Source organism: Cricetulus griseus, chromosome 6 (assembly GCF_003668045.3).
Source record: "Cricetulus griseus strain 17A/GY chromosome 6, alternate assembly CriGri-PICRH-1.0, whole genome shotgun sequence".
Taxonomy (NCBI): Eukaryota; Metazoa; Chordata; class Mammalia; order Rodentia; family Cricetidae; genus Cricetulus; species Cricetulus griseus.
This window is the reverse complement of record NC_048599.1, coordinates 142,452,745-142,513,692: the sequence shown is the minus strand read 5'-3', so window position 1 is coordinate 142,513,692 and position 60,948 is coordinate 142,452,745. Positions and strand designations below refer to the sequence as shown.

The 60,948-nt window shown below is 52.3% G+C and overlaps 3 protein-coding genes across 29 annotated transcripts; 2 read left to right on the top strand and 1 right to left on the bottom strand.

Moving 5' to 3' along the window:
* Positions 1–3,779: 3,779 nt before the first annotated feature.
* On the top strand, positions 3,780–8,536 carry LOC100771739 (ankyrin repeat and SOCS box protein 6). The gene is made up of 6 exons (XM_027423196.2): positions 3,780–4,005; positions 4,990–5,165; positions 6,248–6,354; positions 6,453–6,561; positions 6,908–6,994; positions 7,107–8,536. Exons 1-6 carry the CDS (start codon positions 3,893–3,895, stop codon positions 7,769–7,771), a joined length of 1,257 nt encoding a protein of 418 aa, XP_027278997.1. The 5' UTR covers positions 3,780–3,892; the 3' UTR covers positions 7,772–8,536.
* An 81-nt stretch (positions 8,537–8,617) lies between these two features.
* Ntmt1 (N-terminal Xaa-Pro-Lys N-methyltransferase 1) lies at positions 8,618–23,857 on the bottom strand. Of its 18 annotated transcripts, none has more exons than XM_027423212.2 (5): positions 18,742–18,896; positions 16,591–16,714; positions 12,009–12,148; positions 11,034–11,282; positions 8,619–9,277 (listed from the first exon to the last, which is right to left on the bottom strand). In XM_027423212.2, exons 3-5 carry the CDS (start codon positions 12,082–12,084, stop codon positions 9,021–9,023), a joined length of 582 nt encoding a protein of 193 aa, XP_027279013.1. In that variant the 5' UTR covers positions 12,085–12,148; positions 16,591–16,714; positions 18,742–18,896; the 3' UTR covers positions 8,619–9,020. The 18 variants fall into 18 exon arrangements, with proteins under 18 accessions (XP_027279012.1, XP_027279013.1, XP_027279007.1 ...); XM_027423206.2 differs by having other exon boundaries at positions 11,034–11,286; positions 11,945–12,148; positions 18,742–18,890; XM_027423211.2 differs by lacking the exons at positions 16,591–16,714; positions 18,742–18,896 and adding an exon at positions 23,662–23,792 and having other exon boundaries at positions 8,618–9,277.
* CUNH9orf50 (chromosome unknown C9orf50 homolog) lies at positions 23,032–33,029 on the top strand. 10 transcript variants are annotated; one of them, XR_003486727.2, is made up of 9 exons: positions 23,032–23,567; positions 23,717–23,837; positions 23,912–24,004; positions 27,831–27,943; positions 29,560–29,725; positions 29,832–29,970; positions 30,742–30,903; positions 31,166–31,256; positions 32,862–33,029. XR_003486727.2 is itself a non-coding variant. In XM_027423198.2 (8 exons), exons 1-7 carry the CDS (start codon positions 23,180–23,182, stop codon positions 30,898–30,900), a joined length of 1,179 nt encoding a protein of 392 aa, XP_027278999.1. In that variant the 5' UTR covers positions 23,032–23,179; the 3' UTR covers positions 30,901–30,903; positions 32,862–33,029. The 10 variants fall into 10 exon arrangements, 6 of the variants coding, with proteins under 6 accessions (XP_027278999.1, XP_035302527.1, XP_027278998.1 ...); XR_003486726.2 differs by having other exon boundaries at positions 30,742–31,256; XR_004770524.1 differs by having other exon boundaries at positions 30,742–32,328.
* The last annotated feature ends 27,919 nt before the right edge of the window (positions 33,030–60,948 follow it).

The window sequence follows — 60,948 nt, the reverse complement described above, 5'->3', positions numbered from 1 at the left end:
CCTGGGTGCACCCACACCTGTTCTGAGGGTATTGTTTTACATGCCTAGGGACTGTTTAGGTGTGCCTCTAGGGTTAAAAGAATTTTTTGATATCAGCTTTATACATGATAGTAGATGTCTTCTGCAGTCACCCCCACTGTTGGATAGCTATTTAAGAGGATGCTTGAATAAACCAGGGATGCCAGACTCCAGCATGGACTGTGAGCCCTTCTAAAATGACAAGATGTCTGTGTGTTGTCTTTATCGCTGTTGGGTAGCTAGGAGTTTCCCAGTCCAGCACTCCCTGACTCAGAGATGGACCAGGGCCATTTGGTTGCTCTGATCGCAGCCCCAAAGACAGCAGTCTGGAATAGTTAGCCTCTGTAGCGTGGGACTGATACAAGCCGGGCCCTGGCAAAGGGGGTAACAAAACAAGGAGTTCAGGGGCACTGGGGAAGTAACCTTCGTGGTGGAGGATGGGGTCTGGAAAAGGAGCAAAATCTAGATGCTGCTGGATAGGTCTTCAGCTGTTCCTTAGCTTCCGCTTATGTCCAACTGCAAGTCTCTAGGACGACTGTGGTGGTTTGAATAAGTATGGTCCCCATAGACTCATGTGTTTGAATGCTTGGTCACTAGGGAGTGGCACTATTAGGAGGTGTGGCCTTATTGGAGGAAGTGTGTCATTGGGGGTGGCCTTTGAGGTCTCAGAAGCTCAAGCCAGGTCCAGTGTGGCTCAATTCCATTACTGCTGTCTGAGGATCCAGAATTCCAGCACCATGTCTGCCTACATGCCACCATGCTTCCCAACATGATAATAAACTAAACCTCTGAACTGCAAGACAGCACCGATGAAATGTTTTCTTTTTAAAGGGTTGCCGTGGTCCTGGTGTCTCTCTACAGCAATAGAACACTAACTAAGACAAGGGCATACTGCAAAAAAAGGAGAAAATCCATAGAAGTACAAAGACAGATGGGCCAGTGAGATGGCTCAGTAGATAAAGGAACTTGCTCAGACTGAAGACCCAGGTTCAATCTCCAGGACCCACATGGTTGAAGGAACCAACTTTCAAAAGCTGTCCTCTGATGTCTGTGAGTTTAAATATGCAGGCATAAAAGAGTGCGTGAACACACACACACACACACACACACACATACTGATTTTTAGATATTAAAAAATTGGTTTTTAGACAGTCTTGTTTGTTTGTTCTGGCTGGCCTGGAACTTGATATGTAGACCAGGATGGCCTTGAAGTCATAGAGAAGGTCCACTTGTCTCTGCCTCCTGAATGTTGAGATTAAAGGTGTGGTGGTCGCTGTTGTCACTATTGATGGACAGACAGAGAGGCTGGCCATCTCTTCCTGTGCTTGCCATTCACAAATGGGTGTCCTGTGTCTATACCCTGTGAGCAATTTTTACTCTTTTATTGATTTTGAAAGTTCTTTATATGTTAAGGTTACCTCTGAACATTATTCAGAGTAACCCATAGATCCCATGAGGGAGTAGGCACAGACTTTTCCAGGGTCTGAGCATTGTGTGTTTGTCCCTCATTGGGTTGAGTAGTTCTGGAGTTCGGTGGCAGGATGGGGCTTGTCTGCTCAGGCAGAGAGGGAGGGCAGTGGTGAGGAAAAGACAGAAGGGTCAGAGCTGAAAGTAGGAGCTATGAGTGACAGCCTTAATGGAAGGCAGATGGAGGAAACAGGATTGCCCTCGCTGAAAGGAAGGGTCAAGGGGCACAGGGCTTTCTAAAGACAGGAGCCTGGGGGACTGGCTGGTGGTGGAGCCTGGCTCCACTGTGTGATGCCTATGGGCTGTGAAAGGGCAAAGGTCAGTTTTCCTCCATCCTGCAAGTCTAGACCCTCTTAGGGCTCAGTGATAGAGAAGCTGAAGGGACTCTGAGCCACTGAAGGACAGTGTGTAGAGAGGCCCCACAGACACGGGAGAGTCTCTACCCAGCTGTGTTTCACTGAGCAATCTCTGGAGCCTCTCTGAGCCGGATTCCTTGCTCGTGAAAAGAATAGTGTTATTTATCTAATAGGATTTAGCAGAATCAGTTTGTAGAGTGTTTAGCCCAGCGCTAGGACCCAGGGACGCTTTCATAAAAGCAGGGCGTGCATTTGCATTTACACACGCATGTGTCCACACATTCCACAGTGTGTGCAGAGGTCAAGGACAACCTGTAGGAGTCTGTTCTCTCCTTCTGCCATGAGGGTCCCAGAGATTGAATTCAGGTCATGCGGCTTGGTGGCAAGCCTCCACTCTCTGAGTCATTTCACTGGCCCTGCTCTTGTTGTTACTCTGCCCCTCTGTCTGCCACTGGTGACATCAAGATGCCTTTCATTGGATCTAGGACTTTGAGAGCCCGGTGAATGATCAAGTTGTAGGTGAAGACACTGAGGCTAGGACCAGAAGGAACACATCTGGGCTCACCCGTTACAGAGGGTTTATAAAATGTTCTCTGAGTTCCACTGGTGCTCCTGGGGACCTTCAAAGTGACCTTATTTAGAAGAAGGGTCTTGAAGATCTCATAAGGGTAAACTGAAGCCACTCTGCATCAGGGAAGTCCCTATATCTAAGGGCTGGAGACACTGGGGAAGGAAGGGGTGCTTGGAACAAAGGCATAGTCCTGAAGCAGGAAGCCACGATGTCCAGTCTACATGGGCTGGGTGCCCCAGGCTCCATGCATGTCACCCAAGCAGCCTATGAACTGAGCTACATCCCCAGCCCCCAGACACACTTTGTTTTTTGTTTTCCATGTGTATGAATGTTTTGCCTGCGTGTATGTCTGCGCACCACTTTTGTGCCTGGTGGCCACAGAGTCCAGAAGATGGCATCAGATCCTCTGGGACTAGAGCAACAGATAGATGGCTCTAAGCCACCACACGCATCCATAACTGCTGAGTCATCTCTCCAACCCCTGGTACAGGTTTTTTGTTTGTTTGTTTTGGCCGTTATTCCTAGAAAAACCCAGTAAACAATTACTGACCTGGCATTTACACTGTTGGGTGCAGTTCGAGAGTTCAAGGGCAGCCTGGGCTACATGAGCTCCTGTTTTAAAACAAATAAGAAACTTTGTTTCCAGCCAGTCAACTCTTCCCCAGTGTCAGATGGCAGGTGCCAAGCAGAGAGACCACAAACCCTGAATACAAGGTTGGAGCACTGATACCGCCCCATAACTAGCCATCTAGAATCATCAGGGCCTTGATGCAGGAGTCAAAGTTGCAGTCTCTGAAATTCCTATAGGGTAGAAGCTGTCCGGTCCTGCTACAGTCCCTTCCTACTTTGTCTCTGCTCTTGCTTCCCAGCTCAGGGTCTAGGATTCAGGCAGGTGAGATTATACCCGTTTTACAGACCAGGACATGAAGGTTCCTTGACTCCTTCCAGCGAGAAGTGGGGAAAGTGGGCAGCCTGTTTGGCCAGGAGTCAAGGGACAGAGAATAAAGAATTGTCCCAGTGTCTGTGGGGAAGAGTTGGGTGCAGTGTCCTCATTGTGCCACGCAGCCTGCATGCAGCATGGAGACTGAGGTGGTTGCAGCTCTTCCTTAGGGAGTGGCTGCAGGGAGCAGTGTTCAGGCCCAGAACAGGGTCTGCATCACCTCTGGAGGGAGGCCGGCATTAGCCGGGCCGTGAGCCCAAGCGGAGCTGGGACGCCCTCTAGCAGCTAGCTCCGCGGGGGATGGTAGGGAGAGGAGGAGCCGGGGCAGTGAGGAGTGCCGTGAGGTCCTCCTGGGCCGCAGGGGGCACTGTGGCCGAACTTGAGCCCTCACACCGGCCAGCGAGAACCGGAAGTGGGTGTGGTAGAGTCACTTCCTGTGCGGAACCGCGGCCTGGGCGGAGGACTGGTCACTGGCGCTGGGTCTGAACCGGTAGATCGGGAGGAGGCGGCGTGTGGGCGTCGGGACGCACGGCCGTCGCCATGCCGTTTCTGCACGGCTTTCGCAGGATCATCTTCGAGTACCAGCCCCTGGTGGACGCTATCCTGGGCGCCTTGGGCATCCAGGACCTGGAGCGGCAGGAGCCCCTGGACGAGTGAGTGGCTGTGGTCCCTGTGGTTGTCGCAGCGGGAGCTGTGTGGCTCCGAGCGCGAGCTCCAGCCCGAGGCGAGCTCGCAGCGTCTTGCAGGGCAGAGGACCTGGGCTTCGGCGCCGCTCCCTGTGCATGGATGCCGGGAGGAGACGAGCTGGCTGTGGCCGAGCGCACTTTCTGCAGACAGCAGGCCTCTCTCTCTCTCTGAGATTCTCTGAGGAAGGAAGCGGGTGTGGTTCTTGTGCCCTCTGCAGAGCTCCCCGGGTATTTGGAGCGCTGCGACAGGCGAGCACCCAGACCTGCTGCGCGGTGTGGAATGCATGGGGTGGAGTGGGCAGAGGTGGGGCGTTGGGACAGTCATGAGAGGAATTGCAGACACTGTCAGTCTCACCGGGGAAGTCTTTTCTAAACCACATCAGCTCTTTCCTCTGAGGCCTACTCTGTAAGGGCATTGCTAGGCTTTTCCAGAACTCCGGGGCCGGGCTAAAGGGCTGCACATCAAGGCACTGCCGTCCTCCGTAGGCGGAGCCTAACATTCCGGAGGGCTGCCCCAGATAAGCTTTTTGTGTCCGGGCGTTGGTCGAATCTTGGGGCCAACCTATTACAAGAAGTCTGGTGGATGAGATTAGGGAGAAGAGCGAGTGATGAACTTCGTGGAGAGGTGGATCTGGAGGTGTTTGGGCAGTTGTCAGAGCTGGGCAAGGTGTGGAGCAGCCCCAAGCCCAAGAAGCTCTTAGTAGGTAGTGTTGACTAGGAAGGGTGAGAGCTTTGGGGCCTCCTTCTGGGTGGTGTGAGAGCCAGCTGGACAGAGCCAGCCATTGGTAGCAAGCTGAAGGATGGCTTTGAAACCACTTCAGATATGACCAAAAAAGGCTTCTGCCCCACCGAGTATGAGCAGTTTTTGTGGTTGATTGTGGAACAACACACAGGGTAGGGCAGCTGGTCCCCAAGTGTTACCACTGCGTCTGCTTTGCCTCTGATGTGCAGTTATGCCGCCGGCGAGGAGAGCCGCATCCTGGTCCTCACTGAGCTGCTGGAGCAGAAGGCCCACTCTCCATTCTACCAGGAAGGTGTGAGCAATGCTTTGCTGAAGATGGCTGAGCTGGGGCTGACTCGGGCAGCTGCTGTCCTTCTGCAGAGTGGGGCCAACCTCAATTTTGAAGGTCAGCAGGATCCCAGAGGGTCCAGGGCTAGGCAGCTAGGCCTGGCCTCTGCTTTTCCTCTTATCTGTGGGTGACTTTCCTTATTCTTTTCCTTCGGGTGGCTTCCTCACTCCTGTGGGCTTTCCAGGTGGCTCATAGCACCTCGGCTCAGAGTGGTGTTGCTTCTAGCATGTGATTAAGTTGCCAAACTTCCCCAGCTTCCAGATTAATCCCACTTCTATTATGGTGAAACTGCACCGGCAGTGCCCAGAGCTAAGGGAAGGTAATTTCCTGTGACTCTGAGCTGTCCTGCGGGTTTTGCTTAGATCCTAGAGGTGGGAAGATAAGCCATACTAGGCATCAGTTACAGCAAGCCTCATAGGTTTCTTAAGCATCCAGGATGATGAAGGGCCAACTTTCAGTCCTGCCATTCATTGGCTGTTACCCCAGGAGATAGAAACAGGTTGGACTGCCTCTGAACTAGTATGGGGCCAGTGCTGACCCACAACAGCCTTAGTGTCTTTCATTGGAAACCAGCTCAAAACAAGCTCAGACACTGCAGGCACCTGGGAACCCTGCAAGCAGAAGGGGGCATCTATTCCAAAGCCCTTCCATGTGGTCACCTGGCCTGGAAGCAGAAGGCTCTCTCTCTTGTGTGTGTGTGGTTTTTTCGAGACAGGATTTCTCTGTGTAGTTTTGTAGACCAGGCTGGCCTCAAACTCACAGAGTTTGCCTCTGCGGAGTGCTGGGACTAAAGGTGTGCAGCATCACCGCCCAGTGGCAGAAGATCTTTAGTGATTCAGGGATAGCTGGCAAGGTCAGGGCCTGCCAGGGCATTGTAATGAGAGCCTGGCTCAAGAACAAAAAGTGGCTGCACTGCCAGGCTTGAGCACAGCAGTCTCTCTGCTTGCTCTTGGGAACAGTCCTGAGAGGAAGTGACAGAGAGGAGACTGAGGCCAACACAGATAAGTTGCATACCCATTGGAACTCACCAGGACTTTAGGCCTAGCATCTGCACACTTGAGGTAGCAGTGCTGGGGAGAGGCTCAAGGCCAGGTCCTGAACCTTTGAGAATGGACTGACCTGTACTGCTTTCTGTCCAGACCCTGTTACCTATTACACAGCCCTGCATATCGCTGTCCTGAGAAACCAGCCTGACATGGTGGAGTTGCTGGTGCGCCATGGGGCTGACATCAACCGGAGGGACCGGGTAAGAGTCAGGTTCAGTCAGCTTGGGTGTATGTGGTAGATTTACCAGCCAGCCTTTCAGGCCCCAGGCCAACATGGCTGCTATCCCTTTTGGCTCAGATCCATGAGAGCAGCCCCTTAGATCTGGCCAGCGAGGAACCTGAACGTCTGCCCTGCCTGCAGCGCCTCTTGGATCTTGGAGCAGATGTCAATGCAGCTGACAAAAATGGTAAGTGCCTCCGTGGGAGGCTGACTATGCTAGGGATATAGCCAGGTGAGCATCTGGGGGCTGGCCCCAGAGGATGACATAGCCACAGCTGGCATACAGGAGGAGGGTACCAGCCTGCCTGAATCCAGCACCCTGGAGAGTACAGTCACTGTCTCCATGCTGCCTCAGAAGGCATCAAGGAGTGAGCATACTCTGTCTATGTGTGGATGCAGACAGGTCCTGACCTTGCTGACCCTCTTGTTCCTATTGTGTGAATGAAAATCCAGTAGCTCTTCCCTCAGTCTTGAGAATCTTGCTTCCACCCATCTGTGGGCACACTGGCCTCATCCTTCCTTCTCCTTCCTAGGGAAGACAGCACTGCTGCATGCTCTGGCTAGCAGTGATGGAGTGCAGATCCACAACACAGACAACATCCGGCTCCTCCTGGAGGGAGGTGAGGGTCTACATTGTCCACAGCAGCTGCCATGCCTTCTGCTCCATCCCCCTCACCCTTGTTTGGTAAGGATTGCTGGCCGCCTCTCATTTTTGTTCCATGGCTCTTCCAGGGGCAGATGTCAAGGCCACCACCAAAGATGGGGACACTGTGTTCACATGTATTATCTTCCTCCTTGGTGAGACTGTCTGTGGGGACAAGGAGGAGGCCCCGATGATCAACCGCTTCTGCTTCCAAGTTACACAGCTTTTGCTGGCCCATGGGGCTGATCCCAGTGAGTGCCCAGCCCATGAGTCGCTCACACACATCTGCCTCAAGAGCTTCAAGCTGCACTTTCCCCTCCTGCGCTTCCTGCTGGAGTCTGGGGCCGCCTACAACTGCTCCCTGCATGGTGCATCCTGTTGGTCTGGCTTCAGCCTCATTTTTGAGAGGCTGTGCTCCCACCCAGGCTGTGCTGAAGATGATAGCCACATTGAGCTTCTGCATAAGGCTGAGACTGTGCTGGACCTCATGGTGACTAGCTCCCAGAGGCTCCAGCTACCTGAGAACTTCAACATCCACCCAGTGGGTAGCTTGGCAGGGAAGATCCAAGCCCTGCATGCCTCCCTGAGGCAGCTAGAGAGCTACCCACCACCTCTCAAACATCTGTGCCGTGTGTCCATCCGGCTATGCCTGCGGCCATGGCCTGTGGACACCAAGGTCAAAGCCCTGCCCCTGCCTGACCGGCTCAAGTGGTACCTGCTCAGTGCACACAGTGGTACAGAAGACAACTGCTGATGGACCCTGGAACAGAGTGGTCAGGGTTGGCTGAAGCCAACCTGCAGGTAGACCTGGTACTTGTCACAGCCTCTGGAGGGTCTTTTATCTGGGCAAGCTTTTGCCCTTTACTGAAATGAAACAACTAGGGTAGTGCCCTGGGGGCCAAAGGCATGGCTGCCTCCCGGAGACTCCCACCTCCTTCCTCCCTCTGCATTCTCAAGTCAGCCACATTTTGGAGGGGCTGGTGTGGACAGGACACATCTGCCCTCTGAATTGGGAGCTGAGCAGGCAATTTGCAGAAGCAGGTGAGCAGAGACCAGGCCCCTTGGAGCTTTGGCAGCTGATTGACCCTGAGGGGAGGCACATTCCTGGGTCTTTCAGGGACCAGTGCCAAATTCCTGGACCATCCAGTTAGGCCCTGCTCTGTCACCTCAAGTCTCACAGTGTTTTAAGGCGCTAGAGATGGCACTGAGGCTACCAGAGTGGTGGTGATCTTCTGGATTAGAGGCTTGCCCCATCCTATAGCCTTTAGTGACCTGTGGTTGGTGGCAGCTCTGCTCATGCCACGTCCAGGTCTTGGGGACTGTGCCTTCTGCTTAAAGGTGTCATGAGCACAACAGGACAGTCTGTCTCAAGGGCCTGGCTTTGTGAGGGGCTCCCCAAACATGTCACTGAGGCCAGAAGCTGGCTCTCCTCTCTAATGCTAAGCTCTTGCAGGCCCTTCCCAGGCAGCTTGGCCTTTGGGAGTGAGCAGAGATGATTAAAAATATTTATAAAATTAAACTTGGTGTCCTTGTGTGACAGTTCGGCACTTTCAAGTGATCTGACACATGTCCCCACACAGCATCACTCCAGACTGCCTGGGGCATTTGAAAACAGGGCTCATCCTTTTATTGACTGCAGTGCCTATCAGGGAGGAACTCCCAAGGAGCTGCAGAGGTAAGGAAGCCTTCCTTTACTGCAGGCTGCTGTGACCTATCACCAAAGAGGATTTGGAACGTGACCATTCCTAAAAGTGGTACCATCTGGCAGGTACCATGTGTGACTCTCCTGGCTGTCCAGGAATAGCAGGCAGTTCATACACTTGAGGTCCTTGGCAGCTAGTCCTATAGGTGGCAACTTGTGGAGAGTTGCCAGGATGCTGTTCGAGTGGCAGGGCTGCACTGCCCTAATCCACAGCACACCTTCCCACTGGAGGCTTGTCCCTCCCCACTGGAGTCAAAGGTCATGGCAGGTGTGTTTAAGGCCCCCAGCTCTGGCCCCGGCCTCATCTCAGGGCAAAGCTGTAGACATGGTAGATCTCATCTGGCAGGTTCTCCTGGCGCTCCTCAGCCAGGAGGCTGAGGCCTGCACTGCGGATGATCCGGCGTACCACCTCGAGGTCACGGCACACACTGCTGTCCACATCATCCAGGATCACACCCTCCTGGGCCATGTTGTCTTTGATGACAATGATGCCATTGGGGCGCAGGCCCTGCTTGCAGCGGCGCAGAAACTCAGCCAGGTGCTGATCTGTCAGGTGGCCTGGGGAGAACAGAAGCTGTGTGCGCATGTGTGTGCATGCGTGTGTTTGTGTGTCTGTGCACCCTCAGCATGGAGCCAGCAAGCTAGTGTCGCTCAGTCTCAAATCCTATTCATGTCAGAGGAGGCCAGGGTTCTGAAGTCACCCACACAAAAGCATGCACAGAGTCAGAAGCTGGGCTTTAACCCAATTGGGTGCCCTACAGCTCTGACACCTGCACAGCATACCACCCACCCTTCCCAGGCCCGGATCGGAGGGTGAAGCTGAAAGCTCCCAAACAAAAGGGTCAGGCCCAGTGTCCACACTAGTGCTACAACCCCCCTCATGAGGAAGCATCTGCTACAGTGTCAGTAGTCCTGTGTATAGCAGTCTAGATGAGGCCATTTGGGCACCCTACCCCACCCCCACTGCTATAGCAAGAGTGCAGAGTTACACACTTCCAAATCGTTCAAACACCCCTGGCCTGGCCCGGCTGTACACCCTGTGACTCCACCACTTGACAGGAGGATTTGAGCTTGACGACAATCTAAGATACATAAGGGGGTGGGGGTGGGGATCACAATAAAAAGGTAATGATCTCGGGGCTGGAGAGATGACTTGGGTTAAGAGCCCCAACTGCTCTTCTAGAGGATCAGGATTCAGTTCCCAGCACCCACATGGTGGCTCACAGCTGTCTGTAACTCCAACTCCAGAGGAATCTGATACCCTCTTCTGGTTCCCATGGGTATTGCATGTACATTGTACACAGACATGCAGGCACTCATACATAAACATTTTAAATTATTTAAAAAATTCTTCCGGGGCTGGAGAGATGGCTCAGATGTTAAGAGCACTGCCTTCTCTTCCAGAGGTCCTGAGTTCAATTCCCAGCAACCACATGGTGGCTCACAACCATCCCTTATGAGATCTGGTGCCCTCCTCTGGTGTGCAGATATACATGGAAGCAGAATGTTGTATACATAATAAATAAATAAAATCTTAAAAAAAAATTCTTCCTAAGCAGACATGGTGGCACACGCCTTTAATCCCACCACTTGGGAGGCAGAGACAGGTAGATCTGAGAGTTCAAGGCCATTCTGGTCTACAAAGAGAATTCCAGGACAGCCAGGACTACACAGAGAAACCTGTCTCAAAAAACAAAACAAAACAACTCTTTCTAGTCAGGCAGTGGCGACACCTTTAGTCCCAGCATTTGGATGGCAGAGGCAGGCAGATCTCTGAGTTTGAGGCCAGCCTGGTCTACAGAACGAGTTCTAGAATGGCCAGGCTACACGGAAATCCTGAAAGAAAATATTCCTAACTGTTTTTTAGTTAATTTATTTTTACTTTTTATGTGTATGGCCTGCATGTATGCATTTGCACCATGTGTGTGTCTGGTGTGCAAGGCACATGCATTGGCTCCCCTACAACTATAGTTGACTATTACCACCCTTTCCGTACTGGGAACCAAACCCAGGTTCTTTGCAAGAACAGCTAGTGCTCTAACTGCTGAGCCATTTCTCTAGCCCCTGAGATAAGAATTGAAAAAGATTAAATCCTTATAGAACTCATTTTCACATCTCCAAATCGGTGTCACTGACCACTTAGGATTGTCCCCCTAAAGAGCAGGGTTCAGGATCTCAGGTGTCACATCACAGTCCTGAGAAATGGGAGAGAGCTGCATCTCAGCTGCCAGCTCACTGAGGGAGCCAAACTAGGATCCCAAGGCTGGTGGGGCACCTGAGTGGCGGAGGGCATGGTGAGCATGGGGACTCTTACCTATCACCCACTGGATCCAGATCACATCATAGGAGTTGGGCTCTGGGCTGAAGTCCTGCAACCCACAGCAGAAGTAGTTCCTCACCCTCTTGCCCTCTTCCCCCAGGTAGGTCTTAGCTTTGGCCAGAAAGTCCTCTGTCACGTCCACCATGTCCACCACCCTGAAGAGCGGCAGGAGCAGGCGCTTGGTGATCCTTCCAATGCCAGCGCCACAGTCCAGGGCACAGGAAGTCCCCGTCTTGTTAGGACCTTCCTGAAACACAGGGCAGCATGTGACCCACAAGGCACCACCACTGCAGGGCCCTTCTCGTGAGTCCAAGGAAGCAGAGTGAGGCTCCTGCACTGGCCTAGCATAAGGGGGCAAGTGGAATGCTTTCTAAGGCCGAAGGCAGCTCCCACTTTAAGGTGACAGCTAGAAAAACAGGTGCACAATCTCCTTCCACTCAGGAGTCCCCAGGGCAATAGTGCTAAGGATGCAAAAAATGCAAGCGGGGGCAACTGCTGAGCACCATGGGAAAATGGCCTGTGGGTAAAGGGCCTCCTGCAGGGCTCACCCCTGTGCTGCAACAAGCTGAGAAGGGAGGACATAGACATCTCTGCAGGACAAGAAGTCACAGGAGGACGGTCACTACCCACGCCCGGCAACCTTAGGCCCACAGGGGCTGTTCCCAGATTGCTCTGTTTTGACACAGCTGAGTCCCCAGTGCATGGCCAGCTCCTGACTCGTGGCCTGGAGACAAAACTCAGGCCACAAGTCCCACCCAATCACCACCTGAGCCAGCTCCTCAGGGCCTTGGTGGCAGCCACCTACAGATAACCAGAGAACCTGCAGTGTGGTATGTGGAAGTGGCTCCCCACACTGCCCCACCAGAGCCACAGCCTCTCCTGGAGAGGACATCACACCTGCCTACCCTTAAAAACCTCTGCAGAAACTTCCGGGAGCTGTTGAGGTCGATGTTGGAGATGTGGCCATACCCCCCAAGCATGCCGTCCACCGTGGGTGGGATCTGCTTCCAGTAGATCTTGGCTTTTGAATAGAACTGTTTCTCATCTTCAATCACCTCACTTGTCATGATGTCACTGGCTGTGCTGTCACGAACCACAGCTTTGCTTCTCTGAAGAAGGAAGAGGAAAAATGAGCAGGGGATCAGATGGCAGGAAGCCTCTAGGGTACAGGCCCCAAACTGTGTGAGGCACAAAACTCATCTAGAGAAAGCAATGTCCAGCCTCCTAAACAGTCACCTACTTCTTGGTTAACAACCCAGGACCCCAGACCACCAAAGCAAGGGACCCTGCAGTATGTCTGGTTTTTCAATCTATGTGACTCTTGACTTGATGACCTACAACCTCAGGACAGGCAAAGAGCCCAGAGCAGGGTCCCCTGCCTTCTGCTATGGACACCTCAGAAGACCACCCAGAAGGCCTGAGCAACCATCCTGTCTCTCTTGTCCCTCAGTGGCAAGTGAACAGCTCAGGGAGGACCAGCCCTTCATTCCAGAGCAGGATCTCTGCCAGGTGCCAAGCTGTGTCCCAGGAAGCAACAGGCAGGAGCTAGGCACACACAGAACCCCAACAGTAAGGAGGACATAGCCAGAGGCCACTGAGGATCAGAGGAGGCATCCCCAGGGAAGGAACACAGGTGCCGACAGTGATGGATGAGTGGGAGTTGGCTGAGAGAGGATAAAAAAAAAATCAGGTGGAAGGCTTAGCAAGAGTGTCATAAGGAACCCTGGGCTCCTGAACACTGGGTAGCTGAGGAAAAATGTGGGAACAAAGCCAAGGGAATCAAAAAGCCATAGTCCAGCCCTGGCCCAGCCTGCCCTTCAGCAAAGTGACACTGGATTGACGGCACCCACACAAGCTTGTCCAAGTGTTGTGGCGGACACGTGATCACAGCAGTCAGAAGCGGCTGGCGCTCCTTTGCCCCAGCTACTTCAAGGATCTGACATGCATAGTCCAGTAGGAGATTAGAAAACACAAAGCAGAGAAACACAGCAGAAGGCAAGGGCTCCTCTGTCCTGAAGTGGTTTCATAAAGGAGGTAAACATTCCATTCCGTCAAGGCGACCCCTTTCCAATGTTTCCAGCACTGGGGATGGAATGCGGGCCCTACACCACTAGGCAAGCTCTCCATGGCAAGAGCCTTGTGAAAGCTCTGGAGGGCTTCTTTCTGAATGGGGACAAGCAGTGGTACAGTGAAAAACATGGTGTGGGAAGACGGAACCAGAGTGGTTAGTGGGTGAGAAGCTGAGAAGGAAGAGGAGGACTTTTTCAGAGGACCAGCCCTGAGCTGTGGCCTGCCAGTGCGTGCTGGCTGAGTAGCTCCCAAAGCTGTCAGTCTCAAAACTAATCCTAAACTTCCAATGAGCAAGGAAGCACCCAGGACAAGCCTGAAGGTGTCAGACATGAGTGGCTACAGCAGCTGCTGTGCTAAAAGGAGCAGACAAGCAGCAGCAGCAGCAGCAGCAGCAGGGATGACCATGGTGGCTGCTGCTCAGGCACTGCCTCATACACATGCTTTCCCCTGGAGTAGACACCACCACTACCCACTATGCAGAAAAGGAAACCTGGGCACATGGAAACTGAACACCCTGTCCAAGGCCCAAGGGCCCATGCACTGCTCTCTTCCCACCCAGGCAGCTTGTTCCCACGATGCTACCCTGAACTTAAGGATCTCCACTAGAACACTGGCTTCGTGGGACAGGATCCTGCAGTTCACACTTCACCACCAGGGCCCTCAGAGCCATGTCTGATGGGCAATGACATAGGCTCTTTGAAGGTTGACAGTGTCTCACCCCAGGGCAAAGCCTGGAGAGTCAGAAAGAATGCTGGTATGCCCCAGGAACATGACCGCCTTGGAGCCTGCCTACCTGGCTACCACCATGACAGGCAGTGTTGCTGAGCATCTGAATCACAGCTCAACATGGACTGTCGACATGGGAATCTGGGAGCAGAAGAGCAAACCCAGTGAGTAAAGAAAAGGCCACACCAGAATGGGGCTCCATGGGCTGCTGTGAGGTCTCCACTAAGTACACAAGAAAATCAAAGTGGCCCACTTGTCACCAGCCCCGGAGCACCACAACTGCACTCATTACAAGGGTTTGGGGCCAAAGGAAGACACAGGGCATCTTGCACCCCCAAGGGGCCTTTGGTGTAACAGGCTGGAGACCCTGGTTCTAAATACCCACTCCTTTACCACAATGCACCACCAGCAGCAGCACTGGCCCAGGGAAGACAGTGGCAGCCTTCAGCTGTGAAGTCTGTGGCCCACAAAGGAATGTGAAGACCTGTCAGTCCCCAGGGTCACCACCTCTACAACTCAGTACTGTGGCTTGAAAGTCAGACTAGACAGGAAACACCAGCCTGAACGTCACTATATACGTGGCTAGGAACTGACAGGATGACCTAGGACAAGAGGGCTGTCAGGCCTCTTCAGGCACCATAGCAACTATATGTCCCAGAGTCCTAGCAACTACCAGCGAGGACAGCATTCAGTCCACTTCCATACCACACCAACTCAATGCTGGTCCAGCAACCGGCCATGCCCCTTGCTGCCCGTAAATCCTAAGACAATTTTCAGATTTCAAAGCTGTCTTCTTCAACACTGAAAACAATGATTTCAGAGCTTTGCTTGTGGCCCATGCGGCACACAGGCATCCAACACCACTTTCGGTTCTTACCAGAGGACAGGAAAATTGGATAAAGGAGGTGTTCTGCCACTCTGCCTCCTCTGAGGGTGCCAGATCCTGTGAGAAGGGCCATGGCCTGGCACACCCTTTGCACAGTGCTAGAGTCAAGGACACTTGCTAGCTGGGTTAGAGTGACTGAGTGAGCATGCACAGCTGTGACCATCTCTCATTCTTGGAGGAACCTACACCACCCATCCAAAACAGATGACACTTTTGGAGACTGTCCTGGAACTCCCTTCTGTAGTCCAGGCTGGTCTCGAACTCACAGAGATCTGCCTGCCTCTGCCTCCAAGTGCTGAGATTAAAGGCGTGTGCCACTACTGCCCAGTGACAATGTAGGCTGTTATCAACATTTTTTTTTCCTGCTTTACCCAAAGCCTACAACATAATTCCTTTAAATGCCAAAGTTGAAAATCTAATTTACAAGAACCCTACTTGCTTCTAGGAAGCAGCTGGAGGTTGGGGGTCAGGGTAGGCTCAAGGAACTGAGCCAGGAACACAGGAACTGAGCTCAAGGAACACAGCCAGGCAGGGATGCAAGTCCAAGGCTGATTTACTCTTACAGCTGATTCATGAAGATGTGTGCTTCCTGAGGCTCTGCCTGAACATGGGCCTTTATTGTCCACTGAGTGGCCTGAAGGCTCCTAGAAATTAGGGACATCAAGAAAAACATCACCCAACCCCAGTCAGGTGGTGATGGTGGCAGCTCATGCCTTTAATGCCAGTTTGAGGCCAAACTGGTTTACAAAGTGAGTTCCAGGACCACCAGGACTGTTAACACAGAGAAACCCTGTGAAACATCAAAAAAGAAGGAAAATATCCCCTTACTACACAAAACTGCATGGCCATGGGCAGGAACCATCAGGAAAGTGTGGCTATGTGTGCATGCTAGGCTCGCTCATGGGCAGATGGCCTCTTGCTCATGGCAGACTATCACCTGTACATCCTTGGAGTACTCTAGCCACCTGGGCAACTCCTTGTTAAGTCTCTTCTCCCAGGACCCAGAAAAGAAAATGATGTATGAATTGTCACCATCAGGCCTTTACAGTCACCACACCCTGTGACATTCCTATGAAAAAGTCTGAAAGCAAATGGAGGCAAAACAAACAAAACTCTGCCTAAAATTAGAGGCCCTCCAGCAGCCCAGTGGGCGGGGTCTGTTCTAGATCTGTGTGCACAGCAGCTGGACCTGTGAAAATAGAGTGCTCTGAAGAGGGAAGGAGAAGGGGAGGAGGAGAGGAAACATAGAAAAAAGAGAAGGTAGGGAGTCTGGCCATAGCAATACAAAGGCTGTTGTTTTTTGTTTTTGTTTTCCAAGATCCACCTCCCAAGTGCTGAGATTAAAGGCGTGAGATGCCACTGCCACCACCACTGGGCACCATATAGATTTTGTCTTTTCTACTAAAGATTTATTTATTATGTATGTATACAGTATTCTACCTAAATATATGCCTGCAGGCCAGAAAAGGGGACCATATCTTACTATAGATGGTTGTGAGCCACCATGTGGTGCTGGGAATTGAACTCAGGACCTCTAGAAGAGCAGCCAGTGCTTGCTCATAATCTCTGAGCCATCTCTCTAGCCCCCAGCCATACAAGGTTTAATACGAGATAAAAAGTGTGTCAGGCGTCAGGTATGACAGCACAGTCCTTTAATTCACAGTCCCTGAATTCAAGGCCAAACTGGTCTGTTCAGAGAAACCCTGTCTCCAAACACAAAATTATGCCGGGTATGGTGGGAGATACATTTGGAGGCAGAGGCAGAAGGATCTGAGTTCTAGCCCAGCCTGGTATCAAAACAAAACAAAACAAAACAACAAATGGCTCTGGGAGTAAGGTGAACTGGACCTGAATCTTGGCTCTACTCACCAGCTGTGTAAGCTTAGAACGACACTTAGCGGGGTGTGGTGTGTCCGCCTATATTCCTAGCATTCAGGATGCTGAGGCAGGAGAATCAGGAGTTCAAGACTAGCCTAAACGATACAGTGAGACCCTGTTTCAAGAAAACAAAAATAGTTCAGTTGGCCGAGTGCTTCCCTAATATGCATAAAGCCCTGGGTTCAAGCCTCAGTACCCTAAAAGCTCGACACAGTGGTGGGGTGCATGCCTGCCATTCCAGCACTCCAGAGGTAGAAGCAGGAAGGGCAGAAGTTCAAGTCATCCTAGGCTACAAAGTAACTTTGAGGCCAGCCTAGATTATATGAAACATTGTATCAAAAATAAAGGAAGAAACAACCCAAGTTACAGATGAACCTCTCCACCACACAGCCCTCAACTCAAGGTCATAACATAAATGAATAAATAAACCAAAAGTTTTCCCTCAATGTTCTTCCTCTTGTTTTTTTTTTTTTTTTTTTTTGTTCTTGTTGTTTGTTTGCTGTTTGTTTCTTCAAGACTCTCCCTATGTAGCCCTGGTTGGTCTGGAACTCACTCTGTAGACCACGCTGGCCTTGAGCTCAGAAATCTCTGCCTCTGGAGTGCTGAACTTAAAAGGTGTGCACCACATCTGTCCGGCTTTGTTTTTATTCAATGAGGACAGTGACACTGAACTTCATGGAAAGGTTGTAGTGATTACCCGTGCCTCTGGGAAGTCAGGTGATCCACAGTAGAAGGCGTATACTCTCTTGAGCTTTTAGTTCTGAAACCAGGCACTGGTGAGATGGTTCAGCTGCTAGAGCACTGGCTGCTCTTCTCAGCACCTCATTTTGGCTGGCTCACAACCACCAGCAACTCCATTTCCTATGATCTAATGCCCTCTTCTGGCCTCCAAGGGCCCTGTACTCACATGTATAGCCCCCAAATACACATAACCAAATATAAAAATATTTCTTAAAAATCTGAAACACAACTTTTTTGTTTTGTTTTGTTTTGTTTTTGTTTTTCGAGACAGGGTTTCTCTGTGTAGCTTTGGAGCCTATCCTGGCACTCGCTCTGGAGACCAGGCTGGCCTCAAACTCAGATCTGCCTGCCTCTGCCTCCCAAGTGCTGGGATTAAAGGTGTTCGCCACCAATGCCTGGCTTTAAGCACAAATCTTAAGAGCCAAGTGAGGAAAACATTAAAACCCCCAAACCCATAGACCCTAGGAAGGTTCTATGAGGTCATATGACCAGTGAAACTGATGGTCAATCTGGAATATACAAACACAAGCTCTCCCTTCCTGTACCACCCAGAACTACCTCACATTTGACAACTCTTGACTTCTTGATCCTATATGGCTTCTGGCCTCCAGCAGAGCATTCCACAAGTACCTCCAACACTCCCACAGCAGCACCCCCCCAAGTTTACAGACAGAAAAACAGCTGAGAAACGACATGATGTGACTTAAAACACCACATAGGGCATAGGGACCAAAACTAAGGACAGGATCCAGGGTCTCAGGTAGTTTTGGGCCCTCCTAGTGGCTAGGCCCATCTCACTGGAAGAGAATACCATGCATCACTCATCAGCTACATCACACCAGTCAGGGCCTCTGACACCAGCTATTTCAACCCCTTATCAAAGGGATAAAAGACAAAATGACCTCACGGTCGGTAGAGCAGCAAAGCCTAGGCTTTTCGAGATGGCAGTCTCCCTGCAAGGAGGCTGACCTTGGCCCCAAGGGCTCATGATTGTAGCCGCGTTGGTAAGAGCTGCAGCTAGTTAAACATGATAGCAATCTGTGCGACCAGGCACTTAACCACGAGGACGTGAGCCAAGCATGGCACCAGTTCCTCACACCAGCCTTGCAGGAGTTGCTTTCCTATCTCAGAGGTGAAACTGAGGACTGGAAAGGGCCTTTCAATGGCTCAGGGGCACGGGTGGGGAGGGTACATGTCTTGCCAGCCTCCGACAACGTGGCTTCCTCTAACCTGATCCGTAGTCAAAGTCCCTGCCCCGGTCTGGTCGGTGGACTTCCCCGGGACACGCACGTGGGACAGGCCTGGGTCACCTGACTACCGGGCCTCACCGCTTTGGACAGTTGGAGTGAGTACCTCCCTCCTCCCCAGCCGCGTCCCCTCGGTCCACCTCGCGCTACTCACCCGGGAGAGTGCTCTCGGGACCTGAGAGACAAGGGCGAGGCGAGAAGAAGGCTGGAAAGGACCAGAGCCCACGGCAGCCGCCACCACTCTACCGGACCAGACACCTCACCACCTCTGCCTTTGTCCGCACACGTCACTTCCCCGAGCCTGGAGGGGCGTGACTCAAGCTCACTCCGCCCCACGACCAGTTTACCCCTCCCCACAAGCTGATAGCCCTTCCCATGGCCAGCTCACCCCGTTCCACGTCCCGATTGCCCCCTCCCACAGCCAACCCCCCCTTCTCCACGCCCATCTCACCCCGACCCACGGCCAGCTTACCTGGCACATACAGCTCGCCCCTCCCCACGCCAAACTCTACCAGCCACATGTCCAGATAGTCCTGCCCCACCGCCAATTCGCCACTCCCCACGGCCAGCTCACTGTTCTCCCGGCCTGATCGCCCCATCCGGCGGACTCCTAACCCAGTTTTGCCTACTCGAAAGACCCTCCCGGACTTCAAGATGAAGGATCCGCAGCTGGTATCTCCCGGACTAAGTACTTGCGACAGTTCACTTAAGGATGTCTCCCTCTTTTGAGACAGAGTCCAACTACGTAACTGGGTGTTGGCCTTAAACTCTGTGATCCTTCTGCATCAGCATCGCTGTTGCTGGGGTTACAGGCACGTGCCACCACCATGCGCCATAAGGCTGGATTCTTAAAACCAGCGTTTGTGAGAGTTGTACACTTTAAAGGAGGAATAAAGGCCATTGTTGCTCAAATCCACCCATCTCTACTAGTATCTTAAAATAACCCAGAAAAGAGAAAGAAGAAACAACTTCGATAGAGGCAAAGAAGCAGAAATCCAGAATTTCCCCTCCAGAGGACTGCCCTTCCCTATCCGTTCATAGTTCTGCAGCAGTCTTGAACAGTGTGAAGGAAAGATGAGCTTGCTGCATATAAACCCTTTAACCTCGGAGTTCTAGTTGCCTTTTCTGACTAGTGGATGTAAGGATTCAGCTACAATGCATTTGTGGCATTAGCGGGTTCAGGCTGAAGCATTTGCTGTGGGCCCCCAGGCAATGAAAGCTCTTGCCCGGCCATCCCAGCACACGGGAGGCAGAGGCAGGCGGATCTCTGTGAGTTCGAGGCCAGCCTGGTCTCCAGAGAGAGTGCTAGGATAGGCTCCAAAGCTACACAGAGAAACCCTGTCTCGAAAAACCACCACCAACAACAAAAAAGCTCTCATAGCTGTTTTCACCTTAAGCTTTCCTCTGCCGGACAACATCCTGATGTTATACAATGCCTTCCCTAGGCTCTGAATACAGGAGGCACTTAAAGTAGTGTTTGCCTTTATTTTAAGTCAGGGACTTGCTAGGTAGCCCAGGATGGCCTGGAATTCATAGTGCTCCTCTTGCTTTTCGAGTGCTGGGATTAAAAGAATGCTCTACCATTAACGTACTCAATGTGTACATTAATGTAATGAAGGCTATAGAGATTTAAGAGGCAGAAAAACCCCACCCACGATGGAGTCCCACCCTAAATCTGTGTACATATCATTTGATATCTGCTCTGAAGTGTTGTAGGTCATATCTGGTCTCAATAGTTTAAAGAGCTTGTCATCAGCATGCAGTGATGAGTGCCTGTAATCCTAGCCTTTGGGAATCAGAGCCAGAATGCCGGGGTCAAAGGTCATCTCAGCAGTAAATTCAATACCAGCCTATACTGCCTGAGACCTCCTCTCAGAAACAAAAACAAAAGCCAGGGCATGGAGAGATGATGGCTTGTGGCTCAGAGTTAAGAGTACCTGCTGTAGGTAGGGTGGCAGCACAGCCTTTAATCCCAGCACTCCAAGGACTCAAACACAAATGCAATCTTGTGTGTGTATGCATTCATGGGGCAGAGGCAGGTACATCTCTGTGAGTTCAAGGCAAACCTGGTCTATATAGTGAGTTCCAGGACATCAACAGCTACATAGTGAAAGCATGTTTCAAAATTAATAATAATAATAATATGCAGGTTTGGGGGCTGCTCATAAAAGCAGATACAAGCACATACTGCTCTTGCAGAAGATCTGACTTCAGTCCTCAGAACAAACACTGTAACTCCAGCTCCAGAGGAGTCAGCGCTCACTTGTGGCTTCCAAGTGCACATGCCCACACACAGATACACACCTATACTCATAGTTTTAAGTAATTATACAATAATGACATAACTCAGTTGGTAAAGTGATCGCCTAGCATGCACCACATGAAACCAGTTGCAGCAGTGCATGCCTGCAATCCCAGTACTTAGGAGGGGGAGGTATCCTTCACTTGGTAGAAGGATCAGGAGTTCAAGGTCATCCTTGACTAGTGAGTTTGAGAGCTAAGGAAACCCCGTCTTAGAAAAAAAACAAAAAAGAAATTAGTTTATGTCTCCCACTCAATATTCTAACTTCCTGAGGAAATATGTGCCTCTATCCCTCTGAAGAAAGTCGCAGAAAATCTTTCATGACGCCTCCTGTGGGCATGTGAGTGATACTCACTTTTTTTAAACCATAAAATTGTACCATACCTGCATATACTTGTCTCCACTGTACCCTCAACCCCCAACCTGAGTTCTACACTCTCATGGGCTTCCTCCAGGTCTCTCCCAACTACAACTCACGGGCTCATCCATCTACCTATCCTATTGACTCATGGAACTCCCAGAATTAAAAACCCATTAGCATCATATAGCCAAGAGAAGCAGAAAATGAACTTAACCTTGCTTTGTGGGTTTCTAGGCCCACTGTGTTCTTCCTGTCCTATGAGGGTGAGACTGACAGGAAGAAGTCCTGTCCTTCCCACTCAGCCAAGTATAGCCACTCTGGGTCTGGAAAAGTAGCTGAAACTGGCCTATTCCTCTCTGGATTAAGCATGGCTGCCCTGGCCAGGAGTACCAAGGCCTCTGTGGGTATGGGTGTGGCTGTGGCTGTGGCTGTGGCATCCAGGGCACACAAGCTCCACCTCTGTCCCCAGGCCACATTGCCCATTGCTCTCCAGTAGCTATGGGTGAAAGTGGAGCCAGATCACAATCACTCCAAGAAGACTTGCAGGCACCTGGGAGGGGCCACCAGAGGCAGCAGGTGGAAAGATGGGCTCTCCCAGCAAATAGCCCACCTGTTGGGGGGCTCTAAACTCACAGGACCTTCCAGGGCCTCACCCAGCATACCCTACAAGGTGAGTGAGATGTCTCCCAGAAATCAGTTTAGAGCTGATGATGACAATCTGAGAATAGGGTATGCTTGGGGAAGAAGCAGTCCTGGAGACTGCAGCCCCCCACTGCCAACCACCAATATCAGAGATGAAGGGGGACTGAGGCTTTCCTCCCTAATTGGGAGTTTGATCAAAATGTGTCTTGACTTTGGATGTGGCTTGATGGTGGAGCACTTGTCTCTGTCTCATCCCCAACAGTGTGGGGGGGGGCAGTAAAACTGGTCTTGGCTTCTCCCGAGACCCCCTGTCAGAATCTAGGCTAGGAGGTGGGAGAAAGCCATGTGTATTTGCAGCTTGCTCTGATTCTGAGAGCAGGCTGCCCGATTCCCATTGAAGTCTACAGCCAGTAGGAGATCAGCCCTCCCATGCCTCCTTCCTCTGTGGCCTTCAGTCAGGTATGAGCAGCAGGTGGTAGTCCACATTTGTAATCCCAGAATTTGGAAAACAGAGGCAGAGGGTCAATGGAGTCTAGGCCAGCTTGTGCCATTTAGGGGGACCCTTCCTCAAAATGAACAGAGAGGCAGGGTTTCTCTGTAACAGTTCTGGCTGTCCTGGAACTCACTCTGTAGATTAGGTTGGCCTTGAACTCAGAGATACACCTGCTTCTGCTTCAAAGTGCTGGGATTAAAGGTGTGCACCACTACATCTGGCAATAGCCTTAAATTTAAGAAAAATTTAAATGTATGTATATGCGTGTTTTGCCTACATAGTTGTGCACCACATGTGTGCCTGGTGCCCTCAGAGACTAGAAGAGGGTGATAGATCCCCCCCCCCCCGGGACTAGAGGTTGAGAGCTGTACTCACTGCTGGGGCAGGATTTGGGAATCGAACCCGGGCCCTCTCACTGATCCATCTCTCCAGCCTCTACCTCCCAAATTCTGGGACCACAAGCATGGGCTGTCACGCTCAGTTTTTCAAGCATTCTAGTCAAGCCCTCTCCCAACTATGCTAAATAAGAAAGGCAGCAGGTGCCCACGCCCTGCACTGTGCCAGTTGCCCGGCATGTACTAGCTCACATCAACGTCACAGCCGCCCCCAAAGGGCTGGCCTCGCCTTCGCAGTCTTTGAGCGCAGACACAGCAGGGGAGGGTACTGCCGGAGCCGGGTCGCTGCCCCTACCAGGCGCTATGGCCTGCGGGCTGGTGCGCGACCTCCCCGCGGTCCCCCTTGCCCCCGCGCGTCCCCCAGGCGCGAAGATGTCCTGAGCTGAGCTCGGACTCACGATGTACCGGCGCCAGCCCGCAGCGGGGACCCCGGTCTACGTGCCCAAGGGGTGGACCGACCGGGCCGCCTCACGCCGCTCCACTCCGCTGCTTCCTCGGCTGTTCACGTCCGACTCCCGTACGCGAGGCTCAGCCGGCGCGTGGTGGCAGAACAGCGATCGCCTGCCCTACCTGTCCCCCGGGGTCCCGTATGGGCCGCGGAGCCGCGGGACCTTGAGAACGCTGGTGCTGCCGCCGCTACCGTACAGCACGGCCCGGGGGGCGGGGGCCCGGGGGACACGGCAGCCGGCTGTATCCGTGGGCACACTTCTGGGGCAATTTCTGCCCACCAAATTCCGCGACTTCCTGCACCATCTGCGCACCAAGTACACAGAGCCCCAGGCGCACCGTGAGGCCATGGGAACTGGGGTGGGGTGGCATAAGGTGTGGGGCTAGGGTCCCGGGCTAGGGTCCCTCCCCAGTGAGGACCATCCCCAGCTCACTGGGTTTCCTCCTCTTCTTCCTTCTCCCTTTCTTCCTTCTCTTCTCTCCTTCCAGCACCCTCAGCGCCACAGTACCCCAAGGGTGCGTCAGAGCACTACCCAGGTTTGCGCAATCCCAGTTGCTCATTCTACCCAGGTTTGCGCAATCCCAGTTGCTCATTCCTCCCAGACCTGTGGTAAGTGGAGACACATTCTTGGTGAAGGAGGGGTTGCCCTGGTTGCTGCTGGAGTGGTGCTCTTTGTCTTCAAGGGACCAACCGTCGCACTCGGAAGACAGTTTTAAAAAGAAGCCTACCGCGGGGCTCCCAAGAGGCGAATTCATCACAGCCAGAAAGGCCAACGCGTGAGTAGTAGAAGTTGTGAGGACACACGTGCTATAGCTTTGTGGAGTTGGCTCTCTCCTCCCACCTTCACGTGGGTTGTGTGTGTGTGTGTGGTGAAACAAAGGCCACTAGGCTTACCTGTCATCACCTTTACCCATTAAGCCATCTCATCTCCCCAACCCATGAGTTATGGGAGCGGGAAGGCATTCCTTTGCTCCCTCATTTCCAGTCATTCATTGGTGGATTTACCATCCATCGACCTATTCATCCTTGCATGTGCCTTAGGCATGAACTACGAGCTATTGTAAATCTCTCACACATCTATCCATCAGGGCATCTATTGGCCATGAACCTTTAACTGCCCCCGACAGCCAGTTTTCTATCTATCCACAATTTCCCCCTGGTTATAGCTGCCCAGCAACTATACTTTCTTTCACTTATAAACCCAGGGCACCAATCACCAGAGTAATAAGGCCACCCATAAGGTTCCATCCACATCTGTCTGTATAACCATACAGCTACCCACCCTGAGATTCAGCCCTTCAGTTCAGATCCTGTTATAAATCCACCCATCGCTGCATCCTTCTCTCATGTTCTATCATTACCCACTTACGAAGTTTACTCTGTATCAAATACGAACTAAAAGGCAATGGGATGGAAGCAAGAAAGATCCTGGGGCACTTATGATGCTTACCTGAACCCGAATGCTAGAGAGCTCTTAATAGAGGGGGGAAAGAAACAGCAGGTTTAATAGGCTAGAGCAAGGGTGAAGAGCACTGTCTGGGAGTTTAAAGACTAGAGAGCTGGGAGTGGTGATGTACTAACAAACAAACAAAACAAGAAACAAACAAAAAAAACTATGTTTTTTTTAGATATGAGTGTTCTGTCTGCATGTGTGCCTGCAGGCCAGAAGAGGGCATCAGATCCCATTGTAGATGGTTGTGAGCTACCGTGTGGTTGCTGGGAATTGACCTCAGGACCTCTGGAAGAGCAGCCAGTGATCTTAACCTCTGAACCATCTCTCTAGCCCCAGTGGTGCACATTTTTAGTCTTGGCATTCAGGAGGCAGAGGCAGGCAACTCTGTGAATTGGAGGATAGCCTGGTCTACATAGTGAGTTCCAGGACAGCCAAGGATCATGCAGTGAGACACCGTCTCAATAAATTAATTTAGGGAAGGATGGATAGATGGACCAGAGAACATGCATACACAGCAAGCATACTATTACTGTCCCATCTGTACTGATGCCAGACAATACTAATCCATTACTGCACATTTCTGTGTGAGCCTCAGAACCCTTCCTGACATAGTTCTTGACTAGGAGGATGGAGAGATGCCTCACCCAGGTTCAATTCCCAGCACCTACATGGAAGCTCACAACTGTAACTCTAGATCTAGAGGATCCAACACCTCACACAGACATAGATGCAGGAAAAACACTAATGCACATAAAATAAAAATAAGTAAATCGTTACAAAAAAGTTTAGACTAGAGTTGGACACTTATTGATATGTAACATTCCCTCAGTACATTCCTTTGGCTCCAGTGGTCTGCCCTAGGCAGGAAAGCCATGATCTTGTACCGGCAGGCAGAGCTGGGAGCTGCCTAAGCCTGGCCCTGTGGCCAGGACAAAGCTGAGGTTTGTATGCACACAACTGTGGCCTAACTGAGCTCCAATACCTATACCCAGGTTCTGCCCTAGTCACCCCAGCTGTGTGGCTTTTTGATGGACAGATAAGAAACACATCCTCTTCGTCTACAAGGAGATGGCACAGGAAAACTGGTGCAGATGTGTACATATGTGTGCCCAAGGTGAAATGCAATGGGTCATTTCCGAGTGACCAAGTAACCAGGCTTGCAGTCTAGGCCCTGAGGGAGAAATGAACTATTTTTAACCATTACACATAAATATAGCATGCCCTTTATGGTACACAACCCCATGACAGGCCCTATTCTAGGTGCTTCCCCACTCTCCCAGTTCCTGTGATGGCGGAATGATCCCGCTTAAAACACAGCACATGACAGGAAGGAGGAAACTGAGACGTGGAGCCTTGAGGACAGGGTGCCCCAGCTCATGTGGCATAATTGAGACTGACAACATCGTAACATCTAGAAGCTAGAGATGTTTCCTCTGACTAACATATCCTCATCAGGATGTTCTTGCAGTCCATGTCATCTCTCCACGCCAGTCCTGAGGAAGGGGTGGGGCACCATGATTTCCTGATTTCTATTTTTATCTGCTTATTTGTCAATGCATGATCTCACATAGCACAGGATGACCTCACACTGTGTAACCCAGGATGACCTTGAACACCTGGTCCTCCTGCTTCTACCTCCGAGCATCCCCCATGCCACTGTGACCTGCTTGATGACCTCCATTTTGCAGATGAGGAGACAGGTTGTAGCATGTCAGGACCTCTTGATTTCTTTCTTTTTTTTCAGATTTTTTTAATTTGAATTAGAAACAAGATTGTTTTACATGACAATCCCAGTTCCCTTGTCCCTCCCGTCCTCCCTACCACCCCCCCCACTGAAATCCTACCTATCACATATTCTTTCTGCTCCCCCTGAATGGTGAGGCCTTCCATAGGGTGTCATCAGAGTCTATCGTATCCTTTGGGATAGGGCCTGGGCCCACCCCCGTGTGTCTTGGCTCAGGGAGTATTCTTCTATGTGGAATGGGCTCCCAAAGTCCACACCTATGCTAAGGGTAAGTACTGAACTACTACAGGAGGTCCTGCAGATTTCCAAGGTTTCCTCACTGAAACCCATGTTCCTGGGGTCTGGATCAGTCCCATGCTGGTATCCCAGCTATCAGTCTGGGGAGCAAGAGTTCCCCGATGTTCAGGTCAGTTGTTTCTGTGGGTTTCACCAGCCTGGTCTGGACCCCTTTGCTCTTCACTCATCCTTCTCTGCATCTGGATTCCAGTTCAGTTCAGTGATAAGTTGTGGGTGTCTGCTTCTACTTCCACCAGCTGCTGGATGCCGGCTATCGGGTGGCATGTAAGTCAGTCATCAATCTCATTATCCTCTTGATTTCTTAGTGCAAAACCCTGCCCTCTGGCAGGATGTTTGAATGACAGCTGTGCCTCAGTTTCCTCCCCTACAAGTGAGAATAGTAGCAGGGCTTCATGGACATTGTGAAGGTTTGGTGGGAAAGAGCATGTCACATGATGAGCCAGAACAAGCACTTGGAAAAGGTCAACTGATGTGACTAGAGTAACCCTGTCACCAAGCAAGATCAGATCTTTCTTCCTTGCTCTGCAGACCAGGCTGGCCTTGAACTCCCAGAGATCCACCTGCCTCTGCCTCCCGAGTGCTGGGATTAAAGCCATGCACCACCTTCACCTGGCTTCTTTTTTTTTAACAATCTTTTTTTTTTTTAAAGACCTATTTATTATGTACACAGTGTTCTGTCTGCATGTATGCAGGCCAGAAGAAGGCACCAGATCTCATTATAGATGGGTGTGAGCCACCATGTAGTTGCTGGGAATTGAACTCAGGACCTCTGGAAGAGCAAGCCCGTGCTTTTAACCACTGGACCACCTCTCTAGCCCAAGATCAGATACTTCAAAGATTTATATTTTATTTGTTGGGGATGCGATGTGCTCATGAGCCCTGGTGCCTGCAGAGGCCAGAATACCCTCAGAGTTGAAGTTACTGGCTGTTGGGTGCTAGAACCAAATTTGGGTCCTCTGAAAGAGCAGTAATGCACTCTTAACCATTGGGCCATCTCTCCAGCTCTGTCTGAGATCTCCCAGGGAGCCCTGGCTCCCCTGCCCCTCAACTCCCTCAGCAGACTCCACAGTGCACAGGTCCTCAAAGTGAAGACTCTGCTCATCCACAGCCTCTCCAGAGAAGGCTTGAGGACTCGCAGACGCAATTGTCCTTTCCGGGTGCGATTTGAAGACGAGACCCTGCAGGACACAGCCCTCCGCTATTGGGAGCGCAGCCGTGCGTGTGAGTAGACATGTGCTTCTAGAGCCCTAAGATTCCAGAAAACTCCTGCCAAGAGTGCAGAGGTCAGAAGCGTGACTCTGGATCCTCAAAGAGCTGGGGAGGTCATTGCCTCCAAAGAGAAAGTACCTATACAGACCTTTTCAGAATATGTCAAGGAGGTTTTCAAGGACCAAGTAGGGGCCCTGAGACCCAGCAGAGGTGAGTGGCATCAGGCAGGTGGTGTCAAGAAGTAGCTGCAGGGTTGGGCATTGGTGGCGCATGCCTGCCTTTAATCCCAGCACTCGGGAGGCAGAGGCAGGCGGATCTCTGTGAGTTTGAGGCCAGCCTGGTTTCCAGAGCGAGTGCCAGGATAGACTCCAAAGCTACACAGAGAAACCCTGTCTCGAAAAACCAAAAAAAAAAAAAAAAAAGTAACTGCAGTGTTGACCCAGGAAACAATGGCAGCCCAGGCCTGGCTGTCATTAAAGAGTCCTTCCTCGCTGCCACTCGAGCTCACACAGCTTTCCAGGTTGACCATATGTCCAGAAAGTCTGAGAAGATGGAGTCTGTTCTCTTGAGAACTACTGTAAGGGTTCAGCAGAGAAACTCAGAACCCCTGGCAGAAGTGGGAGCATGGCTCTGGGGATGGATGTAATAGTGAACACTTGCTTTCCTTTGACATTTCTGACCAGGTGTGGGAGGCAGGCAGGATAATGAAGAAGACAAGCGGTGACCATTGCCACATATCCCTCTTTCCTGGTACTCAGGACTCAGTGGCCCCCAGGACCTCCTTTTAACACAAGAATCAGAGAAGCCCAACTTCCGGCTAGTTATATTTGGTGCATATGTGTGCATCAGAAAAATATAATTTCAGCTAATAAATTTAAGAGTGCGTATGCCCAAGGCTAGCAAAGACAGATTTCTTGCTGTCTTTTTTGAGGCAGAGTCTCATATATCCCAGGCTGTCCCAAACTGTCCTCGGCTAAGAATGACCTTGAAGTATTGATCCCCCTGCCTCATTCTCCCAACTTCTAGGACCACAGGCAGGCATGTACTGCTATGCCTCACCCCAGCTTCTGGTTATTTGATTCAGGAGAAAACTGAGGCGAAAAGTGTTCTGTATAAGAGCCATGTAAACCTAGAATAGAGGTTAGAATGTTCCAGAAATCCAAGGAGAGCCCAAGCACTGTGGCCATATCCCATGGCACCAGGACTCAGCATGTGTCTTTTCAGACTTTCCAGTCTGAGGCAGCCCCTGGGAATCTCGGGTTCTAGGAAAAGCTCCCTGAGACACCCCCCCCCCATCCCTTGCAGATTCTTGGCATTTCTGTGGTGGGGTGCCTAGCCCTTCCATTTTAGAAAAAGGGGGTCTGTTGGAGGTTGAAGCAGGGGTAGGGGCAGGGCAGGGCAGGGCAGGGCTTAGTGGTAACAGCAGCAACAGTCATGGGAGGTAGTTTTAAAACCCAGGACTTCTCTGGAGGCAGCCAGAAGGCACTGGGGAGCCTGTGGTTGCCATGGAGACAGGGCTTTCGGTCTAGCCTTGCCAGCCAGAGGGAGGAGAAAGGGTGGGGCATCAATGTGCCCCTCCCCCTGGGGGGAGGGACAGGGAACTCACTCTGCTCCTCTCTCTCTTCTAGTCCGACAGAATATCTTTCCATGTGAACAGACTGCTTTGCCTTCTATGTCTGTGTCAGAGCGGGTGCTTGGGAGTGTTGGGAGATGGCTGGAGAGTCTGCCCAGAGCCCTGCGTCCCAGGGCCCAAGACACTGTAGCCGGCTCCTCATTCTGGAACTGCCCCCGAGTGTGAGGCTCTGGGTAGAGGAAGCAGGAGGGTTGTGGTCCAGGTCCAAGCTGTAGATGGGTCTGGGACTTGAGTTCACAAAACCATAGGCCCCTGTCTCCCCACCAGGGCAGCTCAGGAACCACAGATCTACTTTTCTGAGGATGCCAACATGAGCAGCCGCCTACCCTTCATCCACAGGGCCACCGCCATAAGGCCACGGGGAGGCCTCAGGACCTTCCTAGACACCCCTAACAGTGTGGAGCAGGTGGGCAAATTGCCCTGTCCCTGGAATCCCAGGGAAGCTAGCTGGTGGGCAGCCCAGGCAGCTGGCCACCAGAAGCAGCAGTCCTAAATGACTCCATAGGGGACCCTCTCTGTTGAGTCACCATGGGGCTTATAACTTGGTCTTGTGTGGCCCGGCCTCCCTCAGTGCGGAGGGAGGGGGAGTTGGGGGTAGGGGGGTGTTTGAGCCAGGCCAGCAGCTGCCTGACTGCTAGTGAGTGGGTCGGCTGTGCTTCAGCCTAGGATAGCTGCAGAGCCACCTGGGGCCTCCCAGGGGACCTTGTCTCCTCCCCTCTGAGCCTTGGAGGAACCTGTCTCCTCCCTGTCTCCTCCCTGAGGTCCCCTTGGCAGTGCCCAGCTGGGCATCCTTCTCACTCTAGGAGCCCTTTCTGCCCAGTATGATGATGCAATCCGTCCTGAATCGAGGCCGTCCTAAGGGCTACCGGCTCCTCCTGCCATACACAAACCAGCAGCAGGCTCAGAGGTGACTGCCTGTTGAAACCCCAACCCAGGGGTGTACTCAGGCCAGGCAATAAGAGGAGTGCTCCCTTGACACACCAATAAACATACCTCCCAGGTGGCTGAGATGGATCACTAGGTTTCCCAATTCAAGCCACTCTGGGTGCCTGATTTGGGACCATTTGGGGTTCCTGGGTGAGGGAGATTAGGGTGGAATCATATCTGGGATGAAGCTGTCGAGGACAGGGAATTGGAGGTGGAGAGACGAGCATCCCAGGGGCTCGGCTTGTTCCAGGGAATACTTTCCTGGCTGGTGATTAACTCTACACAACCTCAAACCTGGATCAATCCATGCCTGAAGCAGACCCGAAGCCATTACCTTAGTCTGAGGAAGTGGAAAAACAACTTCTTCTTGTCTTCAGTGCCAGAGGCTTCTCTGTCGACCATCTTATAGAGGGTGAGGATATCCAGACCCCAGCCCAGGAGAAAGAGCCCTGTGTGTGGGCAAACCTTAGCCTCTCAGCCCGATGCAGTGTTCAAATCCATATGGGGAAGTGGCCCGAGACAAGATGACAGGCACCTCCTAGAGTTTCTCTGCTGCACTAACCTAGCCACCTCCACACACCTGGGTGCCCCACCACACCATGTTCCAACTCCCGAGGGAAACTGGGAACCTCCCTCCCTTTGGAGTTTCTGCCTTGTCCTTGTGCTCTGGCCAGGTCTTTATCGCCACCTGCTGGCTCGGGAAGAAACAGCTCGGACTCGCCGCAGAGCGTGGTCTATCCGGGAGGACAAGGATGCTATAGCGGGGTTTGTGCTGGACTGGGCTGGTCATCTTGGGGACCAGATGAGGTAGGGATGGTGAAGGGCTGAAGAAAGGTAGATCTGGACCTGACTTGAGGCGCGATGCAGCAGTGTCCCCAGAGCTGCGCTGGAGCTTGGCTTGGTTCTCTTTCTGAACTTTCAGGCTGTGGTGGCATGTGCCTTTAATCCCAGGCTCCCTGTTTCGCCAGAGTGCTGCGCAGCGGGTGCCCTCTCTGCCTCGGTTTCCCCGGTCGCTTGCAGCGCCGCACCACGCCGCGCGGGGGCAGTGTTGGCCTGGCTTTGCGCCGCAAAACTTCAGCTCTTGCTCTGGATCGGAAACTTTCCCTCATTATGGATCCCTGAATCCTGGGTACCCGGCTCCTGACTGTGGGGAATCTGCCTTCAACCTGTGATCCGAGACATGGCCAACATGGAGAATCTGGGAACTCATGGAACAGACCCACGCAGGGAGAGGAACGCTGAAGCAAGACATAACACAGAGAGGCACACAGCACAGTACACACACACACACACACACACACACACACACACACACACACACACACACACACACTACATACCACATATGCTACAGAGACCCCACACACAGCAAGGATGCCTCCGGCATAGAAGCAGGACACGGGTGGCACACATACACATATACCAGAGAGCTCACACACAGAGAACAGCACATACGTACCACCTGGAGACCCCACAAGCAGGGAGGGAGAATACCACAGACACACACAATACCACAATAGAGACCCCACACATATAGAGAACCATACCACAGATATTCACAAAAAATACAGCCAAGGAACACAGCACACAGTAAACACTACATCCATACCACATACAGAGCCTGTACATGGAGAAGCACACCACACATGACTGCACACACCACAGAGCTACTCCACATATATGAAGACACACCGCGGATACATATGAACATGGAAACACACACACACGAGACATTACACACATGGAGAAACAGACACCATACCCACCCACGTGGAGAAGACAGGAATGAATACACCAGAGACACCACACACAGAGCACATTCTGCAGAATCCTAGAGGTAACACACTTCAGAAATGTGTTGCACAGTGAGGCATGTACCATGGCATGGCAGTTCCTGTGGAGCCTGACCTTGGGTGACCAAGAAGAGGCTGGGGAAAGACTCTTTTCAGATGACTTAAGTCCTAGGTCTTTCCTCCCTCCTGAGAGTGACTCCATTCTCCTTCCCATAGTCCTCACGGGCTTTTTTGTCCAGTTTGTTTGCTTGGTGTCTGTGTGCTGTGTGCTTTGGGCCCTGTCTGCTCATGCCTTGCCCACCCCACCCCCAACCCCAAGCCTCCCCACCTCTCATTCTGTTCCTGACCACACAGGCCATCTCTCTAAGCCAAGCAAGGCAGGGGAGCTGGGCCTGTTGGGGTGGCGGGTGGTGTCTCCTGCCTTGTGAGCCTCTGCACCCTCAGGAGGTGGTTCCTTAGGTATAGAAGTGAGGGGTGTTGCTTATGCTGTGCATTGTGTGGGGAGCTGTGTCCAGTCCCCCTCAGTGTGGGTCTGGAGAGATGGCTCAGTGGTTAAGACTACTTGCTGCTCTTGCAGAGGACCTGGGTTTGGTTCCCAGCACCCATATCCAGAAGTTCACCACTGCCTGTAACTTCAACTTCTCTTCTGGACTCAGCAGTCACTTCACTCACATGGAATTGTGAGTGCACGCGCGCGCGCACACATATACAATAAAAAATAAATGTTTTCCAAGACAAAGTCTCACTATGTAGCCCTGGCTATTCTGGAACTCGCTTTGTAGACAAGGCTAGCCTTGAGTTTACAGAGATCTTCCTGCCTCTGCCTCCCAAGTGCTGGGATTAAAGGGGTGTGCCACTTTGCCTGTCTTTAAAAATCTGCAGAGGGAATGAAGCCAGGCAGTGGCTGTTACACAGAGGAAACAGTCTTGAAAAACAAGCAAGCAAACAAAAAACCCAAAAATTTGTATTTTCAAAACAGAGAAGCTTCCTCTATGGGGCTGGAGAGGGGGCTCAGCAGTTAGAGAACTGGCTGCTCCTCCAGAGGACCCAGGCTCAATTCCCAGCACCCACATGGCTACTCACAACCTTCTATAACTCCAGTTCCAGGGGCTCCAACACATTCAGACATACATGCAGGCAAAACACCAATGCTCATAAAACACAATTATTTTAAAAAAGTGATAATGATAGAGAGAGCTGGGTGTGGTGGCATGTGCCTTTAATCCCAGCATCTGAAAAGAAGACAGACAGAGTCTGAAGACAGCCTGGTGGTCTATGTAGTTCCAGGAAACCCTGAGAACCCTAAGACCAGAGAGAGAAAGAGAGAGACTGACTCACAGTTTCCTGAAGCCTGCCAGGCCTCAGCTGTACATGATTTCTTCAGAAGCCATGCTCAGAAGAGCTCTTCCCTGGGAAACCGAGGCCCAGAGAGGGCTGATCCATTCTCAGGGTCACAGTTATACAGAGATGCTCCCACGGAGGCTGCATTATGGGATGGGGTAGCCCTCTGTGTGCCCCTCCTCCCCCACTCCGTCACCCTCCCCCATGGGAGAGGCCACTGGGCTATCTATGTTGGTGGTAGAAGGTTAGCAATCCTGGGCCAGAGAGATGACTCAGCAGTTGTTAAAAAACACCGGCAGCTCTTGCAGAGGACCAGAGTTAGGTTCCCAGCACCCACAAGGCTGCCCACAACTACCTGTAACTCTAGTTCCAGGGTATCAGATGCCTTTTTATGGCCTTTGTGGGCAGCAGGTGTGCACCTAATGCACATACATACATGCAAAGCACCCATAGAGACAAAAATCAGGAATAAGGGGAGGGGCTGGCTACAAGCCAGCAGGGACTGCTACAGAGGCCTGACTGCTTCACGGCTCACGGCCTTGAACTTTGGCCTCCAGACAGGAATGAATTTCTGCTATGCATTCAACCCCCAATCTGTGGGACTGCTAAGCAGCTTGTCTCTTGAAGGGCCGACTAAGCACCCAGTATAGGCCACCCAGCTGCTGCCCCACCCCTGAGCTCACAGTGGACACTAGGCTGACTAGCACTGCCTTCAGGAGCCTGTGGTCCAGTGGAGACTCTGGGGACCCTGTAGGGAGGGGACTTGCTAAGCTGGCATGAGAACAAAGGACTGAGTGAGGGTCTCACTACACAGCCCAGACTAGCCTGGAACTCTTGAAAATCCTCCTGCCTCAGCATCCCTAGTACTGGGATTACAGATGATGAGCACACCAAACTTGTTTCCTAAATCACTTCTAGAACCGCCTAGCATCTGTTTCTATAATATCAGAGCAATGAGGAATCAGCCTCTAAGATGGACCCAGGGCCTGCTTCTAAAGCAATGGCAGCAAGGAGCCCCAAGGACCAGAGGAGCACCTATGTGTGCAGACCAAGGACTGTCCTCTTCCACACTGAACTGGCCTCCACTTGAAAGTGACACTTGGGGAAGTGGGCACCACACTCGTCTGTAAGGAAACCAGGGCACAGAGAGGTTTAGTAACTGGAGGAGGATGGCACAGCTAAACATCAGATCAGAAGCTCTCCAGTAAGGGCTTTGCAGATGCTGTCCCCTATTGCCTCTTGCTGCAGCCATGTTCAGGCCCACGGTGTTCTTCAACATCTGGGCAGATGTCAAGCCCTTGGGCCTTGTCTCTTAGCTGTTTGCAAACTTTCCTGCTCTGAGCACTGGGAAGAAAGGATTTGGATATAAGGTTTCTGCCTTCACAGAATTATCCCAGGACTCATTCATGTGCCAGGGTGGTGGTGTTCCACCACAATGGCCCTGGCGGCAGGTCCATTTGTGGGGAGAAATTTGATGAGGACTTCATTCTGAAGCATACAGGTCCTGACATCTTGTCCATGGCAAGTGTTGGACCAAACACAAACAGTTCCCAGTTTTGTTTATTTTGTTTTTAGTTTGGTTTGGTTTTTCAAGACAAGCTTTCTCTGTGTGGCCTTGACTGTCCTAGAACTCACTCTGTAGACCAGGCTGGCCTCAAATGCAGATCTACATGCCTCTGCCTCCCTGGGATTAAAGGCATGCTGGGATTAGAGGCGTCCACTACCACTGCCCAGCTATTTATTTTACGTGCATTGGTGTTTTGCCTGAATGTATGTCTCTGTGAGGGTGTTGGATCCCCTGGAACTGGAGTTATAGACAGTTGTGAGCTGCCATGTAGGTGCTGGGAATTGAGCCTGGGTCCTCTGGAAGAGTAGCCAGTGCTCTTAACTGCTGAGTCATCTCTTCAGCCTTCTCCTCCCCCCCCCCCCAGTTTTTTTTTATCTGCACCAGCAAGTCTAAGTGGCTGGATGGAAAATGTGTGGTCTTTGGGAAAGTGAAGAAGATATGAGCATCGTGGAAACCATGGAGCTTTTGGGGTTCAGGAATGGCAAGGCCAGTGAGATCACCATTGCCTATTGGGACAACTCTTGACTTGCAGGCATTTTAGCCACCAGACCATTCCTTCTGTAGCTCAGGAGAGACCCTACCCCATCTGCTCACAATACCATGTGACCTCTGCTCTCACTGAAGTTCTTTGGGTTCCATATTTTCCTCATGCCACCCAAGTCTAGCTGGTTTGCAGAGTTAAGTTTATGATGATGAATAAAACCTAAATAAGAAAAAAAAGAGGGGGCTGTGATAGAGAAGCTGCCTAGACTTTCCAGAACCCTCCAGATTTCCCCTAGTCAAGAGGGTAAGGTTTCTGCTACTGTGCGCTGCTGGCCCTCTGGCCAGCCCTGACCTCTTCATTTCCCATTTCTCCATCTGTACTGTCCTCGTATTGAGTGAAGCACTGACTCTGACTGGCGGCAGGGGCTGGCATGTTGATCAGATGAGCGGGTCCCTGGGGGCCACAGAAAGGTGTACCCTTTTTCTGCTGACCTCCAGAGCTTGTCATAGGACTGTCTGGGTATTAGCTCACACGGGAGGGAGGTCAGGAGAGAACTCCACCCCCCATATATTATTCACTGTGCAGGGCATGCATAGGCTACACCTGGGACAGTGTGTGTGAAGGAGAGGAAGCCGAGGCCTGGCCCAGCCCCCAGGGCTGCAGTAACCCAGCATTTGCACCCTGGGACTATAGGCTTGGCTTGGTTGCCTATCTGGCAGAAAGCCCTGCATACAATCCCCAGAACCTCATAAATTGGTTTTGGTGGTACATGACTGTAATCACAATACTCAGGAGGTAGAGGTGTGGTGATCAGAAGTTTGAGGCTAGCCTTGGCTACATAGTGAGTTCAAGGACAGCCTGAACTACATGAAACTCTCTCTTAAAAACAAAACCCAGGGCTGTGGCTGGTTCCATGATTAAGACCACTGACTGCTCTTGCAGAGAACCTGAATTCTGTTCCCAGCACCCACATGGCAGCTCACAACCATCTATAACTCTAGTTCCAGGGATCCAGCGCCTTCTTTTGGTCTCCTCAGGCACCAGAAATGAGTGTGGTACACATATATGTAGGCAAAACAGTTGCATACAGAAAATAAAAACAAAGCTTTGAAAAGCAAGCAAATGTAAACTACATAAAGAAGCCAGCTTCGCTCACTGTCACAGCATGAGTGTCCGGGGGAGGAGAGGCTTTCGGGCTGCTGAGCTGAGATGGGGACACTGAGCCCCCCAGGACCTCATGGCAAGCGTGGGTGTTCTCATTGCCCTGTGAGGAGCCATGGACCCTCTGTGTCATGTGTCCAGGCCTCCACACAGCCTCTCAAGCTCTGATTGCAGGCCTGCCACAGAGGAAGCAAAAGAACCGGGTGGTTCTGTGGGGACTTCAGAGAGGTACAGCCACTGGGTGGGGGGGGGGGTCACACAGCTGAGCCAATGAACTCATGCAGATGTGTTGTCTGTCGAGAGCAGGCCCTGTCCACCAGGAAACTGGACACGAAGGTGACATTTGGGTACAGGTCCTCCCAGGTTGATGAAACTGGAAAGAGACCCTAGGGAGGAGAGGAACCTGGTGCACTAGGTCCCTACAATAAGCACCAGGAACCCTGGGCCTGGCTGAGGAGCCTAGGGATACAACCACTCTGGGCTTTAGCCTTAGGCTTAAGGCATTGATTGATATTTGTGTGTGTGTGTGTGTGTGTTTTATTTACTTTTGCCTTTGTTTGCTTTTTGTTAGTTTTTTGAGACAGAATCTCTCTACATAATCCTGTCTGCTGGCCTCAAACTCTCAGAGATCCTCTTTTTTTTTTTTTTTTTTAAGATTTTATTTATTTATTATGTATAGTCTTCTGCCTGCAGGCCAGCAGAGGGCACCAGATCTCATTACAGATGGTTGTGAGCCACCATGTGGTTGCTGGGAATTGAACTCAGGACCTCTGGAAGAACAGTCAGTGCTCTTAATCTCTGAGCCATCTCTCCAGCCCCTCAGAGATCCTCTTGCCTTTGCCTCCTGAGTGCTGGAATTTATGGTATATACTACCACACCCAGCCCTTATGTGTGTGTGTTTTAATGTTTGACAATTTCACTTAGTAGGCTGCTTTTCTCTGAGCACATACATGGGTGGGTGCCAGTGGCAGGTCTGTGAAGCAGCCTGTCACCACCAGTCAACCTAGAGCAAAGCAAACATCAGAAGGGAGCCCTCCAGAGCCCTGTGATGCCAGCCTCCAGCCTGGGAGACAAGATCAGACAAGGACAGACTCCAAATGCTAGGGACCAAAGGCCTTTTGTGTCTAGTATAAAATCTCTCAACACATGCCCTCACAATGAATTACAGGACCTTTTGAAACTGGTACACTACACATACACGCACGCACGCACGCACGCACGCACGCACGCACGCACGCACACCTACCTGCTTAGGGCCTTCTCTTGAAGGAACCCACAGCTGCCCACTGGAGTAAGAGTTAGGTAGCTAAAACTAAGGCAGCTACTGGGCCATCATTTTGTTCCTCACACTAACGGTACAGAGAGTTGGGTCACTTACTCAAGGTCACACAGCTAGTAAGTTACTGATGGAGGATTCAAGCAGGTAGTCTGGCCCAGGCCACATCTCTAACAATCATACAAGTGTGCATACACCAGCCCCTCCACAGCCGCCTCAGTCAGGCCTGGGCCCTGGGTGGAAAGCCCAGTTAAGCACCAAGGCAGGCTTGGGCTGGAGACTCCAGTCCCTTGTGAGGCCCAGCTGCAGATGCCTGGGAAGGGCCAGCAAGAAATGGTCCCGACACTATAGTGAGGGAAGTGACAGGTAGTGGGGGCTTCCCCTCCCCCTCCCCTCTGCTATCCTCCTCCCAGCCCAGTGCCCCCTCTCCTGCCCACGGCACCCTCCCACACCCCACTCCTGCCTTCTGCCCTCTCTTCTGTCTCCTCTTCCCTCCCTCCCTACCTCCCTCCCTCCCCTCTCACCCTTCTCGCCAGCAAGGGCCTCTCTTCTTCCCTCTCCCTCTGTCCTCTCTCCCCGCCACCCCTACCACCACAGACAGGGTGTTTTGTCTACCCCACCACCAGCTGTCCACACTTTGGAGAAGCAGCACAACCCTGTCCCCTGAGGAGGGGGGCTGTCTACCCCTCGCAGGAGTGTTAGCTCCAGGCTGAGCCCACAGCCCAAGCAGGACCCAGGGCAGCCGTCCATGCTGAGGGAAGAGAATGCCAGGGATCTCCAGAGTTCTCAGAGTTAAGACCCTAATACTTCCAGTGGCTCCTGAGGTTTAAATCTAACTTGCAAATGCCCTCTTTGATCTCCCTCCTCTGGTCCTTAGGTGCTGGGTGGAGCTTAATTGGGAAGGGCCTGGACATAGGCCAGCCCCTCTGCAGTCGCTCCCAGCCAGACTGTTTTTTCAGTGTAGTAAAGTCCTGCCTACTCAGGTTGGATTCCTGATGCTCAGTTTAGACATCCCTGCTTGCTTGCCACCCTGCTATCCGCTACCAACATCGACTGGGCACTTCTCCACGCCCCATGCTGGGTCCCCTGACCCCCTGCTTCTGTCCCCCACCCCCCCCTCCATGCTCTCCTCATTCCGCTGTTGCAAGTCTCTGGTTTCTTTATACTATACTATACTCTCGAACCAAATTCATTTGTGCTCCAGGGTCTTTGCACATGTGGCCCCCTCTAACCTGGATTTGACAGCCTCATTGACTGGACATGGCATCCGAGGTGCCTCTTTCAGGGGAGCTTTCCCTCATATGCTTGCAGCACAAGGAACAGTTCTCGACGGACACCACCCCCATCCCCCACCCTGCAGGTTCTGACTTCCTGCTGCAGAGTCTGCACATGCTGGGTGGAGGCCAGACCCTATCTGTGCATTTCATCTCCTGGGGCTGGGGAGAGGGACGGGGTCCCGAGCCCTATGCTCAGTCTGAGGATTCTGCCAGGCTCCTCTGGGGGCGCAGGGCCCACACTCATTTCACGCTATCTGACTTCCGTGATTATCTGATTTTTCCAGGAAGGAATTTTAAATCTCCAGGCTGAGGAGGTGTCCCATCCTACCAACTGGATGCACCTGGTGCCCTGGGGGGAGGCTTGGGAAAACTGCCCCTCCCCAGCAAGTGAGCCTGGCACTGAATACCCTCAAGGGCTCGGTAACCACAGCCTCACAGTGAGTGGGGTCACCACACGGCCTCGGGCCAATGCAATAACATGGAGTGAGTGTGTATGTGTGTGTGAGTGTGTGTGTGAGTGTGTGTGTGTGAGTGTGTGTGTGTGAGTGTGTGTGTGTGAGTGTGTGAGTGTGTGTGAGTGTGTGTGAGTGTGTGAGTGTGTGTGAGTGTGTGTGAGTGTGTGTGAGTGTGTGTGTGTGTGTGTGTGTGAGTGTGTGAGTGTGTGAGTGTGTGTGAGTGTGTGAGTGTGTGTGTGAGTGTGTGTGTGAGTGTGTGTGTGTGTGAGTGTGTGAGTGTGTGAGTGTGTGTGAGTGTGTGAGTGTGTGTGAGTGTGTGAGTGTGTGTGAGTGTGTGTGAGTGTGTGTGAGTGAGTGTGTGTGTGTGTGTGTGTGTGTGTGTGTGTATGAGGAGATGCTCAGGACCCAGACAAACCAGCTTAAATTGTGACTTCTTGAGGTGAATCCTCTTCCCCATCAAGTCCTACCCCTTTTAAAGGGTGGGCTCACACTATGTAGCTTTGGTTGCTCCAGAACTCACTGTGTAAAACAGACTGGCCTCAAACTAAGACAGAGCCGCCTGTCTTTGCCTCCCTAGAATTCCCAAACCCACCCAGCTTCATCCTGGTCACCTCTGTGCACCACAGTCACCCCCTCTGTGGGGGCAAAATGATGCTCATACCTCCTGCCTTCCTCACACCTCCAGGCTTCATCTGTGTGGGCCAGTTCCCCATCTGGAACAGGGCATAGAATCTGCCAGGGGCCAGCCCTTCCCGTCTGTGCAGTGGTGCTATCTCTAGGGTCTGAGGCCAGAATTGCCGTCCTGCTCAGCACCCAGCTCTGTTTTTACCAGGCCGTGTGACGTAGTGCCTCAGTTTCCCCCTGAGTAAAATGCAGGTGCTACGGGCACCGGCTGGAGTTGTCTGTACTACAGTTCCAGCGTCTGCTCCCAGAATTCCCAGCCTGTCTCATGCCACAGTCCTCTTTTTGTTGTTGTTGTTCTTTTGTTTTTTGAGACAGGGTTTCTCTGTGTAGCTTTGGAGCCTATCCTGGCACTCGCTCTGGAGACCAGGCTGGTCTCGAACTCACAGAGATCCCCCTGCCTCCGGAGTGCTGGGATTAAAGGCATGTGCCACCAACGCCCAACCCCACAGTCCTCTTGCAAGTAACCGGTGTCAAGGTGTCATCGACTTTCCTTGCTGACTGTGTGACTTGGAGCAAGTCACCTGCCCTTTCTGAACTTGTGAAGGCTCTCCCGAGAAAGGCTATGAGGTTACATGGGACCTACACGGGGGTTGGCAGTGTGGGGGCGGATAGAGTGGGTTCTACAGCAGCAAGGTAGAGCTAAGCTCCCAAGAGACGAGCACCAGCCGGAGCTTGCTGGATAGGGAGGCGGGCGCGCAGCTGGGGAAGCTGAGGCCCAGAGACAGGCAGTGGCATGCGCGAGGTCACACAGCTCAGCCCTATGTCCTCCCTTCCCTGGCCTGCAGGGACTCGCAGAAGCCCAGATCGGCCTCCCGGGGGTCGGCTTCCAGCCGGGATGAAAGGGAGCCGGGCGAAACACCTCCTCTAGGCCCGCCCGCCCCTACCGCAACCGGATCCCGCGGCGGCCGCTTTGATGTCCTGGCCCTCGCTGGGGAGGGCGGCCCGGGGGACTCCCAGGGCCGACTTGAAAGGGTGAGCCGCACAGCCTGGACTTCCCAGGACCGCGGGGTTGGGAGAGGCGGGGAGGAGGACGAGGGTGGGAGAGAAGGATCGCCCCCCGGATCCTTCCGGAGCCCAAGGGCGCCCCAGGATTCTGAGACCAGTGGTGGTGACATCCAAGGCCTTGCCGTAGACGCTTGGCCTCAGACACCTCTGAGCACTCCAAACAGGGAGACAGTGGTCGGGCATGCAGGCCCTTCAAGGGCCTTAGCATAGGCTGTTCCCTCTGCTGAAACTCCCTTCCCGTGGTTCTCTCCCGGGCTGCAGACTCAGCTCTCCTGGCCAGCAACCTCTATTTATGGTTCTCTCTTTCTCTGTCTTTCTCCCTCTCCCTCCCTGGCTCTCTCTTTATACTGGATTAAAGATTCCCCAGGCTGTGGATTTGAGGGATCTCAAACCCAGCCTGGTGCTGCAGCTTCTGCTAACAAGGGCCTTGGACTTCAGGGAGCTGAGGGGGGCCGGTGGACTGGAGTCCCACCTAGATGTCATTCCATTCCACCCAGGGTCTCCTGAAAGTCCATCCATGCGGTGTGGGGGCTTCAGCAGATTAACTCCGGGCCAGCCTGGGATCTCAAGTCCTTCCTAGGAACTTCTGCTCTGGTTTGTCAGTGACTCCACATGGGCGGGCTGGCTGTGAACACTCAGTGTTCAGTAAGAAATCAGAGAAATAAACAAGGCCCTTACCCTGTGTCCTGCCTACACTGTGGTCAGTGCTCTGTCCTCATGTCCCCCCCCTCGGAGACAGGCAGGTTGGTCTCCTCTCTCTTCAGCCTTTGAAGGGAGCCCTTTCCTTCTTGACTTGCTGGGAACTGATCCTCCACTCTCCCCAGCTAGACTAGGAACTTTTGGGAAGACAGAGGCTGTGAGGACCTCGAACATAAAATGTAAAAAGTCCCTGTCATCTGCCAGAGGGCCTCCAAAGTCTCCTGCTGTGTTCTGGAAGCCTAAATCCTGCTTCTAACTCATGTCTCCAAGGCCTCTAAGACCTTTCTCTGCACTAGCCGTCATAACCTGTTCTCTGCTGCCTGCCTTCCCCTCCCTCCCTTTGGTTGAACCCAGGATCTTGTCCATGTAGGGAGTGCTGTACTGCAGAGCTACATCCCCACCCCTTCCTACTGCTGTTGCTGTTCGTGTTTTTCCCTTTTGCGTTGTTTTGTGGCAGGATCTCAAATTGTTGAGGGTGTCAGGTCAGCTACAGAGTGAGACATTGACTGAAAACCATCCAAATGCAACCCTGTGGCTTTTAACCTCACAGTACACAATGGCTGCCCCTGCTCTAGCCTCCATGCTCCTGTCCTTGTCAACAGGAAGGAGAAAATGGCCCAGGGGTTGCGAATAGGAGTTGCTCTGCCCTCAGCTTTTAAAGAAAACTTGTAGAAAGTGGGGCCAAACCACTTCTGCTGACATCCCATTGGCCAGCACTTGGTCACATGGCCAAGGAAACTGGGAAATGTAGTCTCTAAACCACACAGCAAACCACCCAGCAAAAATTGGGGATTCCTAGTCTTATGGAAGAGAACAGAGACCCAGGGGCCTCAGCTCTACCCTCCTGGTTCACAGCACTGACAGCTATATGGGTCAGTGTAGTCAGTGCCTTGCTGAGGATGGACTCAGCTCTGTCTCCAGGCTAGCCCTCCACCAACCCAGCCCCTGCCCACCTCTGCTTCAGCTCTTTAATCCTCAGCTGGCCCCCAGGTGTGCAGGAGAGGAGCCTTTTGCTCCACCACCTGCCCATAAAAGGCACCAGGACTCCCCCAGTGTACCTGGTTCAGGGCTGTCACATCTCCAGCCCTCTGTAGGTGGGGAATGAATGACAGTCCTGCCAGTTTACTTTGTTTCCACGGGACTGAGAACTGGGGATACCCCATGGGCTGGCCTGGGTCTAGCCTAACCAAAGAAAACTCAAGAGGGGACAGCTCTGGGATGGATCTTGTGCTGAACCAAGAGAGAGAGAGGGTCAGCTGGGTTGGAAGTCTAGAACGTCAGTGCAAAAGACATAGCAAACAAATGAGGTTGTTCACTCCAGGGCCAGGGAGTGTGGGGGTAATCCCACAAGATTCCTGTGTGCCTGACCTTGTCTGGTCCCCAAAAGTCCACAGTTGCCAGCCAGCATGTCTGGAACCCTATTCCAGGCTCTTCCTCTGGGTGGCTGTGCCAAAGGTTCTTCCCAGGGACAGTTTTCCTACACAATCTGGGTTTGGTGCCATGGGGACCCTGGGAAGACCTGACTTTCGTCCTGTGGAGCCAGCCTTCAGGATGAGAACCCTGGACCCCATGTCTGCAATGTTACCTAACTTGTCCCACCTGGACACCCCCTATTCCCACCCCAGCCCCTGTCACCTTCCTGGGGGCTTCCAAAGTCTCCTGCTGTGTTCTGGAAGCCTGAGTCCTGCTTCTAACTTATGTCTCCAAGGCCTCTAGGACCTTTCTCTGTCCTAGCCGTCATAACCTGTTCTTTGCTGTGGTCCTGAAACGTCTGCTGCTACCCTGAGCCCAAGCTTGTTTGTGCACCTGTCACAGGAGTAGTGTCACTCAGGTGCTGGAGTCTACTACCAGGATGCCTTAAAATCTCCATTTGCCAACTGGATGAGGCAGCACCTGTGGCTCCCAGCACTGGGAAGCTGGACTCAGGATGATCAATATATATCCAGCCTGGGCTACATATTGAGAGTCTGTCTCAAAACAAGCAAACTAAAATGAATCACACCAACTCTGTTGGTGACATAGTAGCAAGGCTTCCACAAAAGGGGTCAAGGAAAGCAGGAGGCAGGAGGTGTTGAGAAGTTGGTACCAACATGGATGCAGCCCAAGGCCACCTCTGGTTTTGCTGATATGATGCCGCAGGTGCTGCTGGCCACTGGACTCAGTGTGCTGGCCACCGCAGGGATTGGAAACTGACTAGAGGCTGAAGAGGATGCATACAGTATGTTCTTCACATCCAAGGTCAGGAACACACTGACTGTGCATGCCCCAGGTTAAGAGGCTTGGCTTGGGGCTGGGCTGGGAAGGTGGCGCAGCAGTTCAAAGCATTTGCTGTTTGTTTAAAAGACCTGAGTTCTGAGCACTCAGGCCACTTGCAACCCACTGGACTCCAGCTCCGGGAGACCCAGCACACTCTTCTGGCCTCCCAGGGTACTGCAAACTACCCTAACCTCACCCCTCCTCCACTCTCCCTCCTATACATGCACATAACTAAAAATAAAAGTTGACTGGGCATGGTGGCACACGCCTTTAATCCCAGCACTCAGGAGACAGAGGCAGGCAGATCTCTGTGAGCTCGAGGCCAGCCTGGTCTACAGAGCTGTTCCAGGACAGCCAGGACTACACAGAGAAACCCTGTCTCAAAAAAGAAAAGAAAAGAAAAGAAAAGAAAAGAAGCAAATTCCAGACCATCCAAGGCTACACAGTGAGACCCTATCTCAAAAAATAAATAAAATAAATAATAATAAATTAAATTTAAAAACAGATACTCTGCTGTCCTTCAAGTTCATTAAGCAGAGGGTATTCTGGGAGGGGAGGGCAGCTAGGGGAGGGGATAGGGCTTGCCCTGACCACCTCATGTGTGCACATAGGCACACTCATGTGCATGTCACACGCACACACAATTAAAATGTGTCTTAGAAAAAGACACAGAACTATGGAGGCAGGTTCTCTCTCCCTGTTGGATGTCTGCTTTGCCATATGCCCAAGGATGTGGTCCAGCCTCCCCAATTTCACTATCTCCAGCCAGGTTCCGGGGGAGCCGTGACTTTCCAGCACCCTGCTCCCTCTGTCTGGACCGCTTTTCCCTTCTCACTGACTTCCTTCTGCTCTGTGTTTGGATCGTGGAAAGCCATGGCCTCCTTCAGGTGGCCTCCTTGACCTCCTTCCTCACTGGAGTGACTGCTCCTACCCCATACTCCTGAATGCGCCTCTGTCCCACAAGCCTTGTCTGTAAGTCTCTCGGGAAATCCCCTCTTCTCTCAGGTATGTGTGCTTCTTCAGGGCACCCTGAGGGCATGGAGCCTGCCCAAGAGCTGGGACTCAGAACCCTTTGGCTGAGTAAATGCAGATGTCTGGGCAAGGAGGCTGGTCAGTGGCAGGTGTGCAGCACACGTGTGCAAGGGCTGTCCCCTCATTTAAAGAAGGGAGACAAGATCATACTTTGAAGAAGGAAAATAGACTGATGGAGCCAGTCACCAGGGGTTTCAGGTCGTCTTCGATGGCCTGGCTGTGAGGGAGGTGCAGAGTGACCTCAGGAGGAAAGGAAAGGAGAGAGAGAGAGAGAGAGAGAGAGAGAGAGAGAGAGAGAGAGAGAGAGAGAGAGCCTGCAGCTAGGCACACACTGGCTCCTTCCTCCATGACCTCTCTGTGACCCCACCTGCACAGCCTGGGCCCCTCCACTGAATAGGAGGAGGGGCTGAAACTTCTCAGTGTCACCAGGGGACCAGAGCCTAGACAGCCTTTCTGTCCAACATCCCCATCCCCCAACTTCTGCCCGAGTCTCACTCAGGCCAGGCAGAGGTCAGAGGAAAGGGGGGCCCTGCCTTGCTGGCTAGTGTGGGTGTTGCTTTGAGCCACACACTCTGCCTCTCTGACACTAATTCTGTGCTGTATAAAATGGCCCAAATACCATACTTCATGAACATCCTACATCACCGTAGCTGCAAATGATCCAAAAGGCTGGGATATGGCTCACTGGCAGAGTGCTTGGCTGGCTTGTCCAATACCCTGTGCTCCGTTTCCAGCATCTCATACACCTGGTGTGGCGACAAACACCTGTTGTTCCAGCACTCATGAGGATCAGCCCTTCAAGGTCACCCTAGACCACAGAGTGGGCTCCAGACCAGTCAAAGCCAGAGTGCTACTATGTCTCAAACAAAGAAATCCTAACCCAGGTGTACCTGAGCAGAGGTGGGCGGGCTTCGTTTCCATTTGCCTTTCCTCCTTCCCACATTCAGGACCCTGCAGCACGTCCCGGGATGTCCCTGATGATCTGGCAGGCCCATGTTTTCCCTCAGCTCTTAGCACTAGCTTTGTTGCATACAGGGGCACCCATTCTCCGCTCTGGGCCTGTTTCCTTGTGGAATCCACAAAGCAGGCATCTCTGCCATTCTGCCATTGTGTCCCTTAGCTCGCAACATGAAGCCCCTGTCACTTTCTCTCAGGCAGTCCCCTAGGCCTGAGGCCAGCAACCCACTCTGCTTCCTCCCTCTGCCTGCTCCTTCTCTCTTGCTCTTCCAGCCCACAGCCACTAGAGAGGGACCTTAAATATAACCCTGTGCTGGATAAGGACAAATGACCTGGTTTCTGTTTGCTTTTTTGTAGTGCTAGAGGTGAACCCAGGGCCTTTGCACACACAGGCAAGTGCTGCGCCATCCAGCCCCAGACACAGTCCTTATCATGGCTCAAAGCCTGACACAGCACAGTCCTTGGGAGCCTTCTCCATCTCTCCCTGAAGCCACACCAGCTCCCTGTCCATCCTAAGCCCTTTGCTGTCCCCTCAGAATGCAAGCCCCCATTCCTGAACTGTCTACTCTAAGGCCACTGCCTCTAGCTTCTCCCCCAGAGATCAAATAGTCCCATTGCCTGCCTTAGTCTGACATCGCTTCCAGTGTCCATCCTGGTCAGCCAGTCACGCCTACTGTGCCTCATGCTACCCATACGAGGCTTCAAGATCTGGCCTGCCTTGTTATTGCCTGCCTTCACCGGGGACTGTCGCCAGTGTCCTCTCTCACCAGGGCAGAGATCTTGAGGTGGTCCCAGTTTGCTTTCTATTGCTGTGATAAACACCATGACCAAAAGCAATTGGGGGAGGGCCTTTCGGTTAACAACTCTCAGGTCACACTCCCTCACTGAGGGAAGTCAGGGCAGGAACTAAAGGTGCTGCTTACTGGCTTTCCCCTCATTGGTTGTTTGGCCTGTTTCTTACAGCACCCAGGATCACCTGCCCAGGGAGGCACTACCCACAGTGTGCTGGGTCTCCCACATCAATCACTAAGAAAAACCCCCACAAGCTGATCTTCTCGAATGATTTCAGCTTATGCCACTGGACATAAAACTAGTGGCCACATAGGGCCTCTACAGAGGGTTTCAGGGCTTACACCAGAGTAAGCATGGGGGTGAAGGAATGGTGGAGAATCAGGCTCATGACATGGCCCCCTCCACCCAGCCATTACTACCCGCCCTCAAGGAAGGGCCTATGTTGGCTCAATCACTTGAGACTCACTCCTTCCTGTTCTCTGAATTTGCTCCTCCTGGCCCGGGAGGAATCCAGTCTACACTTAACTGCTGTGCCTCCTTATGCAGAGGCCTTCTTCTCTGGGCCCTGGATTCTCATGTGTAAAATAGAGACCATGCTGGTCTTGATGCAGAGACAGGACAGAGGCAATCCCGTGGCTCATGGTACCAGGCTCAGCTCGGGCAAGGAGCTGCCACCTTCATCTAGCAGCAGTGCTGGGGGAAGGCATGGTCTCCCCAAGGGCACTGTGCCCTGGTTTGCAGCAGGCCTTAAAAAGAATCTGTAGAGAGCACTTTGAGGGCCTGCCTGGAAGGGGTGAGGGGAGACTGGAGAGAATGGAGCTGGCAGGAGAGCCTTTAAAGGGAGGAGGGATGAGAATGAGCTGGAAAACAGTGCATCAGCCAGCAGAGCGGAAAGGCCTCCGGCAAGGCTGGTGGAGCTTCTAGAAGTCAGGAGGAGACACCCTGGGTCCTGGGGCACAGTTTGAGCCAAGGGTGTGCACCTTGCTGAGGAGACCGCAGTTGGGGTCCGGGCTGGGGTGCAATCTGAAGTACAACCTAAATTTGTTATAGTCTTGGGGCCCAATGCCTGAGTCGGATGGCAAGCAGGGTTTGTGGGTGGTAGTCCCCACTGTGTGTGGGACCTTCCTTCTGTGGGTGTCTGAGCCTCGCTTTCCTCCCCTCAGGAAAACCCCAGTTCTGACAGATCTGTACCCCTGAATGGCCGCCTTTTAACGAAGCAGCTCTCTAAAGACCCCAGAGCTCAATCTGTGCTGCTGTAACAAATGCCACTGGTGGGAAGGCTTACAAACAACACTGCTCACAGGGCTAGATAGTGGCAGAGGCGAAGATTAAGGCTCATGCGTGAAGACCTGCTTCCAGGTTCATATTCTTGCTGGGGACCTGACACTGTGAGAGGGGCAAGCAGGCTCTCCAAGGCCTCTTCCATAAGGGCCATTCCTGGCACCAGAGCCTCCCACCTCCAAAGCTCACTGCTTTTTTTTTTTTTTTTTGGTTTGTTTGTTTAATTTTATACTTAAGGGTGTTTTGCCTCAAGCTGGGAGGTGGTGGCACAGGCCTGTGATCCCAGCACTCAGGAGGCAGAGGCAAAGGCAAAGGCAGATGGATCTCTGTGAGTTTGAGGCCAGCCTAGACTACAAAGAAAGTTCCAGACAACTAGGGCTGTTACACAGAGAAACCCTGTCTCAAAAACAAAACAAAACAAGAGTGTTTGACCTCATGATGTGTAGGCAGTGCATTGTGTACGTGCAGTGTCCATGGAGGCCAGAAGAGGGTATTGGATCCCCTGGAACCAGAGTTACAGGTTTAGATTGTGAGCCTCCATGTTGGTGCTGAGAATCAAGCCTGGGTCTTCTGCAAGAGCAGCCAGTGCTCTTGACTGCTGAGCCATTTCCCCCACCCCTTCTAAGTTTTGAATTATGTATGTGTATGTGGGGAGACGGATATGTATATATGAGTACAGATACCACAGGAGGCCATTGGATCTCCTGAACCTGGAGTTACAGGGGATTCTGAGCTGGGGAGATGGGTGCTAGCAACCAAACTTTGGTCACTTGGAAGAGCAGCAGATGCTTTTAACCCCTGAGTCTTCTCTCCAGCCCAGGCTGCTACTTCTTAATACCATCCACAATGGAGACTGCAGTTTAACAGGGAGGCAATAAGAGGGTGACATTCAGACCACATACCTGATCTCCAAACACAGCCACTTTTTTGTATGTTAGATTGTTTTGAGACATGTAGTCCAGGCTGGCCTCAAACTCACTAAGTAGCTGAGGATGGCCTTGGACTGCGATCTTTCTGTCCCTACCTCCCTTTCTGGGATTATAGGCAAGCCTCACTGAAGTCACAATCTGAGTATGGGGTTTAGGACCTGTCCATTTGAGGTCATCATTCCCCCCACATCAAGTCTTGGTCTAGGTTCTCTTGAAGGAGGCTTTAAAGGAAGGCTGGTGTATCCAGCGTTTTTGGGTGGTGCCCTTAGGGTGAAGGGTGGGGGAGACAATAGGCAGCAGGGAGAGAATTAATGTGAACACGCACTGTTGAGTCTCTGTGACTGACGCATGGGTGGGGCAGCCCTTGGAGCCACCAGAATTGCCCGTTCAAAGGCCTCTGCAATGGTTACTATTGATTCTAGATGCAATATTGATAGGGTCTAGAATCAGCAAGGAGCCAAGCCTCCAGACTTGTCTGCTGCAAGGGATCATCTGGATTAGGTTAGCTAACTGCCAGATTGAATGGAAAGGAGAGAGCTAAAGAGTAAGCGCCCATCCCTCTGCTGCTTGGTTACAGACACAATGTGACACCAGCTAACTCAAGATTCTGGTATCATAATGCCCCCAGCATGGTGGAATATAGCCCCCAACTGTGGAGCTAGATCAGATCTTTCCTTCCTTGGGCTGTGTGTGTCATTTGTTTCATCACAGCAACGTATCAAACTCATGCCTCGCAGTACCTTGCCCTGGGGTCTGTGTGACTGTGGAGGTTTCTGTGGAGACGGTGCCTTCTACCTGGTGGCATCAGAGAAGGAGGTGAGATGTGGGCACAGGCCTCCCATAGTGTGCCTGAGCCACAGGGGCTGGTTCCACAGTTGAGCTGGGCTATGCCCCCAAGCCAAGGGTCGACGATCCACTTTAGCAGCCCCAGGTTGGCCTTGTTCTCAAGAGCCCCCTTTGAGGTCCTGACAGCCTGAGGATCCTGCGAAGACTTTCTCCAAAAGTGTATGAGAACCTTCATAGGTGACTCCCATACAGAAATGGCAACTCCTGTCTCTGCCTGCTGGTCCTGGCTCAAAGACCCCATTGTCATCAGATGCAGTCATGGCTTTGAGTTCAATGAGTCCTACGCTGTGCCAGGAGGAGAAACGCTTCCTTTTCCTTACCCTCCTGTCCCAGATAACCAGGATTTCCACCTGGCAGGCTGGAGCTATGTGAGGAGAAACACAAGCCCACCCATGAGGTGTGGCAGGGTCTATAGACCATGTGTCCAGTGCCTGGGGACACAAAATCACCACTGTGTTTCTGGCTCAGGAGGCTGCACCCAGTTGCTTGCTCCAGTCTCTTTTTTTTAAGCCATTGCTCTAGGGAAGACCAATAGGCATCCTGACCATGTCCTGCAGTAACCCTCCCTAGTCATCGAATGAGTATGTCCCTTGGTCTTAGCATGGTGGGCTCCTTCAATCAGCCACCATGCCTGTTTTATACCTGGGGAAGCTGGGACCACCCAAGGGCACAGCACAGGACAGCAGAGGTGGCTGGTCCTCCTGAGGCTATCCCATCTGTCTCTATTTGACTGCAGGCCTCCTGTCTCTCCAAAGTGATGCTGGCTTGCTGTACTGGCCCAGGGTGCATCCAAGAGGCCAAAGTCACCAGATGGTTATGCAAAGCAGCTGCCGTTTTGACCCATAGAGGCCTTTTGGAGATGGCTGGCAGCCAGAGCTACCATTGAGGGAAAGGACAAAGGGCTCTGAGACCCTGAGCTATATACCCCATGGCCAGTGTCTGTCTGGGATGCCATGGTCCCTGGTAAAGGGCAGGCTCTGGGATCAGACAGACCTGAGCTTATTCCTCCTAGCCTCCTAGCTGTGAGACTCAGAGCTGCCCTTGGTCTTGGTTCCCTCTTCTCACTCAGGCAGACTGAGGGGCTATGAGGCATCCTAGGTGGAAGGCCTTCACCTAGACATTCTGTTAATCCAGAGCCAAGCTCTCCCAGACAGGACAAGTGCTCCTCCACTCTTGGTCCTTCACTAACCAAGACACAGAGAGTTCACTGGGTCTGCCTAGGTCCGAAGTCCATTGCTGACTCTCAGTCTAGTGTTCCTGATCATGCTCCAAAGGATAACAAAGGTGTATCTGTGGGAACAGGGGGAAGCTGGAAGCCTTGTGTTGACCCCACACATGGTGACTCCCCATAGCAGATACTAACCCAGTCCTTGCCAAATAACCTAGTAAATATTTAGGTAGGAGAATGGCTAGATGGATGAGTGGATGGATGGATGGGCAAAGGGACCAGCAGGAGGGTGACACCCAGCTCTGTATTGTCCTGAGTCCCAGTCACAGCCAGCACCCTGGCTGCTGGCAGTCTCCTTCTTCCTGTTGGCTGAGTCACTGCACTGGGCTTGTCTCAGAGCTGGAAACACAGAAGGAAGGAAGACACAGAGACTCTTGGGACCTTACCATCAGCCAGGGTCTTAGAGGAGGAAACCGAGGCAGGCAGGGCAGGGTCCTGACCTCACCACTCCTCCAGCAGCTGAGGTCCTCTACCCCTGCCTGGCTCCCTCACTGAAACAGAGGGAGTCTTAAGCCTCTTTTGCAGGGTTTCTGGAAACTGGAGGTGGGGTGGGGCCAGTCAGCACATCTGATTCCCGGAGGCCTTGTCAGTCATCCTGAATCCTCCACGTGGCTCCCGGGAAGCCCTGTGGCCTCTGCCCAATGAAAAGCCCCTCCCTCCCCACACAGACTCTTTATCTTTATCCTTCTCAGCCTCTGTTGTTCTCTTCCAGGGTTGGGGAATAGTACACAGGAGCCCAACTCGGTCTCCTGTGACCTTGGGGTGGTCCCCAATCTCTCTCTGGAGCCCAGCCCCCAGGCTCCAGGAGTCCTTGGCTACAAAAAGGGACTGTCTTCTTTCTCCTCTCTCTGTCGGTGGGTACCCACCCCCACCCTGCTTTCTAGCCCCTTTCCTTTCTCTCTCCATCTCATGGACTCTCCCATAGGGAGACTCCCACCCACGGCCGGCTTCTCCCTCCTCCACCCTCCCGCCTCAGAGAATGCCAAGTCTGCAGCTTTCCTGCGACCTTGAACAGGCAGCAGCTTGGAGCTTGGCTGGGAGAGCCCAGGGAGGGGCCTTATAGTTGAGTCCTGCAGGTTGGTCCTGGCTGGGTGTCGGGATCCATCGCACTGCGATGTCCCCCAGTCTACCCTGTTTGCCTGGGCTTTATATGCACCCGTTGGCCCTTGCTATCCCCTCACTGGTTTCCTTCTTTCCTTGCTTTATGGCACATCCTACTGTTAGAAGCCAGTTGCAGGGAGGCGGAGATTCTTGGCTTCCCTGTTTAGAAATGCCTAGACCAGGCCTGGCACACCGTAGTTGCTCAAAGCCAGGCTGGCAACCGAAAAAACACTCCCTGCTCTAAACAACACCACACAATGAGCCGTCCCTGGGCGCCACCTCACAGTTCTAACTAACCTCGTGCCTGGACCCTACTACAGGAAGAGGGGGAAACCGAGGCACTCAGTAGACCTGAACCCACGGCGTTCTGGGTCCTTCCTCTTGTCACCGCCTCTCTCCAGCCTGGGGTGGCAGGTGCATCTTTGGCTCCCTCTAGAGAGGCAGAAGGTCAGCCGAACACCCCTGCCCAGGCCTCACGGCCACCCCCAACCCGGCCACCGCGAGCTCAGCCCGCGCCCACCGGGAGCCGGGGAGGGAGAGAAAAATGAGTTTTCCCGGCGCCCGGTGGCGGTGTCAATTGATCGCGCGCGGGCGGGGGCGCGCGGCGGGCTGGGGGCCTGGCTCGCAGCTGCCGGCGCGCAATTATCGGGAAAAAACCCGGGCGGCTGCGGCGCTGAAATTAGTTATCGATCCCTCGGCGGGGCCGCGCTCGTCGCTGACGGCTGCAGACCCCGGCCGGGCCCTGGGGGCGGGGCCTCCCCGGCACTCCCGGGCATCCCCCTGCGCCGGCTCACCCTGCCGCCCTGTCCTCCTCCGCAGGCCTGCCACTGCCGAGGGCTCAGGGACAGCGCACGCGCTGGGCAGCCGGGCACCCGGGAAAGTTTGAGCATTCTCTGAGTCTCAGGCTGCTTGTCTGTAAACTGGGCCTGGGGTCGTTCCTGAATCTTGATTCTGGGAGAAGCCTCTAGCCGGCGTGTTGGGAACGTTTATGCAATTTATTTTTATCGTTTACATTTATTTATGTATCTATTTATTTAGTGTGTGTGCGTGGCACGTCTGTGAGCTGGTGTGCATGTGGAGGTCAGAGGACAACTAGTAGGCGTGGGTTGTCTTCTTCCATAGTACAGGTCCTGGGGATAGAACTCATGTTGTCCGGCTATGTGGCAAGTTCCTCTATCTGCTGAGCCGTCTGACTCAACCTGACGTTTATACATGTTACACAAAGCACCGACTCTTTGCAGAGCTTCCCAGAGATGTGACATCCCGCGTTCCAGGTGAGGAAACCAAGTCAGCAAGGGCAGACATACAATCGAGCAACCTCAGCACTCCAGAACCTAGAACCCGGCAGGGAGAGAGGCTGGGGTGTGGGCTGGAGTGGCCTGGCTTCTCAGGGTAGAGGCTGGGGAGTCAGTCTGGGCCTCCTAGCCATACTGAGCAGAGATTCTCAGCTTGGGGCTGGGGAGGTGCAGCTTGCACCCACCTCTGATCTCCACAGCTAGGAGAAGAGGGAGGCTCCAGCCTGGAGGGAGGGATCTGAGTTCTAATCCTGACCTGAACCTCACCCTTCTCACCATGATTTGAAGTGCAACAAGTCTGCTTGTCCCAGGCCTTCAGTGTTTTTATGTAGAGGGGGGTGGGCCTGTATCTCCTGAGGCTCTTTTGTTCACTACTGCCTATCTGCCAGTCACCCGAGGGTGGCTGGGTGGGTGGGGTTAAAACAACAAAACAAGTTCTTTCTATGAAGCCCAGGCTAGCTTGACTCTTGAGTCTCCTGCCTCTGCTTCCTGAATTGTGGGGTATGCACCAGCCTGCTAACACTGCACATTTTCATGAAAGACCAGGAGCTGTTTGTCCTGGGTATAGTGTGCACCACAGAGAACATGGGGCAAGATGAAGATTAAGCCATCTTTCTGCACACAAACCCATGGTGAGTTCAGGGGGCTGAAGGGTAGCACTAGGCTTGGGTGGGAGGTCAGTCACCAGGGAACACTAAGGCCAACTTGAACAAGACTGGGTAGCTTAGAGCAGCTGTAAAAAAAAAAAAAAAAAAAAAAAAAAAGCCAGTGAATGGGTGAGGGGCAGATACTGCCTAGAGGAGGGCAGGAAAGACCATGGGCTTGGGTTCTGACACAGCTGGGGTAACTCAGGGAGCATGGGATGAGTTTGGACAGCAGGGAGGTTCAGCCCACTTCTTTTACTGGAATCCTCTGCTGTCTCAGTTCAAGGCTAGGGTAGGACTGCAGGGCTCCTGTGTTGGAGGCGTGGTCCCACGTGATTTCAGCTGGTAGAAGGCTTGGCTGATCTGGGAGGTTTTCCGGGTTCCATCTACAGTGCACTGGAAACCTGAGCATGGTGGTGGTGTCTGCCAGTGGCCAGCACTTGGGAGGCAGAGGCAGGAGGATGGAGAGTTTAAGGTCGTCCTCATCTATGTAGCTAGTTTGCAGCTAGACTAGGTTATAAGCAATCCTGTCTCAAAAACAAAAACAAACGAGCGGTTGCTACAGAGCCACCATGAGATCCTGTTGGGTTTGTCCGCTGTCCTGAGTACTGACTTAGGAAGGTATAACTTGACTTTTCTTTTCTCTTCTCTTCTTCCATGTTTTAGATGCTGGCCAGAGCCTCAGTCCTACTATTTCCCTGGTCCCTGGGGTTTTTCATTCTTTCTTTAAGGTTCCCATTCCCACCATGTGGCTGCTTGTCTACAACATGGCTGACCTCCATGCAGGCTCAAAGGGCATGGATTTTTCTTTTCCTCTCTATCGACCTCCTCTGGGCAGCTGCTGTGATTGGCAGCTTACTGCCCTTCAGTGTGCTGGCTTTGCTTTATTTCCTTGATTTTTTTTTTTTTTTTTTTTTGAGACAGAGTCATGATATATAACCCAGCAGGCCTAGAATTCACTCATGTAGATGAGGCTAGCCTGGAGCTCACAGAGATCTGCCTGCCTCTGCTGCCCAAGGGTTGGGATTAAAGGTGTGTGTCACTAAGCCTGGCTGGGTCTTTTTTTTTTTTTTCTTTTTTGAGACAGGGTTTCTCTGTGGCTTTGGAGGCTGTCCCGGAACTAGCTCTTGTAGACCAGGCTGGTCTCGAACTCACAGAGATCCAGCTGCCTTTGCCTCTCCAGTGGAATTAAAGGCTTGTGCCACCAATGCCTGGCTTGGGGAGGGGGGTTCTCTTTTAAACTGTAATGAAATTGCCTGTGAGCTTCAAAACAAAGCAGAACAAAAACAAACAAAAACCCCATGGACTCGAGAGATGAGGTAGCAGTTAAGAGTATCTACTCCTGCACAGAACCTGGGTTCTGTTCCCGGCACCATATCAAGTGAATTATGACCACCTGCTGCTACTGTTCCTGGGGATCTGAGCTTTTCTGGCCTCCATGGGCATCTGCACTCACGTTCACACACACACACACACACACACACACACACACAGAGAGAGAGAGAGAGAGAGAGAGAGAGAGAGAGAGAGAGAGAGAGAGAGAACAATGAAGATAAAATAGAGTCTTTTAAAAGATCTCTATTAACAAAAACAAATGAGCAAATGGGCTGGGTCTAAGAGGCCGGTCTGCCCTCTCCCCATTTTCCCTCGGTGGGCGCTACAGAGCTAGTTGGTCCTCAGGATCTGATCTCCTTTGGGACAAGAGAAGTGTTCGGCATTCTGCTGGCTGCAGCAACCCTGGCCCGATGCCAAAGGGAGACAGAGCTAGATGGATGGGATGAGAGGAATGTCGGTGAAGGGGGTTGCTGTCCCTCCTCTCCTCTGGGATCTGGAAACCTGGAGTGTGAGGAAATGGGTGGTAGGTGTCTTTCCTGGCTGGTTGGCAAGAGAAAGGGAAAGATAGGGGACAGACTGGCTTGGGGGACAGGACTGCTTCAGGATTTGCAGAGACTGAAGTTTCCTGGCTTAGGACAGTTGGTGGTTTAGTCCCCAGTCGGGATGTTTCAGAGTCCCACAGATGAATGCCTGGGGCAACCTTCTGTAGAATTCGAGAGTTCTCAATATTCTACATAGCCAATGTCTGTGCTGAGAATCAGGGTAACTCTGTGACTCAGGGCCAGGGCCTGTGCCCTTGGGGAGCATTCCAAGGAGTGGGAACATGTACGCTCTAGTGTCTCTGTAGACATGTGCAGGGACACATATTTCTGCAGGTGTAGCTGGTAAGTGCCCATGTCTGTGGCATGGTGGTGCCTGACGCGGGGCTGTGTGTGTGTGTGTGTGTGTGTGTGTGTGTGTGTGTGTGTGTGTGTGTGCATGCCATTCCATGTCTGCACTGCTGAGTGTGGGTTGGCACACCTGTGTGTATCTACGTCCACAGGCACCTGTGTATGTCTTGCATGTGCCTGTGTGTATCTGCCGGCACTTGGTTTTCAGGCTGCATTTATGTGTGGGTGAATATGCCTGAAGTCCATGTGGGATGAGCTTCACCATGGATGCACAGAGATGGGTGAGTATGGAATAATATATATGCTTGTGTACCTTTGTGTATTTGTATGTGCGTTTCATCATCTCTGTGACCACCTTCATGGTTTCACATAGGTTCATGGGTAGTGCTGCACACATGTGCACACCCACAGCTCCTCCAAGTGCACAGGTGTCTCTGGATGTGCTAGTGTCTGTGTTTGCCTCCATGTGCTTTCAGAATGTCCTGAATGTTGTGTGTGACTGCACACCCATGGGGATCACAGCACACCACTCATGGGGATCACAGCACACCCATGGGGATCACAGCACACTCATGGGGATCACAGCACACCCATGGGGATCACAACACACTCATGGGGATCACGGCACACCCATGGGGATCACAGCACACCCATGGGGATCACAGCACACTCGTGGGGATCACAGCACACCCACGGGGATCACAGCACAACCATGGGATCACACTCAAGGGGATCATGGCACACCCATGGGGATCACAGCACACTCATGGGGATCACATTCATGGGAATCGCGGCACACCCATGGGGATCAAGGGCACACTCATGGGGATCACGGCACACCCATGGGGATCACACTCACGGGGGATCATGGCACACCCATGGGGATCACAGCACAACCATGGGGATCACAGCACACCCATGGGGATCACAGCACACCCATGGGGATCACGGCACACTCACACAGAGGAAGGTGTTCTCCTAGCTTCTATGGCACTTGAGAGGACAGGTAGGCTACAGTAGGGCTTGGCTGCCCACTGCTGGTAGAGGACACTGAAGAGAAAAGCAGGAGCTATCAGCACAGCCGCTGCCCCTCACCCCGCTGGGGTTCAGGGAAATGGTCTCTCCTGCCTGCTCCCTCAGGCATCCAGGACTGGCAGGGGCAGCAGACAGCAGGTGGCTTGGAAGAGCAGGCTGAGGCTTTCCAGAGGCCCTGGCCAACAGAGGCTCTTCCGAGCCTCTGAGTGTCCAGGAACCAATGGCCGCCACTGTGTCCGCCACGCGCCTCCTGCACCTGCATCTGGGCCTGGCTTCTCTTGACCTTTCCCTGTTCACAGCCCTGGCTAGGCAGCTAGAATAGCTTCCAGAGGCTCCAGGCCCAAGCGCCCACCTGAGTGATTGTGATGGAGCACAGGGTGCAGGGTGCCAGCAGGCTTGGTTCTCTCGCTCTCACCTCTACTCCATTTCTTCCTGTCTCCCTCTCCACATCCATCTTGATATTTCCATGCCACATCCCAGCTTACTCTATTCCCCTTGAAGTCTTTCACCTCTGTGGTTCTCTAGGGATGGGCCACAGTTCTCTATCTCTGAAGTTCTTAGGATCACTCAGCATCCTTCTGCACCCACTCAGAGTGTCCCTCCTGGTCACCATGAGGATCCCCGGGCCAACCTACTAGTTTCCCTCCATGCCGTCCTCCCCAGGGACATCCACCTCACCCTGAACGATGACTCTCCCTGGTTGTGGCTTGCTTGGCTTGCCTCTGAGGACTGATGGGTAGACTTCCTGGCTTCTCCGTCTTCCTTCAACCTGTCCATCAGGAGGCAGACTTGCTACCCTCTTCCAGACCTCTCTGTATCCTAGCCCCCCCAACCTCCACTCCTCCCATTTTCCCCTTTCCATGCCCCAGTGCTTACCACCTCACCCCTATCCCCACTTCCCAGCATTCCTCCTGTCAACTGTTCTCTGTACATTGCCTGGGGCAGACCCACCCTAATGCCCCATGGGAAGGAAACCCAAATCAATCTACTGGACTCAATGGTACCCTATTTCCTTGGTATGTGTCCCTTGATAGTCATCTAAGATTTTTTATTTATGTCTGTATTTTATGTATGAGTGATCTATCTTCATGCCTGTATGCCAGAAGAAGACATCAGACCCCGTTATAGACGGTTGTGAGCCACCATGTGGTTGCTGGGAATTGAACTCAGGACCCCTGGGAGATCATCTCTCCAGCCCAACTGTCTTTCTTTCTTTCTTTCTTTCTTTCTTTCTTTCCTTTCTTCTTTCTTTTTGTAGACAGAGTATCACTGTGTAGTCCTGGCTGCCTGGAACTCACTCTGTAGATCAGGCTGGCCTCAAACTCACAGAGCTCTGCTTGTCTCTGCCTCCTGAGTGCTGGGATTAAAGGCCCCGCTGATAGTCAGCCTTGATTGTTAACTTGACTGGCTTGAAAAGCACCTGGGTTAACAGTTGCACACTTGTGGGAGAGTGGGGAGGAAGGCTTTCCCACCTTCAGTAACAACATCCAGTAAGCTCCAGGCCAAGATGGGAGAGACATACTGGCAGCCTTGCTCTGCTTCCTGGCTGAGGTGATGTAAGTGACTTTGCTGCACCACGTTCTCCACATGTGGTGCCTGAGGCGTCTGAAGCCACAAACCAAAAGAAGCATCCTCCTTTTAAGTTTTCTTTGTCACAGGAAAAGCATATGGGACAGAGTTGCTGAGGTTCCTGAACCTGACCACATGACTCTTATTTGCCTTACTAGGAAAGGTCTGGAAATGCAGGCTGAGTATGGTGCATCCCTGGAGACTCCATACTCAGGAGGCAGAGGCAGGGGGCACAACTCCCAGGCCATGGATACATGTGAAGACCCTGTCTCCACAAATGAACTGACCATGCATGACAGCCCATGCCTTTAATCCCAGCACATGAGAGTCAGGCAGATCTCTGTGAGTTCGAGGCCAGCCTGGTCTACAGAGTGAGTTCCAGGACAGGCTTCACAGCTACACAGAGAAACCACGTCTTGAAAATCAAACGAAGTGACATGCATATTAAATAATCCGCAGGATGCTTGTCAACAGAGCTAACAGGCAGTTCTGATAGATGCTCAGAAGACTGGTATGCCCACACAAGTGCAGACACTGAAGGTGTACTTGTGAAGTTTCAGATGGGAACGAGGACTGAGCTCTGAGTTGGACTGAAGCCTCTCCTCCTGTGCCATGCTCTCCTGTGCCACGCTAGCAAAGAATTGGTTCTCATGTTGTCTGTGTTCTGAGACTCCGAGGGAGGCTAACAGTGACAGGATAATTGATTTGACAGAAGGAATGTCAAAATAACTCATAATTCAGGTTGTGGCATGGCCATTGCTGGCTACTGTTAACCAGGTTTATGGTGAGAATGAGGATCAGTAGCCGGGCGTGGGTGGCGCACGCCTTTAATCCCAGCACTCAGGAGGCAGAGGTAGGCGGATCTCTGTGAGTTCGAGGCCAGCCTGGTCTCCAGAGTGAGTTCCAGGACAGCCTCCAAAGCTACACAGAGAAACCCTGTCTCGAGAAAAAAAAATAAAAATAAAAATAAATAAAAAACAAAACATAAAAGCTAAACCCTTGCATTGGGACAATAGGAAAAATGCCTTGAGGCCAGTTCCTGAGAACTGACAAGACCTGACCCATAATAGGTGAAGGATATGAAAGAGTAAATTCATTTGAAAGACTTTCTCTTGAGATGCAAGTGCCTCTTGGGTGCCCTTCCAGCATGAGGCCATCTAGGAAGTTGTTTCTCCATGGCTCTTTACTGTGCTGAACTACCCAAGCACCCAAGGTTCTGGCAGCCACTGTCTAAGAGGGCCCAATTACATTCGGTTGAGGCACAGACCTTTGCAGATGGGCAAAATATAGGTTTTGGGGCCATGGAGGCTTCTGCCCAGACTTCAAAAGAAAGCCAGGAAGATCAGGAGGTGCCCAGATCCCCATAGGCAGTCACCTATGGGTTATGTGTAACACTGTAACAGGGAAGGCTAAGCTGCAGAGGAGCCCCCAGGATGCTGGTGATGCCAGGAACACAGAACATCTGCCAAAGGAATCCACAAGTAGCAAGTGGAGCCAACCAAAAAGAGGCCACATGAGTTAAAT

Coding starts and splice junctions, on each gene's coding strand:
- LOC100771739 (XM_027423196.2), top strand. CDS start 3,893: ATGCCGTTTCTGCACGGCTTTCGCAGGATCATCTTCGAGTACCAGCCC. Junction 5,166..6,247: donor GGCCAACCTCAATTTTGAAG/GTCAGCAGGATC, acceptor CTTTCTGTCCAG/ACCCTGTTACCTATTACACA. Junction 6,355..6,452: donor ACATCAACCGGAGGGACCGG/GTAAGAGTCAGG, acceptor CTTTTGGCTCAG/ATCCATGAGAGCAGCCCCTT.
- Ntmt1 (XM_027423203.2), bottom strand. CDS start 23,853: ATGTGTCTCCACTTACCACAG. Junction 12,149..23,832: donor TGTGTCTCCACTTACCACAG/GTCTGGGAGGAA, acceptor TTCCTTCTTCAG/AGAAGCAAAGCTGTGGTTCG. Junction 11,287..11,944: donor TTCTGCAGAGGTTTTTAAGG/GTAGGCAGGTGT, acceptor CCTGTGTTTCAG/GAAGGTCCTAACAAGACGGG.
- CUNH9orf50 (XM_027423198.2), top strand. CDS start 23,180: ATGTACCGGCGCCAGCCCGCAGCGGGGACCCCGGTCTACGTGCCCAAG. Junction 23,568..23,716: donor CACAGAGCCCCAGGCGCACC/GTGAGGCCATGG, acceptor CTCTCCTTCCAG/CACCCTCAGCGCCACAGTAC. Junction 23,838..23,911: donor TCATTCCTCCCAGACCTGTG/GTAAGTGGAGAC, acceptor TTTGTCTTCAAG/GGACCAACCGTCGCACTCGG.